We start from the raw sequence: 72089 nt of genomic DNA on the forward strand, positions 1-72089 counted from the left end.
TAGGGTGATGCAGAGATTGAAAGAAGTAGGTGTTTAAAAAAATAAAAATAAAGGACGTTAAGAACCAGGTTTACCAATAAATAAAAATAAGGTCATGTATGAACGTGTACTTAAATATAAATAGGTTTATACATACATAATGATTAACAAATAAGAAATATTAAATACATATACCCATATACATAAATAAATAATAAAATATACTATATACTGAATTATACAATATAATAATAATAATAATAATAATAACATTTATTTCAGACTTTGTCCATATTCTTGTTAGTAACAATGTTCTTAGTCTAATGTTAGTAAAAATACAAATACAAGTACACATAAGTCAGGCGCTTGCTCTCGTGTGGAGGCCTATCCAGTGTGCCAACAGTACCGAGTCCCAGCGGCCGGCACACGTCGTCAGCATGGTGCTGGGGCTGCTGCGCACCCGGGCTAGCATCGAGGCACAGCGCTTGCGTATGATCGCATGGAAGCCGTCCACGTGCGCCTCCGCGAACATGCCACTCGCGCTACAGTAGCGCGGCAGCCCCATCAACACCCTGAACGCATTATTATACTGTATACGCAGAGCGCTGTACGTCCCCTGCGTGTAATTGGCCCACAGACTGCACGTGTAGAAGGTCTGACAGAATGCCCTAAATAGTGTGACCTTCACTTGTTCAGTACAACGTGCGAATCTGCGAGCCAACATATTACAGCGGATACACAGCGCCCTACGTTCTCTCTCCATATCCATGTTGTCTTTAAGGTCTTCAGTGACCCAATGGCCCAGATACTTGAAATGAGTGACTCTGTTTAAAGGTGTACCGTAGAGTGAGACGGGTGGTATATCTGAGTAATCTTTTTTGGGAGCTCTAAAAACCATAACCTCACTTTTCTTAACATTGTATCTGAGCCCATGGGCCTCCGCATACCTTTCACATATTCGAAGTAACTTGCGCAACGCTCCGATTGAAGGGCTGAGCAGCACCATGTCATCTGCGTAGCTAATATTGTTAACACAAATTCCCTCGATATGACATCCAATTCCTGTGCTGCTCAGCTCTCCAATCAGGCGGTCAATATACAAATTAAAAAGTTTCGGTGAAGTCAACCCTCCCTGCCTCACCCCACACTCTAACCCGTATTCATCCGATCTACTATCCGCCCACCTAACAGTATTTTTCTGGTTATTGTACCAGTACTCAAATATCGATACAATCTCAGGGGGCAGACTAGTGTCTCGACGCATTTTATTCCACAATAGGTCGTATGAGACCATATCAAAAGCCCGGGACAGATCCAGGAAACACGCGTACACTGGCGTCTTACGCGAGGTGTAGTAGTGCACAGTCTGCTTGAGACACAGGATCGCACTTTCAGTTGATATACCAGCCCGAAAACCGAACTGACCGTCATGCAGTTTTATATGTTCAGTTAAATGGCCGTCAAGCAGACTGTCCAATACCTTCGCTATGACCGAAGCTAGCGAGATAGGCCTATAATTTAACCTATCCGATACATCACCAGTTTTATTTTTTACAATAGGGACCACAACAGTAAACATGAGATCGTCCGGTAGGTAGGAGTGGCTAACACACAGATTAAATAACAAAGCTAGAACCCTTGGCAAGTGTGGCCCAGCGTGTCGCAGGTGCTCAATGCTGAGGCTATCATGACCTGGAGACTTTCCTCTTTTCATACAATTTATGACCAAAGCTATATCTTTTGCAGTAAACCTTACATTGATATCTCCAGACGTAGCCCCAACACCGGACACCGACAACAGATCCGATTGCGCAGGCCTCAAATTATATTATGAATAATAAATATATACAAATAAAAACTAAGACGAGTGTGACGATTCTGCTACTTGTTTTAACAAGAGATTCCGCACTTTGCTCTTAAACGTATGACGGTTAGTGGACATCCTGATTTCAAGAGGGAGCGCATTCCATAATAAAACCGATTGGACAGGAAAGGAAGAGTTGACAAACCCAGAAGTGTGAGATGGACATAGAAGAAGAAGATTGTTTGAGGAACGGAGGTTACGGTTGTGATTGTCGCACAGATATTGAAAGTAGGGAGTTAGGTAGGCTGGGGGAGTAGAAGAAGAGAGAAAAGAGAAGAGAGTCGTGAGTGCACGTAAGTGTCGACGCTCACGAATAGGTAGCCACCTAAGTTGGGAGCGATAAGTAGATATATGATCATACTTGCGGAGGTTGAAGATGAATCGAATGCAGTTGTTAAGAAGACGGTCTAGTTTGTTGAGGAGATCTGCATTCAGGTCAAAGTAACACACATCACCATAGTCGATCAGAGGGAAGATTAAGGTCTGCACAAGCATAGCTTTAGTCCTAGAAGGTAAAAAGTTCTTAAGACGATAAAGAGCCCTCAGTATGCCAGTGACCCTTTTACAAACATTAGAAACTTGGGCTCTCCAGCTTAAAGTTGAGTCCAAGTACAGGCCAAGATCTTTTACGGTAGGGGTCAGTTCTATGGTAGAGCCATTAAATATAACTGGTGGTACCTGCATATGATCTAACCTACTAATGCTACGATTACTTCCTACAACTATAGCCTGGCATTTGGTAGGATTAACAGCCAAGCCGAATTTCATCGACCAACACTTGACATGCTCGAGGTCGTTATTTAACTCGGCGACAACTGAGGCTATAGAATCCACTGTTCCTTGCGAGTAGAGTTGCAAGTCGTCCGCATACAGATGATACGCTCCCTGAAGGTTTTTAGTCACAAGATTAATGAAAATTGAAAACAATAGTGGAGAGAGGAGGCCGCCTTGTGGGACGCCAGTGTCGAGTTCACGCCAGCTCGATGAAGATTCACCGATGTGAACCGACTGTTGGCGTCCTTGAAGATACGAGGAAAACCAATCCAGCGCACCGGAAGATATGTTAAGATGGGAAAGGATGGCGAGAAGGATATCATGACTGACGGTATTAAAGGCGTTCGAGAAATCAACCAAAGCCACCACGGTGACTTTAGTATCCTCCATGCCAGCCCTAATATCGCCAGTCACTTTTAGGAGGGCGGAAGTAGTGCTATGACCTGGTCTGAACCCAGATTGAAGTGGGTCAAGGAGGTTGTTATTAAGCACAAACTGTGTTAGTTGCTTGTGTACACAGGCCTCAAGCACTTTGGAGAGGAAAGGGAGAATCGATATGGGGCGGAAGTGAGCTGGACTTGAGGGATTAGGAATTTTTGGTAACGGTATAATGTAGGCTTTGCGCCACAGAGAAGGAAAAGTACCAGAGGTAAGGGAGAAATTTATGATATGGGAAATGGCGGGGAGCAGATGATCCAAGACAGAGACGACCATATGACGACTAACGCCATCGGCGCCCACTGCATTGGACTTAATTGACAGGATAATCTTCTTAATATCTTCCGGTGTAACTGGAGCAAAATAAAAGGATTCGAAATTGAGTCGAGGTAAATTCATCAGGGCACGAACGGTGTTGCATTTGGTTTGGTGATCCAAAGGTACAGAGGAAGTGAAGTGGGTATTGATGTCATCCAAACCAACCGTGCACTGTGGATCGTTACTACGGTGTTTGCCGATACCTAGAGTCCCAAGGAACTTCCAGATATCAGCAGGGGAAGAAGAAGATAGATTACTGAGAATGTGTCGGCGTTTAGCATTGCGTACCATCTGATTGCATCTGTTCCTTGCAACTTTGAACCGAACCCAATTGTCGTCACAGCGGTCTCTGCGGAACTTTGCGAATGCCCTATCCCTACGCCTCATGGCCATACGAACTCCTTCAGACATCCAGGGAGCAGGCGGTCGCTTGAGTTTCACTTTTCTGACGGGCGCATGGACGTCAAACAGCCCAATAACAGCTTTGTAAAAAATGCCCAACTTGTCATCGATTGTGTGGGCTGTCGTTAGCTGCTCCCAATCGATTTTCGCAGCGTCCCTACACAGTTTAGTTACGTCCATACGCCCAAAGCAGCGTCTGTACAGAACCTTGGGACGGGATTTGGGAGGTTTGAGGGTATAGGACAAATGAATTAGGTCGTGATGAGAGAAACCAGGGGCAGGGTATTGACCAAAAAATGAGGCAAGGGTGGGAGCAGACGTAATCATTAGATCCAACCATGTATCATCGCCTTCGGTGTTGTGATGAGTGGCATTCAGTGGTAGAACATGTAGACTGGCGGACTTAATGATGTCTAGGAGTTTACGGGAACGGAGTGAACCGGGAGAGAGGAGATCGGTGTTGAGATCGCCCATGATGATGTGATGCGAGTAAGCGGACCCTAAAGATTCCAGCACTAGTTCAATACTGGAGAAGTAGTCGACAGATGGGGGACAGTATACTACGCCAAGAAGGATTTTAGCCCCTTTACCCCAAACCTCCAAGAAAAGAAATTCGGCGGAAGCGGAGTAATTAGGACAGGAGGAAGCTACGATTTGATAAGGGAGGTCACTTCTGAGGTAGATAGCGACGCCACCCCCTCTCCTGTCTATCCGATCATTACGGATGAGAGAGAATCCAGGGAGGGGGTAAGAAGTTGAAGGAAGGTGAGGTTTGAGCCAGGTCTCCGAAATCAGGACGGCATGAACGTCAGCATCACAGAATGCCTCCCGCAGGTCATTGTAATGGCTAGGCACGCTTTGCGCATTTATGTGACATACGTTAAACAAATTTATCCCAGAACGCTCAAAGGTCTGTCGGACGAAGTCGCCTAGCGTGCCTGTCGTAGAGCAAAAGCTATCTTCCGAGGATGTAGTAGAGTCGTTCGCAGAAACATATGAAGCATCATCATCAGACATAGTGTATAAATATTAAATAAATGATAGTATATATATATATATAATAAATAATTATCCTTAAATAGTAATTATAAAGATAAAAGTGATAAAAAAAACAAAATACTACGGTGCAAATTGCATCTCTGCCATTGAAGCCTACCTCAATACCTCGACTCGAACTTCAAGCCGCTCTGCTAGGCGCACGATTAGCACGCACGACGGAACAAGAACACGACTTCGTGTTCACCCGAAAGGTGTACTGGAGTGACTCCCGCACAGTACTGGCGTGGATAAGAGCTGAACCACGCACTTTCAAGACGTTTGTTGCGCATCGCCTGGCAGAAATTGAAGAGCTAACTAAGGTGAATGAGTGGCGGTGGGTTCCAACAAAGGAAAATGTAGCTGACGACGCAACCCGAGATACACCCGCAGACTTCAACTCAGGACATCGATGGTTCCATGGTCCCGACTTTTTAAGAAAACCAGAAGTGGATTGGCCCTCAGAAGAAGTCAAGCCAATTGTCGAGAAAACAGGTGAAGAAAAATGTCTCGTCACGCTAGAAAGAGACACGCCAATGTACTTGCCGAACATCGAGAATATCGCTATGTGGCAAACACTGATACGCGCTACAGGAAGAATGCTGCAGTTCATCGACCTGTGCAGGAAAAGAAAACACGTTGCAGCTGTAACTAGAAAACGTACCAAGGAAAAGCAGGAAAATGACCCAACCTGGAAGAAAAATGAACGCAAGAAGAAAGGAAATGAAACATCAGTGAAGACTGAAGAAAAGAAAAGGCTGATTCCCCTCGATGCAACCTATCTACAAAGAGCTGAAAATATGTGGATACGAGCGATGCAGGATGAAAGCTACGCACAGGAAAGGACAAGGATAGAAAACGGTAATGCGCCGACTGGAAAAGATCGACTAGCCAATCTAAGCGTTATCATCGGCGAAGATGGCTTGCTGCGCCTACGGGGAAGAATTTCAGCTGCATCCGGAATTAGTGTAACCACGACCAACCCTGTTCTGCTCGACGGCCAACATCGATACACGAAAATGTATATCCAGCACATACATGAGAAAATGATCCACGGCGGAGTAGAGCTGGTTGTGAACGAACTGCGACAGCGGTGTTGGGTGACACGAATACGCCCGACGGTAAAAAACGTTATAAGGAATTGCCAGAGATGTAAAATAAGAAGAGCAAAGCCGACTAAGCCTTCAACAGGAGACTTACCAGCAGCTCGACTAACTCACGGCGCAAGACCCTTCTCTTACACAGGGGTCGATTACTTTGGTCCAGTAGAAGTAACAGTAGCCAGACACAGAGAAAAGAGATGGGTAGCTCTCTTCACCTGTCTCACTGTAAGAGCAGTACACTTAGAAGTGGTGCCGTCGTTAAGCGCAGACTCGGCTATCTGCGCGATAAGAAGATTCATCGGGAGAAAAGGAATGCCGACAGAGCTGTGGTCGGACAACGGAACTTGTTTCAAAGCAGCCGACAAGGAGCTACGGGAAGCCTGGAGAGCAATGCAGGAAGAAGCGAGTGTACACCATATAAAGTGGCGCTTCATACCCCCTGCCTCGCCTTTCATGGGAGGGGCATGGGAGCGTCTAGTACGGAGCGTAAAAGAAGCCCTTCGGGTTACACTCCGAGAAAAGCATCCCAGCGACGAAGTTCTACATACGCTCCTGGTCGAAGCCGAGAACATTCTAAATTCACGTCCTCTCACCCATGTGACGGTCAACCCCGAAGAACCGGAAGCTCTAACGCCAAATCACATTCTACTGGGTCCGAGCTGTCACGTGCCTGCGCCTGTCAGCTTTAACGAGAACAATGAGGCCACTCGAAGTCTGTGGAGACAAGCGCAGCAACTAGCAGACACTTTCTGGAAGCGTTGGGTAAAAGAATACAGGCCGTTACTCCAACACCGGCGGGAGCCGCACGCATCTGGTACACCCCTGCGTGTCGGCGATGTAGTAATCATCTGCGATTCCAACCTACCGAGGAATGTGTGGCCAAAGAGACGAGTGACACGCGTCTTCCCTGGCAAAGACAACGAGATACGAGTTGTGGACATCACTACCAGCAACGGCCATGTCTTGCGGCGACCATGCAAGAAGGTCATCGTGCTACCAGTTGAATCGCAAGATGCGACGGCGGGAGAAATGTGCACGATGAACGCATAAATAACTTTTGTATATAGTAAATTAGGCACATAAACGCATAAAGTAATACGTAAAAATTAGATTGCACATTGTTTACATAAATATATAAATAATAGCATATTTTAAATAATAATTAACATTTAAATTCTTACTTTATACGTTTATGTCAAATTCATTATTTAGAAATATCATTAACAACCTTTTGTTTACATAGAACTTTGTAGAAACACGAATATTATTATTAGAACCTTCCAGTTAATAAGAATCATGCGAAGGAACAATCGCGAAACACCGAGCGCCGGCGATCCTTCGATTAAACACGCCGATCGTTCCCGAAAGTACAAGAATGAGAAAGACGTATTGGCAAAACGCGTATGCGCGAGCGAGACGGAAAATCTCTAGAACATCGCGCGGCGCGACACGGCGCGCTTGATCTTTCGCTATGATTCTAGAAGCAATGTTTGTGAATATAAATATGGACGCGCGCCGAGTAGCGGCAGTTTAAGTTTTAAACTCATCGAGTGATGATCACATCGGAGAAAGAAGAAAAGTACATAGTGAATAAACCGTACATAGTAAAGTATATGAACAGTGTATAGTAAATAGTTTATAATACAGTCCACTTTGAAGAATGAGTCACACCAATGATTTTTGTTATGAGCATATTTAAAAACTAGGTACTTCAAGGATAAAAAATCTGTTTTTATTTTTTTCGTATCTTCAAAAATGACCGAGATATTAAACGTCAAAGTAGGCCTTCGCGCCAAACTCCGGCGAAGCGGCCGCACGGACGTGTGACGTCATCTCGTGACATTGCTATTTCGTCAGTACTTGCCGATACCTACATAGGCTCGTTGCGCTCTCGCGGTTTCGCTTTAAATAATTTGTTTTGCTTATAGCGGACAAACAAAATGGTTAGAAAATATTGTATTGTTCCTATGTGTACTAACTCAAGTGAAAAAACACCCCAAAAATTGTTTTTTTCTGTACCATGTAGGTAAATTGTTTTATATTTTTGCAAAAGACACCTAATCTAAAACTTAAAGGCCGGTTCAGATACTGTCAAGCGCAAATGTTAAATAGAAGTTTATTGCCTTTTGAACACTTCCTCAAGATCAAGATGCCATATCATGTTCATACCTACCTAGCAATGAACTTCTACTAAACAGTTGATACTATTTAATGAGCAGTTCAATGACCTCACAGGCGGCGGCGAGCCGAGCGCGGCGGTTGAGTTGGCGTTGGTTTTTTGTTTTGAAAAAAGAACTCATGTTTATTAAATATAATAATAATAATATCAAAATTAAAATGTTAGTTTAATTAAAAGTTCTCATTACACACCCAATCATATAAGACTACCTACAGAGTAGATTCATGCGTTCATATGATAGCCATCAACCTGACTAAAGTCAGAGGCAGGGGTGATAATTTTTTTTTATAATATTATTTTAAAACTAGGTTTTCCAAATTTACACTTGGTAGGTACGTAACACTCATTATTTGTAATGCCAGTTGTAACAAACTTTCAATTTTATTGTTAACTACACACAAAAATATTATTAGTAGTATACGAGTTCAACTTTCTTTACCTGGGTCTAGTTGATGATTGTGTGCGTGGCGATCGAGATCGAGGATATCTTAGTGGAGGCTTATTTTACAAAAAACACGATGATTAAATTTATAACACATACACAGACTCTTTAAATATTAAATGCAAATCACTTTTTAAATCAAAACTCCGCATCACCCGCAGTCGAACAAGCGTGTCTGTCACGACGTGACGTCAGCGCATAGCGCGCGAAGCAACGCAAATTTAAAAAAGCAGTGAAACTTTATAAAGCTGTTACTTCGGTAATTTTGACCCGATTTTGATAAAACAAAAACTATTATTATCAGCATAAGTACACAAATTAAATGCAGTATGTTTAATAGTCATATTTTGATGTGCTGGTGTGACTCATTGAAGAAAATAAAATAAATATATTACTTCGCAACCGGTGTTCTTATTGAAAGAATAGTAATCCTCCACACTTCCCTTGCTTCATTCACATACTTACATCTTGTGATACAGAAACGCCGGTTACGAGTGCTACGCACCTAATCTATCATTTGTATAGCTAGCTACACTAGCTGTCCCGCGCAACTTCGCTTGCCCGTCCAACTCCAATAAGAGAAAATGGGTCATAATTTTCCCCGTTTTTGTAACATTTTTTTTTGGTACTCTGCTGCTATTGGATGTAGCGTGATGTTATATAGCCTATAGCCTTCAATAAATAAGCTATCCAACAGTAAAATTTCGGTAATTAATTTTATTTACATAGATTAGTATAGATTAAATACTTACCCGGATAATAAGGTATTTGGTAGGGTACGCGTTACATTTGATGCGGGTAGATAGCTTCACTCCTTGAACGATGTTGAAACAATCTTGTGTGAAATGTAACGAACATATAAAACTGTTAGAAGTAGGGTGAAACGACGGCCGGTTCACTCTCACTGCGGCGATCCATTTAGCTTTTACTGCTTGGTTTTTAGGGAATCTGAAAATGAACATTTGAATAATATCCTTAAATATCATTTAAATAAATCAATACTCGTGACTTAGTTAACGACAGCCGTGCGGATCGATCTCTGAGGTTAAGCCACGCTTGCCGAGGTTGTTCTGTGGATGGGTGACCATCTAACATATATCGAGTTCCTCCGTGTTTCGGAAGGCACGTTAAATGAGTCAAACCAATGATTTTTGTTATGAGCATATTTAAAAACTAGGTACTTCAAGGATAAAAAATCTGTTTTTATTTTTTTCGTATCTTCAAAAATGACCGAGATATTAAACGTCAAAGTATGGCCTTCGCGCCAAACTCCGGCGAAGCGGCCGCACGGACGTGTGACGTCATCTCGCGACACTGCTATTTCGTCAGTACTTGCCGATACCTACATAGGCTCGTTGTCTCTCGCGGTTTCGCTTTAAACAATTTGTTTTGCTTATAGTGGACAAACAAAATGGTTAGAAAATATTGTATTGTTCCTATGTGCACTAACTCCAGTGAAAAAACACCCCAAAAATTGTTTTTTTCTGTACCATGTAAACTGTTTTATATTTTTGCAAAAGACACCTAATCTAAAACTTAAAGCCCGGTTCAGATACTGTCAAGCGCAAATGTTAAATAGAAGTTTATTGCCTTTTGAACACTTCCTCAAGATCAAGATGCCATATCATGTTCATACCTACCTAGCAATGAACTTCTACTAAACAGTTGTGTTGTTCTTATGCACATCAAATGAAACTAACTACTTAAGCCATCTATTAAATGTTAAAGGTATTATAATAGAATTTAATTATCTGTGGTCCGGAAGTGATTGTTTTAAATACTCATTCTTTTATGTTCACATTCACCGAAATAAATCTTCTTCTCTCTTCGTACTCTGAATCGCAAACACGTCGTTTTATTTATAACTAGCTGACCCGCGCAACTTCGCTTGCGTCACTTAAGAGAATGAGTCAAAATTTTCCCCGTTTTTGTAACATTTTTTACTGGTACTCTGCTCCTATTGGTCGTAGCGTGATGATATATAGCCTATAGCCTTCCTCAATAAATGGGCTATCTAACAGTAAAAGAATTTTCAAATCGGACCAGTAGTTTCTGAGATTAGCGCGTTCAAACAAACAAACAAACAATCAAACAAACAAACTCTTCAGCTTTATAATATTAGTATAGATAGGTTATGGGCCCAGACTCATAGAATAGTAGTCATCTACGTTGTAAAGTTATAAGTGCTAGTTAGTATCTATCAGTGTAAGCAATTGTGTTGTCGAGATCACGGTGAAAAAACTTTTATACTTGTTGCACGCGGAGCGACGCGTGGTGTGATCAACGGACATGGCTTCTGGTTCAAATTCCTTTATTGCTAATGTGCCGAAACTAAAAGGCCGCGAGAATTATAGCGAGTGGGCTTTTGCTGCTGAAAACCTGCTAGTACTTGAAGGAAAACAAATGTATGTCAAGACTGAGGGAGTCGGCGAAGCCAGCACGGAAGACGCCATTACGAAAGCCAAGTTGATTTTAACCATAGATCCTTCATTATATGTACACGTTAAAGATGCTAAAACTACTAAGCAACTATGGCAGAAATTACAACAGATGTTTGATGACGCCGGTTTTTCGAGAAGAATTATGTTATTGAGAAATTTAATTTCAATACGTCTCGAGACTTCGGATTCTATGACAAGTTATATTACTCAAATAATAGAAACAGGGCAGAAGTTATCTAGAACGGGTTTTGTGGTGAATGATGAGTGGATTGGCTGTTTAATGCTGGCAGGATTGCCCGAGAAATATTTTCCAATGCTGATGGCAATTGAACATTCCGGGATCGCCATTACGGCGGATGTTGTAAAATCTAAATTATTAGATTTGACCGGAAATGAGGAGTCGGCGGAAACTACTGCGTTGTACACCAGGGGGCGCAAGCATGTCAATCAGAAATCAAAAGGATTTAACTCATTCAAACAAGATGGCGATACGTCAAACGTAAACAATAACAAAGTGAAAGTTATTAAGTGTTATCGTTGCAAGCAGATCGGGCACTACAAAAATCAGTGTACACAAATTCAAGGCAAGAAGACAAGTAATTCGAATGTTTTTTTTGCGTTCTTTTCACGTGAAATCTGCAAGAAAGATGATTGGTATTTAGATTCGGGTGCAAGTGTGCATATAACCTCAAATGTAAACAATATTCGGAACCCATCAGAAAACACGAGTATAAGGGAGATTACAGCTGCTAATAAAGGAGCGATGCCTGTATTATGCTCGGGTGATGTTGATATTGTTACAATCACATCGAAATGCAGATATAACATCACAGTGAAAGACGTGTTATGTGTGCCTAGTATTACAACGAATCTGTTATCTGTTAGTAAATTAATACAGAATGGAAACAGAGTGGACTTTCAGAAAACTTGTTGCTATATTTATAACAGTAGAAATCAACTTGTTGGAGAGGCAAGATTAGTTGATGGTGTTTATAAACTTAATGTGGAAAATAAACATAACTGTTTGCTTACAACAACTAAAAATGTGAAAAGTGAAGTATGGCACAGAAGAATGAGTCACTTGAATAGTAGTGATCTTACAAAAATGAAAAATGGTGCAGTTGTGGGTATAGATTTTGAAGACAAAGCTGTTATTGATAAAAGTACATGTGCTGTGTGTTGCCAAGGGAAGCAGTCACGATTACCGTTTAACCATGAAGGTACAAGAAGCAGTGAAGCACTTAACATCATTCATGCTGATTTGTGCGGACCCATGGAGGTGACATCAATGGGAGGCTGCAGGTATTTCTTAATTTTTGTTGATGATTACACACGCATGACATTTGTCTACTTCTTGAAAGCCAAGAATGAAGCTCTTAAATATTTTAAAGACTTTAAAGCTTTAGTTGAAAATCAACAGGATAAGCGAATTAAAACATTTAGAACTGATAATGGTCTAGAATTCTGTAACTCATTATTTGATAGTTACTTGGCTGAAGCTGGTATTCTCCATCAAAAAACTAATGTCTATACTCCACAACAGAATGCTATCGCTGAACGAATGAACAGAACTCTAGTCGAAAGGGCTCGTTGCATGTTGTTTGATGCCAAACTAGATAAGAGGTTCTGGGCTGAGGCGGTGAATACAGCTGTTTACCTTAGAAATAGATCACCAGCATCGGGTTTACACAATGTGACACCAATTGAACTCTGGACTAAGAAGAAACCTGATCTTAGCCACATTCGGATTTTTGGGAGCCATGTCATGGTGCATATCCCAAAGGAAAAGCGACTTAAGTGGGATATTAAGTCAAAACCACATATATTGGTTGGTTACTCGGAAAATGTTAAAGGGTATAGGATTTATGACCCAGATAAGAAATGTGTGTCTGTCAGCAGGGATGTCATAATCCAAGAAGACATGAAGAGTAACATAGATAATACCATATCAGTTTCAGTGGGGGAAATCTCAGACACAGTGAAGGAGGAAACAGATGAATCTGTTGATAAAGAACCTGAGCAGGATAGTAATCAAATTAATAATGATAACACTATTTTGCAGAATGTAACTGAGATTCCAACCCCAGAAGAGCCAAAGAGGAATAGGAGACCACCACAGCGTTACGGTCATTCAAACTTGTGCATGCAGTCAAATTCTGATAGTCAAGGTGATCCAGTCAGTATCCAACAAGCTCTTCAAAGCCCCGATAAAGACAAGTGGATTACTGCGATGGAGGAAGAACTTCAAGCATTCAAAGAGAATGATGCATGGACAGTAGTGAGTGAAGTGCCTCAAGGTAAAACAGTGGTTCAATGTAAATGGGTCTATAAAAGAAAGTTTGACAGTGAAAACAGTGTTAGATATCGTGCTCGTCTGGTAGCAAAGGGCTTCACCCAAAAACCAGGAATAGACTATGACGAGACATTCTCACCTGTTGTGCGTCACTGTACTTTACGATTGCTATTTGCTATTTCTGTACAATTAGATTTAAGAGTTACTCACCTGGATGTTAAAACAGCTTTTTTGAATGGTATTTTAAAAGAAGATATTTATATGGCTCATCCACAGGATAATTCAGATTGTAATAATAAGAATACAATTGTTAAACTAAATAAAGCAATCTATGGCTTAAAGCAGTCGTCAAGGTCATGGTATGATAAGGTTGATCAATGTTTGACAGAATTAGGCTTTAAGAGAAGTCATATAGAACCATGTGTATTTACTAAATTTTATGATAATGTAAAAGTTATTGTTGCTCTTTATGTGGACGATTTCTTTGTGTACTCAAGTAGTAAAATGGAGACAGATAATTTAATTTCAGTTTTGAATAGTAAATTTCAAATTAAAGATCTTGGACAAGTAAAACAATGTTTGGGAATGAGAGTAAATATTGATCATAGAAATAATGTTTGTACTTTAGATCAAGAACAATATATTGAGGAATTATTAATTAAATTTAACATGTTAAATTGTAAAGAGGTTAGTACACCTATGGAGTTAAAGCTAAATATAGATAAAGATAACAAAGTTAATGATACTAATATTCCATATCAACAATTGATCGGTAGTCTCATGTATTTATCTGTGTTAACGAGGCCTGATATAGCTTTTAGTGTTAGTTTTTTAAGTCAATTTAATTCTTGTCATAATGACATTCATTGGAATTATGCAAAACGTATTCTTAGGTATTTAAAGAGGACTAAAAGTTATTGTTTAAGGTATGTCAAAGGTAGCTCTGAACTATTAGGTTTTGCTGATGCTGACTGGGCGAATAATGTTGTTGACCGGAAATCATATACAGGGTATTGTTTTATGATGTCAGGGGGTGTCATATCATGGGAAAGCAGAAAACAAAGAACAGTAGCTTTATCGAGTATGGAAGCAGAATACATGTCAATGTCTGAAGCTTGTAAAGAGGCCATGTATTTAAGAGTATTGTTGTCTGAAGTCACTAATCAAGATGAGTGTCCTGTTACCTTATACAATGACAGTCAAAGTGCTCAAAAACTTGTTATTAATCATGCTTTACATAGAAAAAGTAAACACATAGATATTAAATATCATTTTTTAAGAGATGCTGTTAGTAATAACGTTATAAACATTAAATATATGTGTACCAATGATATGCCAGCTGATGTATTCACGAAGTCACTTAGTGCGAGTAAACATTACAAATGTGTTAAAGATTTGGGAATTATTGATTTGTGATAAATTTGATTTGGTTTCATGTGATGTAGTGGGGGTGTTGTTCTTATGCACATCAAATGAAACTAACTACTTAAGCCATCTATTAAATGTTAAAGGTATTATAATAGAATTTAATTATCTGTAGTCCGGAAGTGATTGTTTTAAATACTCATTCTTTTATGTTCACATTCACCGAAATAAATCTTCTTCTCTCTTCGTACTCTGAATCGCAAACACGTCGTTTTATTTATAATAAGTTGATACTATTTAATGAGCAGTTCAATGACCTCACAGGCGGCGGCGAGCCGAGCGCGGCGGTTGAGTTGGCGTTGGTTTTTTGTTTTGAAAAAAGAACCCATGTTTATTAAATCTAATAATATCAAAATTAAAATGTTAGTTTAATTAAAAGTTCTCATTACACACCCAATCATATAAGACTACCTACAGAGTAGATTCATGCGTTCATATGATAGCCATCAACCTGACTGACTAAAGTCAGAGGCAGGGGTGACAATTTTTTTTTATAATATTATTTTAAAACTATGTTTTCCAAATTTACACTTGGTAGGTACGTAACACTCATTATTTGTAATGCCAGTTGTAACAAACTTTCAATTTTATTGTTAACTACACACAAAAATATTATTAGTAGTATACGAGTTCAACTTTCTTTACCTGGGTCTAGTTGATGATTGTGTGCGTGGCGATCGAGATCGAGGATATCTTAGTGGAGGCTTATTTTTACAAAAAACACGATGATTAAATTTATAACACATACACATACACAGGCTCTTTAAATATTAAATGCAAATCACTTTTCAATTCAAAACTCCGCATCACCCGCAGTCGAACAAGCGTGTCTGTCACGACGTGACGTCAGCGCGTAGCGCGCGAAGCAACGCAAATTTAAAAAAGCAGTGAAACTTTATAACGCTGTAACTTCGGTAATATTGATCCGATTTTGATAAAACAAAAACTATTATTATCAGCATAAGTACACAAATTAAATGCAGTATGTTTAATAGTCATATTTTGATGTGCTGGTGTGACTCATTGTGGGTCCCGGCTGTCATTTTCAAAGATCTTTGATAGTCGTTAACCGTAGTAAGAAGCTTGAAAGTCTGACAACTAGTCTCACCGAAGGGTATCGTGTTAAATTCCAGGTAACTTGGTTGTGGAGGTCAGATAGACAGTCGCTCCATGTAAAACACTAGTATTCAGCTGCATCCGGTGAGACTGGAAGCCGACTCCAACATAGTTTGGAAAAAGGCTAAGCTCATATATAGGGTTTTCTCATAATAGCTTGTAATATTTTGGGAGGTGATACTGCTCATGAATCTGATCACGAATCCGAAAAAAAAAATTTTTTTGGACAACTTATTTTTTTGCTTTTCTGTAGTGTGAGTGAGCGCTCGTGCACGAACACATAGAAGCGCTCGTCGTTACACGGCCGCCGCTTCGATGTGTGCGACCGCGACCGAGCGCTGTCAGCTGACGCCGCGCGGGACGTTCTGTCTTAGTAACAATAATAAATACAAACTGATACTGATTTCCCATAATACTTTCAGTCTTCGACTGGCTAGCAACTACGTGATTAACGTAACTGTCTAATTAAAGTAATTGTTAAATAACTTACCTACACAACGTGTAACACTTAAATCTAAATTACAGAAAGCATAACTGCGAATCTTATTTACGCACTGATAACAATTAATTACGCACGGGCATCAGACACTACATACCTAATTTTATCTTTCTAACGTATTACGACACTTTTTGCTTCCTCGTTCTGATTCACTTTCACGAACACACGAATTATTAACAAAAATAAACAAAAACATGGTTCATTCACCAATTACCGTATCACACCGCGCACGCTCATGATCACGCGCGACAATACGAATCACAGTTCAGAAAGGTTTTGGAAATAACAGTAATAACAAGCTCACGCATTGACAAAGTCCCACCGGACGCGCGGACGTCCGAACGAAAGCGATCCTTAATAGGTACTAAGTTGTGACATACGTATTAATGAAGCAAAATAAAATAAATAGGCAGTTAGGGATGGACCCAAAAACTTAATTACATTTAATATTGATATTTATTTTACCTTAATAACTTCAAATCAAACTATCTGGAGACTAACATTGAACGAGAAGATATTATTTCTATTTTAATAAAGATAACAAATAGCAAACGTTGGTTCAGTATCGATATCCTCGAATATTTTTTAAGTTTTTTTTTTTTCGATTATGATTCATACTTAGTATTATTACAACAATAAATCTGTGTCCTCTTGGCCTGCGTGTAGCGTGTAAATGTTAAAGATAATCTTAGGTAGGTACAAATAATACATTCAGTTGGTTTCTACTGTTTTGATAATAAAGTGATGCATTTTTACCGATATTTCCACATTTGAATGTAAGCCATAGAAACAAACATCACTAGCGCGGCACGATAAGACAACTACAAAGCGCACCGCGCGACGCCGTCAAACGATCGGCTCTCTTTGTCGGTGTTTATGCTGTTGAATTTCGCCCTTTGTCGGCATGATTTAATATGCCATGTTTTTATTTTAAAAAATAGGTAGTACATTTAAATTAACCAGTTGGTAAGAATTTATTGTGCGTGTTGGTGGTGTCGTAAAACCAAGTGCTTAATCCCGATATGTGAGTGTCAGTCAGTAAATTGAGTCAGCTGTTATTATCAGTAGCTAGACTATTTTCGTACTTTTTTTTATTCTGTAAGTTTTTGCGTAGTGTCGCATGGTTGTTTGTGTGACGCATCTGTAACGAATCTCTGGCGATACGATGCGCCGTACGCTATTTAGGTAAGTAATGTAACCTTTTTGATTTGTTTGATTTCATCATTCATCAATCATTTGTGTATTGTCGTTTGTTAATCAGCCGTTAACAGTACCTATTTATAATTTATATTAACTGCCTCTGTGGCGCGGTCGGTAGTATATGCGACTGCGGTGCGAAAGGTCTCGGGTTCGAATCCTGGGTCGGGCCAAAAAGTCTTTTCTGAGATTTTCTGTTAAGAATTTCTTAGAGATTGCCCGGAGTTAGGAAGTTGAGGTCGAAGACCTCCGTGCCTCGGAGAGCACGTAAAGCCGTCGGTCCTGCGCCTGACCTCTCACTGGTCGTGTCGGTTATCCGTCCCACCAAACTATGAGAGTGATGGAATAGAGAGTGTACCTGTGTATTGTGCACACACTTGGACACTATAAACAAAGTCCTGCACAGATGGCCAGTTTCAATGAAACTGACCGCCGTTAGCCGTGTATCGGCTTGGAGGACATTATTAAATACTTCGTTGTAAAAAAATTATAAATAATTTTATTTTTATTGGACATTGAGTCGAATGCTGCCTGATTTTTGGGTCCGTTCAGTATCATAATTTAGTGTATGTTCCTAATGTGTAATAATATTATTAAATAAAAATAATGTGAAATATATTTCTCAGTCTTCTTCTTATCGCTTCAATCAGGTCACAGAATCTTAGATAATTATTTCTCCAAAAATTCTAAAGATAAAACTTATTACGTTTTATCAACCTCCCCAAGTTATCAACCTCCTTTCTCAAAGACTATTAAAATCTTCCTCCGCATGCATGTTGAAAGGTACTAAAATAGACATAAAGTTTTACCATCACGCTATTATAATATCACACGTGGTAGGTAGTCAAAACTTTTTGTATATTTTACATCCCTTGTAGTCCGCCATCTTTTACACCCCTAAATTGCGTTATCGATTTTCGTCGACCATTTGCTAAACATTTTACATGGAAAATTCGCAAGCAATTGCTTTGTAAAAGGATTCTAAACTACAGTAGATATGTTTTAAAGGGTTTTGCCCATTATAGGCCTTGAGAAGTACGTACCGCAGGGGCCGAAACAGGTCAGTAAAGTCAGTAAAAGTCAGTATTTTTGGACCTGGTCAGTAAAAGTCAGTATTTTTGAAAATCGGTCAGTATAGTCAGTATTTTTCCAAACTCAACGATATTTTTTTGGTTTTCCTTAGCTGTTGGCCAATCTTACATTCTCGATTTGCCCAGTAATGATATCAGAGGGCTGCTTTGGGTGCTCGATATTATGTGGATGATCTACGTAATATATGTATACATCCATTACAGCATCACATGACTTCAATAGAATAGCAAATTAAAATTTACTATTTTTTTGAAATCAATAGTATAAAGTGAAAATTTTTTAGCGCCGTTGCGCACTTTTCTGTAATTTTTAAAAACTTCTAAACTCGCGTCCGGACACGTGACCTGATCGAAAATTCGTAAGACCTGATTGAAAATTCGTAAGACCTGATTGAAAATTCGTAAGACCTGATTAAAAATTCGTAAGTCCTGATTGAAAATTCGTAAGACCTGATTGAAAATTCGTAAGACCTGATTGAAAATTCGTAAGTCCTGATTGAAAATTCGTAAGACCTGATTGAAAATTCGTAAGACCTGATTAAAAATTCGTAAGACCAGATCGAAAACTTTACTAACAATAGAAAAAGCTCTTTAACACAATAAAAAGGCGGTGCTGGTTGACTATGGGGATGATGGAGACCAATAACCGAAAATAATCTTTTTAACCGACATCTAAAAAGGATTTTGTCTTTTCAATTCGACTGTATTTTTTTTTTATTTCACACCGTTCACCTGAAAAACGGTTTAGAAATGGTCTGTATTTGGTCAGTATTTTTGAATTTTTGGTCAGTAAAATCAGTATTTTTGACCTCGGAACTTGTTTCGGCCCCTGGTACCGGCCAACATTGCAATTATTATAACAAACTATATTATATTTTTTAACATGTTTTCGTATTATTAGTTCACCGAAAGAAGACTGCAAAATCTTTTTAATAAAAATAAGTATCGAAACGGAAAAATATTCCTGTGTATTCTATCAATCTAGCAACTAGTGTTGCCACCAGTGAAAATAGTGTAGTAAAAAGAGTTTATATTGAATAACAATATTAAAAGTGATAAAGAAATATAATAAAAATGGTAACAATACGTATAACACGAGGCAACTAATAAAGAAAATGTATTGTTTTATGTTATAATGACAGTAATAAGCAAAAAATAATTAATTTGTTAAGCCCCCTGTGGAATCGATTAGATATCGATTTATGATTTGTAACACCAAAACCAACTGCCGAAACTTAGATCAGCTTCCGTTGTATTCGGTTTGCGTGATTGTGTTTTTGTTGTAGTGATTTTGTTATTTTATTTACCAACAAGCTTATTAAATGGACTCAGACGATTCTTCTAACATTGATAACCACGGCCCGAACATGGATTCCGAACCCTCTTTACACGACAACTCCAGCGCGAACTTGGACTCGATATCTGCAATTTATGATGACCCTGGCATTCAGTTTGAAGTGAGTACTTCCCGAGGCCAAACAAAAGTTTCAAGAAAGCATTTATTCTGCGTGAATTGTGGTCTAAATGTGACAAGAATTCGACGACATATGTTGGAAATTGCAGAAGTGCGAAATCTTGTACAACAATCAATGGCTTCAACAACAGCAGGTAAATATTATAATATATTAAACTGTTTCATGCTGTCATTAAAAGACTAAATCGTTTTCAAAACTAGACGTCAGCACTAGCTATGTACGTCAGGCTGGCCCGGCCCCATGGAATTTAATAATGAGATTGTTATCAATCCAATGTACCCGGGTATACTAATATATGTAACACCTTCATTTTCAATGTAACTCTTTTTAAAAGAAATTACGTGCACTTCTTAGTGGCCGGGCCAGCCTGACGTTTTCAGCCCGGCCACCTTGTTTCCCACTAATCTACAAAAAATACTGGCAATATTGTGCTACAGATGAAATGTACCCTATAATTTATGCATATGTAACACAAAATCGAATCCTAAAATGCAATAGCATACGAAATATTAGCGGTTGCAGGTGGCCGGGCTGAAATTATTTCGTTAATATAAAACAGTAAAACTGCAACACCTACCAAAAACTAATACCAGTACATAATGAGATATAGAGATATAGAATACATGTAACGCTTTCATTTTAAATTATAATACATATTTAGAAAGAATAATCACTTGAAATTATATTTCAGCCCGGCCACCTAAAAGCGGTAATATTCCCTAAAATCTTATGCCAATTTGTACAGTAAAACCTGATACAGCTATGAAATGAAAGTTACATTCGTTTCGTTTTAGTCGTATACCTTTAAGCCTTCTGTTTGACTAGATTATTAAAATCTGAGAAACTTGCCGAAGAGTGACTATCATTTATTAACTAATTTCAGGACATTTGGTTTGTTGAGTGAAACAAAATTGGTAATTGTCATATTTTTTTAATAATCATTTTTGAAATTAGTTAGACAACATTTGTACTTATATTAATTAGGTACTATAACAATTGTTAATTATAAATAATGTAAAAAAAGGTTACACATTGATAATAACACAGTTATCAAAAAATTATAGTAATATCAATATTACCTTAACATCGAACATTCATTCATTCAGAATATTAGAAGATAATTTTTGGTTAAATACTTATTATACCTTGGTAAAAAATCACAGATTTTCATAATGATTTTTACATCAACTTTGAATTTAAAGTTTTGAAAACTGACCCAGAACAATATTATTTGATCTGTTACATTTAAATCAAAAGATATAATATTCTTTACATTATAGCTGGACAAAACAGTGCCCGGGCAATCGTGTTCACAATCCTTCGAAATAACGTCTATACAAATTGAGTTTAATTGAAAGTTTTCAAAACTTTAAATTCAAAGTTGATGTAAAAATCATTATGAAAATCTGTGATTTTTTATCAAGGTATAATAAGTATTTAACCAAAAATTATCTTCTAATATTCTGAATGAATGAATGTTCGATGTTAAGGTAATATTGATATTACTATAATTTTTTGATAACTGTGTTATTATCAATGTGTAACCTTTTTTTACATTATTTATAATTAACAATTGTTATAGTACCTAATTAATATAAGTACAAATGTTGTCTAACTAATTTCAAAAATGATTATTAAAAAAATATGACAATTACCAATTTTGTTTCACTCAACAAACCAAATGTCCTGAAATTAGTTAATAAATGATAGTCACTCTTCGGCAAGTTTCTCAGATTTTGATAATCTAGTCAAACAGAAGGCTTAAAGGTATACGACTAAAACGAAACGAATGTAACTTTCATTTCATAGCTGTATCAGGTTTTACTGTACAAATTGGCATAAGATTTTAGGGAATATTACCGCTTTTAGGTGGCCGGGCTGAAATATAATTTCAAGTGATTATTCTTTCTAAATATATATTATAATTTAAAATGAAAGCGTTACATGTATTCTATATCTCTATATCTCATTATGTACTGGTATTAGTTTTTGGTAGGTGTTGCAGTTTTACTGTTTTATATTAACGAAATAATTTCAGCCCGGCCACCTGCAACCGCTAATATTTCGTATGCTATTGCATTTTAGGATTCGATTTTGTGTTACATATGCGTAAATTATAGGGTACATTTCATCTGTAGCACAATATTGCCAGTATTTTTTGTAGATTAGTGGGAAACAAGGTGGCCGGGCTGAAAACGTCAGGCTGGCCCGGCCACTAAGAAGTGCACGTAATTTCTTTTAAAAAGAGTTACATTGAAAATGAAGGTGTTACATATATTAGTATACCCGGGTACATTGGATTGATAACAATCTCATTATTAAATTCCATGGGGCCGGGCCAGCCTGACGTACATCACTAGCTTAGTACCTACATCCTACCAGTGCACAGTTTGAAACAAACCACTTTGTTTTTTAAATAAGTATGTGATTTTATTACTTAAAAAGCAAAATCCAGTTCTAATTGTTTAGTTTATTTAATAGGTGCATGTGTCGAGTAGCAGTATAGTATGCCATTTATGTTGGACTGCAGCCTGGAACCAAATAAGAAATCCAACAAATCAAGAAGACAACATATGCACTGTTGGTCATGCAGAAGTTTGTATCAGCTGTGGCAGATCAGTTTTGAGAGTGAGATCTCACTCTCAAAGTGAGGATTCTCCACATGACAATTGTTTAAGAAATGTGATTGCCAATCAGATTGCACCACGTGAGGTAACTACTGTGTTTTTATCTAGATATTAATTTTTTCATTGAGTAATTATTTTAAAGCTTATTTATTCTTCTATATTCATCATCACCATTTACCTTACCTCAATTTCCTAGATAGTTCATTACAATATATTTGAAAGTACTGATTCTCTTTATTGAATGCCAATTGACAACCAAGACTAATGGCTCTTTGAACAGAGCAATTTATTTGACGCTGACCAGATGGAAATCAAATGATTTCCTGTCCTTTAACTACTCTTATGTCAGAATACCAGACACATTAATAAATCTGCTGTGTCTCACATGGATCTTTAGTTAAATATATAATTGATTAATGTCCCTCTTGGGTTATTGCTGCTATATTTCTATTAATATGTTGTAGATTAGTAATGGGTGACCATGATTGGTAAATCATAGGACTTGATGATTCCCATTGATTTTGATTAGTTGTCTAGGTAACATAGTGCAGCATTGTGTGCTTAGGATTAGATAATTGTGTTCAAGTGGTAACTATAATTATATAATATCATTTCAGTTACCCAGATCTGCACAAGTATGTCATACTTGTTGGCGTAGGATTGAAAGGCAAGCTCGACATCAAGCTACTACATCGGTTTCTGCCAGTATATTATCATCAGTGCCTGAGAGAATACCATTGGTGTCTGCCAACATACCATTGGTGTCTGCGAGTATACCACCATTACAGCCTGAAGGGGCTGATGCTGCACCACCAGACGAAGCGCCACTTGCTAACACTTCAGATAGTATACTGCTACCAAATTATGTAAGAGCACCTAATACTCAAAGTAGATGTTTCTTCCCAGGTTGTAATGATACCAGTTGGCACTGTGTGCCATTAGACCTGCGCAGAATTGTTTTTTGTGACTACAATTTTTACATACCCCCTGATGTAGGATCTGTTATTACCATTTAAGGAGTAATTCTTGGGATTTATTTTTACCATCATTATTTAATCCAATCAAAACATTTAGTGCAGCTCAAATTGAAGATTTTATTTCATTATTGAAGAATAATTTGTTGACACATTTAGATTTTGATAATATTCACAGTATGCCTGAACATATTGTAGTATATTACATTGGTTTTACAAAAATTCAATTTCAAAGATTGCTGTCACAAGTACCTAGATTATCAGCAAAGCATAGGGGTTCTTTTGCACTTGCAGCATATCTCCTAAAACTGAGAACAGGAGATAGTGATGAGCGCATATCGGCGTTATTACAAGTGCCAAGAAGCACTTTGGAACATAATTAAGACTACATCGACAACAATCAAGACTTTGTTCCAAGTAATCTCGGCTTGAGGCATATAACAAGAGGAGAAATAGCTCAAAGAAATCTGCTCATTCCAAACGGTTTATTTGGAGGTGAATCAAGAAGGCCTATTATAATTGCTGATGGTACATATATTTATATTGAAAAAAGCTCTAATTACTTATACCAAAAAAAAAACATATTCATTGCACAAGTATCAGAATCTTGTTAAACCTTTTCTTTTTGTGTGTAGTGATGGATACATAATAGATGTTTTGGTCCTTATCCCGCAACAACAGGATGCAGATATAATAAAGGGTGAATTTAGTAATGATCTTAGTCCAAGCAGGCAATATTTCCAAGCTGGAGATGTATTCATATTAGATAGAGGATTCAGAGATTCATTGTCACTTTTAGAAAGTTGTGGTTACAATGTTCACGTTCCGCTGTCGCCAGATGGCGAAAGTCAATTAACTACAAGGGATGCTAACAAATCCAGAGCCCTCACAATGTGTCGATATATATACGAATAAGTCGAAAGATATACTTTGTGTATATATTATTGGATTGCAATGATTCTGGTCCTTGTGCAATTAAAAAGTATTGTTGCAATTGTGTTGTTGGCCGTCGCACTGTGGGATGCTGTGCCCATGTCATGACTGTTATATGGTATCTGGGCTGGGCACGGCATCAGAGCAATATTTCTCCTCCTGCTCAGTTTTTAGACGATATTTTAATTGTTTACCAAGCTAATGATGATGTGGAGTGACAGCATATTATGTAAAAAACACTGTATAAAAATATTATCATCGCTAAAAATAAAAAATATTTATCTCAGAAACCCCATCTTTTATTTAATTGAATTCCTGGATAAATCATTAGTTGACATGCCATAACATCATTTTAATATGGTTTTGGACATGGGCACCCTTGGCCAATGTTACTATGGGAAGTGGGCATGGCCCTTTAAGCCGTTATTAGTCTACCCTATAATTTTATATTAATAAGTAGTTACATATATTAAAATATATGCGAAAACTACTCGTATGCGGAAAATTCACGCTCAGCGGAAAACAAAGGAACGACGGAAAATTTCCCAAAAATATATTGATCCGCCCGCCTAAGCCGAATGCAAGTCGCGTGGTCGCTTAGGTATCATTTTGGGAAGTTCGTTACCATGGCAACATACTTTTTGCTCACAGATTTAGACAATCCGAAAATAAATTTATAAGCACAAGTCGAGATTTCTATCTTAAAGTTAGCTTGACGCATGCGCGGGAATATCGACAGCCATTACATAGAATTTAAGACTAATATCAATAAATATGATTTTTTTACTTACCGATGGAGTGTTATGCCTTTAAGTCGATAGTAATTCGTTCTGCGTGCTTTACAGCCTTGGATAACACAAGCCGACATTTTTAATATGTTCTTCGGCAGTTTATTTTTGATGCAGGATGCAACGCTTTCACTGGACTAGTGGCCGCGTCCGCGTGCATAGAGAAATGAAATGCTGTACCTAGGGAGGGCAATAGGGAATATTGACACGCGAATCGGACGTCCGCTTCTGTGATTTATGGCTTCTTTTAGTTGATTCTATCACAATTTAGATCTATAATACCAAAATATATGTTTTTAAATATTTAAATTACGTAAAATTAATTTTAAATATGAAAAAATTGATTTTAAATCACATAAATTTTAAATAAATATGTAGCTCAGATCAAGAGCTGACTCCACCCTAATTCCGGAAGGACCTTTACCCAGTAGTAGACCAGTAAAGGGTTAATTTTTCATGTTTAATGTAACAAAATTAAACATTTTAAAGTGGGCGTGTCCCCAAAAACTTCCAAAAATTATATTTATTTATTGGTCAGTCTACATAGCTTAGCCTTTCTTCCAAACTATGTTGGACTCGGCTTCCAGTCTCACCGGATGCAGCTGCATACCAGTGTTTTACATGCCGCGACTGCCTATCTGACCTGTTAAAAAGTAATTATGTCACCACAATGAATACATAATGAGCCGCAAATGTATGGGCGTGGACAATAGTCGCAAAGGAGGTTGGGGTATCGAACGCCCCCGCATAACTGTGCCAGCTGAAAACTCAGGGGAATAACGATATCCGAATGTTTGCGGCATATAACTTTATGTCTATGAGTATAGCTGCAAGTTAATGTGAAAATTGTAAAGTTTTAGGACGAGGGATGTAGGAGATATGTGAGTGATGAAACTGATTAACGTCGACGTTGTTGCTGCGTGTGTGTTACGCTCCAATTAACTTTATGTGCGTGAATACAGCAGCAAGCAGTCAAAGGCAGGTTATAAGAACAAGACAATTATGAAAGGAGAACGGTTGATGAAAACGGATTAATGAGTTGTTACGGCAAATTTTATAAGGATTTAGATAACTTTATGCGTCTGAATGCATACAGACGGTGTAAAGAAGATAAAATAACAAGATATTTAACAGAGTAAGCGTAAGTGATAGAACAGGTGGATGCCGTTGTCGTTACAACATAGGCCGAACAACTTTGTATGTCTGAACATAGGCACAAGCCGCTGCGAGGAAGTAAAGTAAATATAAATGTTTAGATACGGAGTGTAGGTGTTATTATTACGGCCGCGTACTATACCCTAAGAAATCATTAAAGGAGTGATAAAATTTAGTTTCAATCAGAATGTATCGAGAATCGTTATAAATTTATTTCGATAATCGACACGACCTTCGTTGCACATCACTGTTCACACTCAGGTCTGTGATTTATGACTTTCCTGGCTCCTCCCCCTTCAACCCCTTCTCATGAAACATTCATGATTTTGATAAATATACAAAATAAACAATTTATCTCAGCTTTTTAGGGGTCTTGTAGCTTATATTATTTATTAGGTAACATATGTATATTTATTATAATACTTGATAAAACAATGTTTTAAAATGTTTACATAAAAGACTTCAGTGTTGGATAGTAGTAAACTCACGGTTATTGTTTGTAACAAAAAGTAAAATAACTTAATAAATTATTGTATTTAGATAGCAATTATTTTCTTAAAACAAATAAAATACCTTACGTGGTTTCACATTATAGGCCAAGCTGGATTTATCAATTAAAAAGTATAATTATGTATCAAGTGTTTTTTTGAAGGGAAAAACTACCATTTCTACCAATCAAAGAATTTTTAACACTGGCAAACTCTTATTACTCTTAATAAATGTCAACAGTTATTGTCATGTACCTACGCTAAATGTTTGTTTACAATAAACGCATTTTATTCAAGTTTTAATTAAGTAAAATCCATTAATTAATTACGGTATCAAATGATCAAACTGATACAACATATGGACAATGCCGCTGCTGCTTAGCGCGGGGCCATCACAGAGATTTGAAAAAGGAATACTTCTTCAATGGATTTCGTGAAGTTTATTTGGAATTATTCTTGGATATATTTAAATTAGTGGTAAGTTCCAAATTAAACCATTTATTGACCAATATATGGTGTATACAGATGATAAAATATGAGAATCCGCAAGCCAAAGGAGGTGTGCCAATATCAACAAATAATTTGTATGTACCTACAGAATATAAAATTAATTATTATATAATTTGTTAAATTTATTACTTAAATGCATGCTTAAAATCGCCTCGTTCTCCGATAGCAGTAAACAGCGACCTTATAGTTGCAACAATCCCTTCAAACTTCCCTCGCTTCATTTACATACATACATCTTGACTTGCAGGACTGCTGAGTAAAGGGCTACTTGACTACCAGTCAAATCAGCTACTCCTTATGAATTGTCGAAAACACATTTTAGTATAGAAATACGGTGTAGTGACGTCGCAGTTTCGTATTTTCGTTGGTATCAAACAAGTGCAAATCTTTCAGTGTGTAATAATTAGAATTTAAACATTATTTACGAAAAAATTGCATAGTCAGAACATTTTTTACACAGTTGTTTACCCAGTCAGCTACCAAATCAGTGGTCAGATACACTACAAATATATTTCATATTGTTTTCAGTTATCAAGCAACATGCACTTAACTTCTCTAATATGTACAAACTGTATACCACGTCTCCGAGATGCAACCAGCTTCCGAATGATGGTGGTAAGCACAGAGAAGCAGCTGCTCGATGCTGTGTCTACAGATGATAAGGAGGCCATATTTGTCAGTGGTAAGAATCTATGAACTTATATCTACTGATGAAAGCAAAAAAAACCGCCAAACTAAAGTGGAATTGGGCTGGACATGTTCACTGATTGCACCCTGCGGGATCCAGTTTTTAATGTATAGTTAATGGTCAATCAAGAGTCAAAGTTCAAGACCCCTGAAGCCCTTTGACATGGTGACATGTACATGCCAAATGTTCAGCTTAAAAACCCATTATTCTGCCACCTATCTTACTATTCACAGACTGGTTATTAAACAAAGTTTTAATTAAAAAAAATTAAATCCATTAATGTCCCACCCACTGCTGGGCAAGGGTTTCCCGTAATGAGGGATGGGTTAGTTGCATGATCTTTTCTTACCATTGGAACAGGTGATAATTATTTTTATACCCATACTAGCTGATCCGCACAACTTCGCTTGCGTCACATAAGAGAGAATGGGTCAACATTTTCCCCGTTTCCGAAACATTTTTACTGGTACTCTGCTCCTATTGGTAGTAGCGTGATGATATATAGCCTATAACCTTCCTCGATAAAGGGGCTATCTAACACTGAAAGAATTTTTCAAATCGGACTTGTAGTTCCTGAGATTAGCGCGTTCAAACAAACAAACAAACAAACTCTTCAGCTTTATAATTATAGTATTGATTGATTAGTATAGATTTACGAAAAGTCATTGTGTTGCATCGGGTACTAACCCTCAACCACTTGTGTGGGAGGTGCAACTTAATGAATGATTTTAATAATGAGTACTAAATGTTATTATTTGTATAATTTCAGTGGAAGAAGACACTCTAGACATGGAAGTAGGTGTAAAGAGAGAAGGGAAAGAAGAGACGGCAGAAACACACACAGATGATGATACACTCGACTATGAGTCTGATTTTATTAGCGGTAAGTAGCAGCACACCTTTTTTCTTGGGGATATTGAGACACAATGCCACACTCTATTATTTATTTATTTATTGTAATGAAAAACAGTGATAGCCAAGTGATATAAGTTGACACGTCCCACGTAAGGCGATTGACACACTGCCCCGCATCATGCTGCATATTGCGTGTCGACGCACCTACGCGCGTTCCTGCGGGAGTGCAGATCTGCATCATCGTGCGGGTTTTTTGCGCACTCACGCGCGTAGGTGTGTTTTGTAGATTCACGCACGGCGGCTCTCATTTATTCGCCGTTCTCTGTGGTGGTCGTGCAGTACTGAGCATCACGATAGTCTTGATAAAAATCACGCGCGGCACTGCGGGATTCGGTGTGCCATACCTTGCGTCTCGCCCCGCACCTACGCGCGGGGGTGCATGTTTCTCCGCGTGTATGCGCGTGATCCGCATGAACGTTCGAACACGCATTCACGCGCTACGCTGCGTGGTGCGGGGCAGTGTGTTAAGCGCCTAAGTTCCCAACCTGCAGCTGGCCAGCGTGGTGGACTCAAGGCCTAACCCCTCCCTCATTACGGAAGGACACCCTTGCTCAGCAGTGAGACATTAATGGGTTAAATTTATTTATTTATAATGAATGTAAATTCAAGGATTTAACTAAAAAAAAATGGGGAATTTGCATGCCCTCAATAAATGTATTAAACAAACTTGAGGCATGCAAGGTTTCCTCACTATGTTTTCTTTCACCGTTACAGCAAGTGATAATTATTTCTAATACACACATAACTCGGCAAAATCATTAGTGTGTTGCCTCGGGTTCGAACCTGCGACAACTTGCGTGGGAGGTGTCAACTTATACCACTTATACTTTATTAAATTGTAGTTTGTTTGTTTGGTTCAACACGCTAATCTCTCGCAAGGAATATATAAAATGATTCTCTTATGTGACGCAAGCGAAGTTGCGCGGGTCAGCTAGTACATAATAGGCTGGCCTGGTTTCGCCATTGTTGTAATATTAGTAAATATTAATAATCTTATGTTAGCTATTTTGATACTCATAGCGCCATCTATTATTTTATAGACGCAAACTAATTATATTTTATCTATGCTAGACCTTGGTCTTTGCTCTTCACTCGTTCACTCGTGTATTACGTTGTTAGAATAAAGTATTCGTTTTCCTTCTCCAACAATTATGTTTTTTATTTCAACAGCCATAATGTTAGTCATATTATTATGTAATAGAGGGCGAGCTATTGCCATATACGGGCACGGTATCACACTGTGAGATGTTAATCGCATTTAGCCTGATCCAGAAATCGAGCCAGAGATATGATCAACATTCCCACACTAAAAATTGCTCTTGTGTCGCGGGGACTTCTACAAACATACAAACAACGGACGCAAGGTGCAACCAGACTAAAACTTTACTCTATTTTCCAGGTGTCAAAATCGAAGCGCACACGATAACGAAACTGGTGGAAAACTATGAAATTTCAGAAGCTAAACGTACAGCACGAAGACATTATGTTACTGAAAAATTAGCTCACATCATCAACGCATCGACTTTTCTCGAACATTCTAACGTTACTGCATTCCGAAGCAAAAGCAGGCAAGGATTCCCTTGCTTCTATTGTAGAAATATATGCGATAATATAGGCAAATTGAGAGAACATGCTGCCCAACACAAAAAGCCTGAAATTCAGAAAGTACTGAAAACATACGGACCTGAATGCTTAGTAGTATATGTAGACATAACTAACCTAAAATGTACCCTATGTGATACAAATATACAAAATTTGAACGAACTAAAATCTCATTTAACTAATGTACATAAGAAAAAAATGTATTTGGAATACTCTGATAGAGTTATACCGTTCAAGTTGTCAGATGAACCGATGTATGAATGTCAAATATGTGGATTTAAATATGAAACTTTTGGAGCCATAGAAAGACATATGAATGTACATTTCAGGAACTATGTCTGCAAAGAATGTGGCACTGGATTTGTCACTAGATATAGATTAAAAGTCCATACGAAAAGCATGCATACAGACGGGACACATCCATGCCAAATATGCGGGAAAATATTCTCTACGAACCAGAAACATAAGAATCATGTTAATTCTGTACATAAATTGATAAAAAGGTTTAAATGTACAAAATGTCCTGAGAGATTCGGTGAATATTTTACGCGGCAAAAGCATATGGTACAAGTACATGGTGTCGCGCCTTTAAAATATAAATGTAATGTTTGTGAAGAGTTTTGATAGACGATATACGCTTTCCAGACATATGAAAAGAGATCATTTAGAAGAGAAAGATTATCAGTGTGAAATGTGCAGTTATAAATGCTTTACAAAGAATGAATTGAGAGTACATATGGTGAAACATAATGGTGAACGGATTTATGAATGTTCTTTATGCAAAAAATCGTATGCAAGGAAGAAAACTTTGAAGGAACATATGAGAATTCATAATAATGATAGAAGATTCGCTTGCGCTGTTTGTGGGCAGGCGTTTGTACAAAAATGTAGTTTGAAAGGCCATTTAAAGACTCATCATTTGGAATTTAATATGCAATCTATACTTTAATATTATAAAGCTGAAGAGTTTGTTTGTTTGTTTGAACGCGCTAATCTCAGGAACTACTGGTCCGATTTGAAAAATTCTTGCAGTGTTAGATAGTCCATTTATCGAGGAAGGTTATAGACCATATATCATCACGCTACTACTAATAGGAGCAGAGTACCAGTGAAAAATGTTACAAAAACGGGGAAAATTTTGACTCATTCTCTCTTATGTGACGCAAGCGAAGTTGCGCGGGTCAGCTAGTAGAGAATAAAAGGTTCGTAGTACTCGTAACCGGCGGTCCTGTATGACAAGATGTATGGATGTGAATGAAGCAAGGGAAGTTTGTAAGGATCAGAGGAGTTCTCAAGTCTCTGCTTCTCCCTGTGGGAATAAGTCGTGATGTTTTTCATGTTAAAATAAACAGCAATTAGAGTTATGCATTATTAATGATGTTTAATACTTTTCCGGATTTTTCTTTTCATTGTACTTGGTTGTAAAACATTATATTTATTTATAGACTTTCTTTGTTATAACACTCGTTTATCATTTTAGAAATTGGATTGTACGTACATGTAAATAGTTTAATTATGTAATAAATTATATAAAATAGTTATTTGTTGTTTTCTTGAGTTTTTTACTTAAGTATACATACAGTCATAGGGACAGACAGTGGTAAGAAAGTCGTGTTTTATACACTATTTATAACTCAAGAACGGCCTAACTGATTTGGCTGAAAATTTGCGGAGAGATAGTATATCGGCAATAGATTGGCGGTTAAATAAAAGGGACAGTGGACGTATACTATGGAGTTAATTAATTATTAATTACTCTTTTCATTTATTTCTCATTCTTTCTATCCATTAAAACCGTTCCCGTGTCTCGAACACTATTTATTTTACAAAAACAATAAGTCGAATTGGTTCAGCCGTGTTCTTGTGTTAAGAGCTTGTCAACACCTTTAAGTACCAGGCTCTCATAACTTACGAAGAGATCTTTTTATATAAAAATCGTAGACAAAGTATGTGTTTTGCGACATCTGTCGTGCAGTAGCTGAATTAATACTATAATCGAAAAAGTTGATTGTATTAATTCAGATACTGCCCGACAGATGTCGCTACTAAACATGATTATTTCAAGAGACCTCTTCGTAAGTTATGAGACCCTGGTACATAAAACTTTGTAAACGTTATTTTGTACGACACGAACATACTCATTTCAGAAAATCTTTTTGTTAAGTTTATTTAAGCATAAATATATGTATCCAGATGTTATATGCCTACTTTTTAATAAAGGTAGCTGTGAATCTATTTTCTGTATATCCGATTTGGCTTAAAAATAGTGGGGAGGTGTGGTGTATCTGCAATAGATGAGCGGTTAAATAAAAAGTGCAGTGGATTGCGATTAATCATTAATCTAGCTGACCATGCGAACTTCGCACTGCTTTATCAATTCTTTTATTAACGACGAGCGCCACGTCACCATAAATGGTCGCGATAAGCGATCTCGTCTCTGATTGGTCGAACGACGCGCGACCGATGCACGCGTGCAGTCGACGACGCGTTACCTTTTAAGGAAACGGTTTTGCGCGAGACGGCGTGGCGTGGCTAGGACGCGCGGCCTTAAAAGGAAACGTGTCGCTGCATCGCAACGCGTCGACCAATCAGGGACGGGAATCGTCGTTAGAATAATTCTTAAAATTATTACTTAATTGTGATTGGTCATGAATTTCGAATAAATACCCCTGCATTTTTGTACGGAGGTCAGGGCACAATTAACAGCGGCGCTCCGAGCGATCGTTGATGCCCCGCGTTATGTGAGGAACGCCACGGTCCAGAGGGACCTCAGGGTCGAGGGGTTGGACGACTTCATAGCCCACCTCGCTACAAGAATGTTCGGGCGCGCGGATAAGTCCGCTCACCCGCTTCTAAGCGGAATAGCTCCACAACACGCGCGTCCGCCCGACAAGGGAGCTAAGCGCTATCAGCGTGAGCTGGTCGATGCGACTATCGACGCCTAGCCTCACTCCGAGGTGACCAAGGACAATTAAAAGGTCAAAGACCGCCCCAACGACCTACCCGTTTTAACGGGTAGCGCATAGACTGCCACTGTAAAAGGCCCACAAGCCTGAGACAGTTTACCCACCGCCCAGAGAGGCAGTGTGAGCCAAACCACCACGTTCCAATTAACAGCGGAAGAATAAAGATCAAGAATAAAGTCTGAAACCACGAAGAGAATTATTATTATACAGTCCACACCCTCAACAGTGGTCCATCGAGCAGGATTTGAAGAAGGAAGTACCAGCTCGAAGAAGTACCTCAAGACTGAAGGTCAAGCGGTCAAGCCCGAACCTGCCAACGGTCAAGTCCGAACCTGCTAGCGGTCAAGCAGGAACCCGCCATCGGTCAAGCCCGAACCTGCAACGGTCAGAACGGACCTGCAGCACCTGCATCAGAACCAGGACGAAGCAGCTGCTGTACCTGCATCAAGGGTGAACGCGACCTGCGGCACCGGGAGCTGAGCTGCTGCACCGGAGCTGTGAAGCGGCGAAGCGCGACCTGCGGCACCGGGAGCTGAGCTGCTGCACCGGAGCTGTGAAGCGGCGGAGCGCGACCTGCGGCACCGGGAGCTGAGCTGCTGCACCGGAACTGTGAAGAGGCGGAGCGCGACCTGCGGCACGGGAGCTGAGCTGCTGCACGGGAGCTGTACTGCGGCACCTGCGACGAGGCGGAGCGTCGATGACCTGGGACCTGGCCTGCACCTGAGAGCGGCCTGGGACCTACGTGGGAGCTATCTAGACCAAAATAGGACCGGTCTACTCGTATTCTGCAACAGCTGCGCCAACACCTGGAACACCTGGAAGATGGTAGTAACTCGGAGTCAGGCTGACGCTGCGGAACTGGAACAGAGACGTGCCCTGGAACGAAGGGAGCTAGAGACACAAGAGTCTTCGCGCCGCCACGCTTCGACCCTCCCCGGGAAAGATCACCGCCGTCTCCGAGACCACGAAGCGATATGGAGAAGTTGGCGGAAGCTCTGGAAAAGATGGCCCACGTGTACGACAGCGATCTGCCGACCTTCACAGGAGCCGTGAACGAGTGGCTACCCTTCAAGGCAGCTGTACGGGATACAACGAGCATGTATCATATATCGGCGGCTGAGAACCTTCAACGGTTAAGAAGCGCCCTGAAGGGGGAAGCGCGGGACGCTGTAGCCGCACTATTGCACACGGCCACAGACCCCGAAGTAATTATGAAGACACTGGAGCAGTGCTTCGGGCGTCCAGAAACAATCATCGACCGGACGCTGGATGAGTTGAAAAAGATGCCGCGCCTGGGTTCAACCGCAACTGAGCTTAATAGCTTTGCTATTAAGGTTCAAAACGCCATCTGTGTATTAGAGAATATGGATCGCCGAGGTTATCTGTACAACCCGATGCTAACACGAGAAGTTCTAGAGAAGCTTAGCCCTCATCTTCGATCGCGATGGTGCGACTACGCGAGTGAACGTGAACAGACAAAGGAGCCCGAGATCGTGTTGCTGTCCCGTTTCCTTATGCGAGAAGCAGATCGCGCGCTCAAATACACCTACGCACCATCTGAAGGATCACCACCTGCACCGAGGAAAGAGGTTAAGACCTACGTCAGTCAGCAGAAGCAGAAGAAAAAGGCGAGTAAAGTATACACGATCATCGATAATAGCGAACGGAATCCTAGCTGTCAAGCGTGCGAAGCAAATCATCTGCTGACTCGTTGTCCTAAATATGACACGTGGACTATCGATCAGCGTTGGAATTTTGTCCGCGAGAAGAAGATATGCTTCAAATGTGCACAAAAGACGCATAAACGGTCTTTTTGCAAAGCGAAGTCCTGCGGCGTTGATGAATGTCGTCGCCCACATTACGCGTCACTGCACCAGACGAGAGAGAAGACTGCTGCTGTAGAATCTGAGCCAGCCGTACAGAAGAAAGAAGCCGTGCTGTCAGTAGCATGCCAAGCCGCCGCCGGCCCGCGTGCTGTTCTCCTGAAGATGTGCCCAGTTGTCATAGCCGGACCACGGGGGGAGGTGAGGACCTACGCACTCTTGGATGAAGGAGCCACCATCACCCTGGTAGATGAAGACCTCGCCGCGAGCATTGGTGCCGAAGGCCCGGCACGACCACTACAGCTGCATGGCGTTAATATGAAACAGCGCGAAAAAGACAGCAAGCTGGTCACTATACAGATTCGTGGAGTAAAGACGACTACACCACACCCACTACGTGCTCGTACTATGAAAGACCTCAAGCTACATCAACAGTCGATTCCAGAGTCTTTAATGAAGTTAAAACATCTGCAAGACCTCCCACAAGATGAAATCTGTTACGAACTAGCAAGACCCGGTATCCTAGTGGGCTCCGATCACTGGGAACACATCGTTTCCCGAGAGCTACGGGTTGGAGGTCCCAATGAACCGGCCGCCTCCAAAACACAACTAGGGTGGGTGGTGCACGGAACCACACCACGCCATCTTATCATGAAGATTGAAAACGTGCTGCACGTCTACGAACCAGAACGCAGTGAAGACAGAGAGCTGCACGATTTGGTAGAGAAGCATTTCAGAATAGAAGCGCTCGGAATCGCATCAGAACCACGAGTGAGCGAAGCCGATCGACGTGCGATCAGTACGGTTGAGAAGACGGTCAAGAAAATAAACTGCGGCTACGAAGTCGGATTACCATGGCGAAGTGACAAGATGAACATGCCTCCGAGTTATGACGCAGCGCTTAGACGACTGCGCCAAATTGAACGCAAGATGGATGCTTCACCCGACTTTGCACGAGAATACACTGCACAGATCGACAATCTTCTAAGCAAGAGATATGCTACGGAATGCGACGGGTCAGAACGATCAAGTGACGTCTGCTGGTATCTGCCCCATTTTGCTGTAAAGAACCCAAATAAACCAGGAAAACAACGACTAGTGTTCGACGCGGCAGCCAAATGCTATGGAGTGAGTTTAAATGATGGAAGGTCCTGATATGCTGCTCTCACTGCCAGGAATTATATTCTGATTTCGCGAAAAGGCGATAGCAGTCACTGCCGATATTCAAGAAATGTTCCTGCACATCAAGATCCGAGCAGAAGATCAACCGGCCCAGCAGTTCCTTTGGCGAGGTAGCGACCGTCAGAACCCACCGCGTCACTACAAGATGACGAGTATGATATTCGGCGCTGCAAGCTCACCATTCATGGCTCATTATGTGCGTGACACAATGCGAAGATGCACGCACATCATTTTCCGCGAGCACTAGAAGCTATCACCCAGGGGCACTATATGGACGATCTTGTGGTAAGCTACGACACATCGGAAGAAGCATGGAAGACAATTGAAGAGACAAGAATCGTACACGCAGCCGCGGGATTCACGTTACGTGGATGGAGTTCAAATGACCCGACAGTGCTACGTGACGTACCCTCAGAACTGCACGCAACTACGAACACGCAACTGGGGGGAGAACGACCAGAAAACAAGATACTAGGCTTATACTGGAACGCTGAACGAGATGAGCTGGGTTTCAACACGTCCATGAACAGAGTTCCAGCAGAGGTTCGCGCGCAGACCCGCGCGCCCACCAAACGGGAAGCACTCAGCGCGGTAATGTCGATTTATGATCCGCTGTGATTGCTAAGCCACTACACCATCAGGGCGAAGATAATCCTACAAAGTCTCTGGCGCCTGCAAATACCGTGGGACGACCCAATTCCCACAGAAGAGAGTGAGCTATTTGCTACTTGGCTGTCACACCTGGACGCTATCAGTCAACTACGCGTACCGAGATGCTACAATTTTAGAGCTCATGAACACGTCGAACTACATGTGCTGTGTGACGCCAGCGAACAAGCCTACGCCGCTGTGGCGTACTGGCGTATATAGCAACGACAGAAGCATCAGCGTGTCACTAGTAGCTGCAAAAGCGAAGGTAGCGCCTCGACGTGCTCAGACCATCCCACGACTCGAACTGCAATGTGCTGCTGTCATCGGAGCCAAACTCGCCGACACAATTAAGAAGGAGCACCGTGTAGAAGTATCAAAGACAATGTTTTGGACCGACTCCACCACCGTTGTACATTGGATTCGAAATGACGAACGACGCTATACACCATTCGTCGCGCACCGTCTAGGCGAAATCTCCGAACTGACGCACAAGAACGAGTGGCGATGGCTCTCTACAGATAAAAATGTAGCGGACGATGCGACTAGGCTGCAAGAGGACGTCATCAGCGCGGACGATCGATGGTTCCAAGGGCCCGAATTCCTCCACATGCCTGAGGATCAGTGGCCAACAGAACAACCCTTCGAAGTAGAGACAGAAGAGGTATTACATACAATCCAGGAATGTAAACAAGACAGCTGGCTAACCGACCCTACCTGTTTCTCGAAATACGAAGTGTTGGTACGAGCAACAGCACGAGTGTTAGCCTTTATAGACATAAAAATTCGACGCATAGCTCTACGCCTGGAAATAAAACATATCGAACGAGCAGAAAGTTTACTCATCCAACACGCACAGCAAGAGAGTTTCGGCGAGGAGATCAAGAGACTACGAGCAGGTCGTCCAATACCCAGAACAAGTCGCCTCTTCAGGTTGGATCCAGTATTCGAAAACGACACCCTGCGGGTACGTGGACGCATTGATCAAGCAACTGCACCTGAAGAAACAAAACATCCGGTCATCCTGGATGGCCGCCATCCTCTCACCAAGCTAATCGTGCTACGAGAACACTGCGCTGCTGGACACGCGAACCGAGAACGGGTCACGAACGACTTGAGGCAGAAATACTGGATCATCCAACTAAGACCCACAGTACGCGCCGTGGAGAGTAACTGCGCTCTTTGTAGAGTACGGCGAAGCAGACCACAGCCGCCAGCCACAGGAGATCTACCCAAAGCCCGCCTGGACCCTTTTCACCGCCCCTTCACAAACTGCGGCGTGGATTACTTTGGACCAATGAATGTAAAGATTGGCCGCCGTCGAGAGAAGAGGTGGGGTGCGCTTTTTACTTGTTTAACGACGCGCGCTGTACACATAGAGCTGGTGGCGTCATTGTCAACAGACTCGGCCATAATGGCATTACGTCGGATGGCCGCACGCCGAGGATGGCCACGGCTAATGTACTCCGACAACGCGACGAACTTTCGTGGAGCCGACCAGGAACTATGAGCTGCCTACAAGGAGTGGCTCCCAGCACTGAAAGAAGAGGGCCAACTTCGACGAATGGATTGGCGGTTCATACCTCCTGGCGCACCCAACCAGGGAGGTGCGTGGGAACGATTGATAAGATCTATCAAAACTGCTCTTCATGCAACGCTGAATGAAAAGGCACCGACAGAAGAAGTCCTGCGAACGCTCCTGACCGAAGCGGAGCACTCAGTCAACGCACGACCATTAACCCACGTCAGCGTTGATCCTAGAGACCCAGAAGCCTTAACTCCGAACCACTTTCTACTGGGATCATCAACAGGCCTACCCTCAACGGGCCCGTGTAAAGAAGCTGATCGACGGACCTGGCGAGCCTGCCAGGCGCTCGTTGATCATTATTGGAAGAGATGGATACGCGAGTACCTTCCCACACTGGTACCTCGCGGCGAACCTCAGAACACGGCGAGACCAATACAAGTCGGTGACGTGGTCATCGTGGCAGACCACACACTTTCTCGCAACACTTGGCCCATCGGTATGGTCGAGAAAACACACCCCGGACCTGACGGCGGAACAAGGGTCGTCGAAGTGAGGACCAAGACCGGCGTCTTTCGGCGCCCTGTCAGCAAGCTCGTCGTAATCAGAAGAAAGAAGAGGCTACGCAGGCTGCGCCGGGGGAGAGCTATTAACGACGAGCAAAACGACACCATAAATGGTCGCGATAAGCGTTCTCGTCTCTGATTGGTCGAACGACGCGCGACCGATGCACGCGTGCAGTCGACGACGCGTTACCTTTTAAGGAAACGGTTTTGCGCGAGACGGCGTGGCGTGGCTAGGACGCGCGGCCTTAAAAGGAAACGTGTCGCTGCATCGCAACGCGTCGACCAATCAGGGACGGGAATCGTCGTTAGAATAATTCTTAAAATTATTACTTAATTGTGATTGGTCATGAATTTCGAATAAATACCCCTGCATTTTTGTACGGAGGTCAGGGCACAATTAACAGCGGAAGAATAAAGATCAAGAATAAAGTCTGAAACCACGAAGAGAATTATTATTATACAGTCCACACCCTCAACATCTTTATTATGTAAATCCGATATTTATTTAACATTTTTTATTTTTCTCTCGTTAGGAATTACCATCCTCGTACTTCAAAGAAATATTATAAAAAGGAATTAGCCAAATCGGTTTAATTACTCCAGAGATTTGCGCTTATCGACAAATTTAGTGGTTCGTTTTTATATTATAGACTAGCAGCTTCCGCTTACGAATTTACTTTGTATTATTTTGGTTTTTTCTCTCCATAAAAACCTTTCCCGTGTTCTAAAGACAATTTTACAAAAATATATGAGTCGAATTGGTTGAGCCGTTCTTGAGTTTAGCGCTAAACAACAGATTCGAGTACCAGGCTCTCATAAGTTACGAAGAGGTCTTTTGATATTAGAATCGTAGACAGTTTGAGTTTTGCGACATCTGTCGAGCAGTAGCTAAATAATATATCATTTTTTTTATTATATTAATTCAGCTACTGCACGGCAGATGTCACTACTAAGAAGTTCATTTATTATTCATAGCGCTGGAATTCGACTATTGACGCCCTCTGCATTAACCGCTTCACTTACAATATTTATGCCTGCAGGAAATGCAAAGTCAAAGAACAATGGCAAAAAAATCATTTATATTTTTTGAATTAATTTCGAATCTCAATATTACCAATGTACTTCATTAATTATCGTATGAATTTCAGGAATATCATTTTTACTTCTGATGGCGACATTTAATAGATTAAACAAAAGTAATAAATTGACTATCTAAAAATGATTCTCCATTTCCTTTAGATAAAAAAATGTTGCCATTCGGTACTTTGTTGTTTAATAAGTAGATTTATGTTGTCTTTGTCTATTTAATTGTTTAAATAACTAAATAGTCTTCAACGTGAAATATATTGTTATGACAAGTTATTAAAAACAGTGACTAATAAACTATGTACGGGTTTTCCTTCGTACGCTAACAAACGTTGTAGTATATCAATTCGAGTAGTTTCATAAAGGTGTTTTGTTTTTTCATAAATATTTCCCGTGAAATATTGGATTCCTTTGTCCTCCTTTTCAACGAGTATTTGGTGTCTGTTCGTAAAATCTTGCCATAGATTCTCCAAAGTAATCAATCTTTGAGTTAGGTACTCCTTGTTTTTCCGAGTTCCACTGTCCTTTTGATAGTTGGTACAAAGACGCTTGATGGACTCGAATACTTCAGTTTGTCCGGCGATATCAGACATGTTTGCTGTTATCGACTAGCTAGCCGAAATAATTTGTAGTTGGTTTTTTCAAAGAACACGTAGTTTGATGTCTTCTAGATAGTTTGCCTCGAACCACTCGCAGTTCACGTAGTAGCCCGGACAGTAGTAGTAGTAGTAGTTTGTAGTTAAATATTCTTGGACGCAGTTGACCGTGCTTGGTTCACGATGAAGGTTCTAAAATATTCCCTTCTCGGTGTCTGCTTAGGGCACTTGTACTTCTGCTGTGATATGCGCGCCTTCTCAACTCGACTGGTGAGATCCGCTTGTGGAAGGCCAGCCAAGCCGATTCGCTGTAACAGCTAGAAACACTTACCCCAAACAGTAGAATACTCGAAGGACCATTTGATGTACGGGTGACTTAGTTGGTAACTCCGCACATTGATAGAAGATGTGATAGTTAAAGTAGTAGAGACGGAAATGTAGATTTAGTAATTTATTCAGTAAGTATTACAAAAAAGGTTGAGACTAATTCTTTCACTTAATGCACTCATAAAGTTCGCGAGTTAAAGGTATTCGGTCAATGTTCAACTGGTCAGCGTTTCTTGTAGTCTAGCTTATTTATAATAAATTATTTATACGTAAAAATGCTTAGCGCGCATATGCACGCTAAGTACCTAAGTTTGGTGCAGGCAGAAATGTATGGTAAAACCGTACAAACTAAAAACTTCTCATTTATTTTGCTCATACAAAGATATATATTTACAGTCAACAGAGATATTTTAGTAGTATTACGTTTTTAAAGTATGGTAACGATATTTTCTGCTTCGGTTAGGTTAGATTGTTTGACGTTGACGTTTGGTGATTGTCGGCATTGACGTGTTGTTGTGCTTTGCGATTACTATTGCTTTTTCGTACCTATTTTCAAACAACACGGACTTACTGAGGATTTCTGCTCTATTTGTTAACCCTGCATCTCTAAAGGATTTCGATTTGGATTGCATGTACATGACTTCTACTGATTCATCACGGACGTTCTCTTGCTTTTTGGATTTTGTGAACTTGTCTAACACTTCTTCAAGTATGGGAAGTCGTGTCAGACTGACTCGAATATTGTGCGTGAATTGTAACATAGAATAACTTCCGCTTATACCCTGCCTTGGAACAAAATACAAGAATTGCCACATTGCTGACTACCTGGGTTTACCCAATAACATACCTCACGAAAACAATATTACGTATAGGTACATATTAATTGAAAATAACGTACCTACATGGTCGAACGGGAATCTTAGAATATAATTGCAGTTGCCCACTGGATAGGCATACAATAGGCTGCTGTGCTGACTTTAGTCTGATGCTTAGGATAGGCCAGGTATCAAGATAATATTATAGCACCAGCTGAATTTTAAATGACATTGTAATCAGGGATGTGTATGAAAGAAATAAATAATGTAAAACCTTTTCATTTTTTATTTACCTTTATTGCCTTTGCCACGCTGATTTATACTATCTGATAACTTAAATACCCAATAGTACAATTTGTTTCAAAATATAACAGTCTAGTAGGAGCAGTAGTATATACCCAGGGTATATATTGATTTTAGGGCTATACCTGCTCGAAAGGTTGAGGCAGTCAATTTCACTACGATGACGATAGTAATATACCTACTACAATAGATGATTGGCGATACGTCAATGTTCGCCTCTGCCTGCCCCGTCGGAGAATAACAGGGGTGATATTATGAATAAATGAACATTCAAACAATATTCGACAAAAATATTAACATTTTAATTATGTGATATAGACATAACCTATAAAAATATAAACTCAAATTACTCATGATCTCCGGCGCGCCTAATGAAAATATTTATATATTTAAAATCAGGATTTATGCTGCATATTATAACATTTGTTTTATTTGAAGACGCAACATTTTAAAATTAGTGATTATGATGTATGAAATTTTGCCATTGTTCTTTCCGTCCCTAGAAGGTATAGAAACACAAATAAAACAAACAAGTAGTATAGAAATCTATTTAATATCAGGTTTATTATACACAATGAGTTGTTCACCCTCCATATCAGCATGGTGTACTCTAATATGATTCCTCAAACTGCATTTCTGAACAAACGCCTGCCCGCAAGCCCCACACGACCATCTTTTATCATTCCGATGAATTTTCAAATGTTCCCTTAAAGATTCGCGCGCGCAAACTTTTTATGACAATGTTCACATTCGAATTTCTTTTCCCCGGAATGTACGATCATATGACAAGTTAAATCACTGGGAAATTTAAACAACATCCCGCAAATCCCACAACTATGTTTTGGCTCTTTAATAACTTTCAAATGCTCAGTTCTTTTGTGAGAGTTCAAACTAATATGCGAATTATATTTCTTAGCGCATAACCTACAAGTCAATTTCAAAGATCGCTTGTGTACTTCGACCAAATGCCGCATTCGTTATCTCGAGGAAGCGAAACTTTCATTATGGCGGCTCCACATTATTGCCGTGAATTCACGCGCGTATTCTCGCCGTGAATTCACGGACCGACTCCATGCCCTCCACATTCACGGAATGCTCACAATAGTTCGAAGCCCTCCGCGAAATGGACGTAGAAGCTGCTGCTGCGATAACTTTATTTGCTGTGTCCCTATACCACTATATAGATGTCAAAAACAAGAAAGTTATTAAAAGAAAACGTTCGAAAAGAAGATGGTGGATGACAGAAATACGTCGTAACCGATCAAGGTACCGTTCCGTACCCCTTTAGGGCCCCCGCGCACTAGTCAGCCTGGCTGCGCAGCCAGGCTGCGGCAGCCAGTAAAACATATGACGTTGTATAGGAGCCCGCGCACTAGGCAACCACGAATTCCCCGCTGCGGCAGCCAATACAACGCGCTTGTTTGCACGGCAGCCGGCTGGCTGCGCGCAGCCAGAACGTGTGTAGGCGAATGTATGTGGCTGCGGTCAGTCTCCGCGCACTAGTTGTAGCAGCCAGACGTATTTTGCGTTCCGAACTTTGATAAGATGACTTTCGATACAGAGAAATTAATTCGGGAAATTGAAAGCCGTAAAGCAATTTGGGATATAACATCAGAAGAATACAGTGATCGGGATTTAAAGAAAAGAAGATGGGAAGAAATCACGAACAAAATGTGCTCGGAAAATTTATCAGAAAATGAAAAAAATGAATTTTGTAAGCATGTATTTTTATTTATTTATTTATTATTTGGATTATACAGTATAATACAGGGTGATTCTGCAACACCAATCAATATTTTTGTAAGGTATCGCAGAATAACTCCGTATTAGTTATTGTTCTTTTTTGTACTTAACTAGGTATTTTCACTTCAATGTTTTATTTAGATAAATAGGTAGGCACTATTCTAATGCGTATCTGTTTTGCCATTCTAACGGATTTGCATTAATAAAATAATCCGCAAATAAATCCCTATAAGATGCTGATGATCGGCTGCCTCTATTTGTGGGTCCACCGGTTATTTCCAGTTCTGGTGGAACGTACAGTGTGTCTTGAAATCTATACTCGTCTCTTTCGCGCACGTAGTTATGTAAGACACAGCAAGCTTGTACTATGGCAATTGCAAGTTCCTGTCGGACATCTAGTGGACGGTGAAAAATTCTCCATTTGTTGGCTAAAATCCCAAATGTGCATTCTATGTACCGCCTTGCCCGAGACAGTCTATAGTTGAAGATTCTTTTCTCCGCTGTTAAACTCCTACCTCCATAAGGTCTCATTAAATTTTCACATAAGCCAAATGCCTCATCCCCCACTATGACGTATGGCATCGGTACTCCATTATTTGATATGGGGCGCTTCTCCGGGATTTGTATATCTTTGTTGACAAGTTTTTGATACAAAATGGATTCTTTATATATAGATGAGTCGCTACATTTTCCATAAGCCCCAACATCTATATATGTGAACTTGTAATCTGCATCGCATACAGCAAGTAAAACGATGGAAAAATATTTTTAATAATTATAGTACAGTGATCCTGAATCGCTGGGTTTTATCACTCTTATATGCTTTCTATCGATGGCACCAACGCAATTGGGATAGTTTGCATTTTCATTGAAACCTTTTGCTATTTCAAGCCACCTCTCTTCATTTAATTCTGGAAACGATGACTGTCTCATATTCTCCCAAATCGCTATGCAAACTTTATATATGATATCTCGGACAGTTGTATGTCCAATCCGATAATTATGACTCAATTCCATTAGAGAACATCCTGTAGCAAGATATCTGTAACAAAGAACAAATATAATTTTCAGGTAAATCTCTACAGAGCAAGTGGAAGAACATCAGGACTAGTTACAGCAGGGTAGTAAAACGCAGAGCTGGTGTTAAAAGTGGATCAGCAGCTTCGCGCAAGAGTCCATACGTATATTTCGAACAACTTCATTTTCTTCGGCCCACCGTACTAATGAATGAAACTCAAAATAGCATGGATGAAACACGAACTGCCGAAACCAACGTTAACAGCGGTAGTACTCAAGGTGAACGACCTGTTTCCAAAAAGAAGAAGACAAGTGACGACGATAATTTGGTGCAGGTATTAAGGGAAAGTATTGTAATGAGAGAAGAGCGTGAAAGAGAGCAAGAGTCTGATTCAGATAGACTATTTATGCTTTCACTTCTAGATGATTTTAAAAACATCCCGAGACATCGTAAGCTTTCTACAAAAATGGAGTTAATTGAAGTTATAAAAAGAGCTCAGATGGAAACTCACGATTCCGAATTTAGTCCGTTTCGCCAACGTTATGTTGATTATGAACCAGGGACTTCGGCCGCCAGATCATATAGACCACAAACATCGTTCAGTGGACAATATCGCCAAGGTCAAGGATACTCAACTGAATATGGACCGGAAACCACAAGCAGTGGGCAGTATCGCTATGGATACTCGACACACTCGAATTATAGACCAGAAGCCTCGACCACTGAAAGCCGCCGTGGGTATTCTACGGCTGTTCCAGACAGGCAAGACAATACTGTTTATACTGATGCGTTATCACCAACTGACACAAATGCAACAGATATGTCTCAGGGTTCTGAATTACTAGAATTATTTACTACACAGGACAACTTGAATTAGGTAATTCATTACCATACATGTAAGAAATAAATAATAAATGTTATGACTAATTAACAATATCTTTCATTTTCGTACTCACCTCAAAGTTATCACCAGTTTTTCTTCAGGACTTATACAAGCTCGCATAGGAGTATCAATGCCCTTGATTGAATTTCGTATTTTTTCCAAAAGGTTATCAAACGATTGCACTGACATCCTCGTGTAGTTAAAAAACCGGTCTGGGAATGCGCGAACATCTTTGAAATAGGTTTGGAATAAGCCTTTTGAATGTCTTTCTAGAAAAAGAGGATGAATCCAGTGTCTTTTCTTTGTTTTGCGTTTTTTACGAGATAGGTAAGCAATAATTATAAGTTCTTCCACGTCCATATCGCTCGACGGAAGGATCTAGACTAGTCGTTGATTGGCTGCTATAACTGGCTGCGCAAATATTCTGGTTGCCGCAGCCTGGCTGCGCAGCCAGGCTGACTAGTGCGCGGGGGCCCTTATAGTCCAGAGTAAACTGCGCCGAGGCCGTGAATGTGTATGTGTATGCGTGAACGCCGCGCGAACCCTTTGTCACGGGACTTTAATACCGACTCTGATCGGGGAACAGGCGTGAACGCGCGTGGACCCCGTGAAAACCGTCCACATTCACGTTCGCGTCTGTTCACGGAGCTTCACGGCAATAATGTGGAGCCGGCATTACAAATAGCGCATAGAAAAGACATTTTTTTATGCGTATACCTAATATGACTTCGTAAAGATTGACCAGAGCGGAAAACTTTACCGCAAATGTCGCAACGAGTAGATTTTTCATTTAAATGCATTTGTATATGCGCGCGTAAACGATCAGCTAACAAAAAACATCGACCACATACATCACAAACATGATCACTTCTATGCGAATTCATATGCACAGATAACGTCCTGAAAAATAGAAATTCATCTATACTTATTTATAATTTTCTTTTCTGTCTGTCTGTCTGTCTGTCCTCCGTCTGTATGTGTCGCTATCACGTAAAAACTACCGGATATAATGCACTGAAATTTGGTATATGCATAGAATAAGTAGTGGAGCAACTTATAGGATACTTTTTATCTTTCATAAAATTATTTAATTTTCAAGAAAATTGCAAATATGTAGTAAAAATCGTACACAGGTAACATAAAAATGTAAGCGATAATTTTGGCATCTCGCTTATGCGTTGCTGTGGCGCATTGGTTTATTGTTCCGTGGACAATCATTTTGGTGTGGGATCGAACCTCATCGGAGATAGTACTTTTTGTGACTGTTTTACGTTTCAAAGTACTTTTTAAACATTTTCTATGAATTTTGTTCAAATTTTTGTGGAAATTGATATAAATTTTATTTCATAGTGCATTATTTTATTTGGGATCAAACCTCATCGGATTCAATGACTTTTTGTGGCTGTTTTACGATTCAAAATACTTTTTTAGCATTTTTTAAACATTTTGGGTAGATTTTTGTATAATTTAATATTAATTTTATTTCATAGTGCATTATTTCATATGAACCTGAGTGTACATATAGATACACATAATAGATGGCGTTGCAATCCATTTTATTTCAAAGTGCATTATTTCATATGAACCTGAGTTTACACATACACATCATAGATGGCGTTGCAATCCATTTTACAACATGCACCAAACTTATTTGTTTTTGTTTTATTTTTTTATTTTATTGTTTTTGTTTTAGTTTTTATTATGACGGGATGACAGGTAAAATTAAATGATCTGCAATGTCTTATGAATATAAAATTATGGTTAACGCGGCGCTCGCGCCGGCCGTATCATCGTAGATACCTACATGATTTCGCGGATGAAGAACTTTAGCGCGGTTCCATAGGCGTACGCTACATAGCAGGTAGGTACGCGGGCGCCGACAGGAACATGAGAGAAGACGGGTACGGACAGAAGGATAAGTCAAAGCGAAAAATTTGTTAAAGCATTTGCATGTAGGTACTAGGTAGGTATTATGTATTTTGAAAGTATCTAGGTCTAAGTGAGCTGCAACGAATGCAACAGCACGACATTCACGCGAGCGGAGCCGCACGGGTCAGCTAGTTTTTACAAATATAACATTTATATTTTCCATCGTCTAAATAGTAAGGCAAAATAGAATCCGCGGGCTTTTTCTTGTCATTCATATTGAATTTAAGATTATGTTCATCTGTCAAATGTGTGACCAAAGATTCTAGAGTGTCTAATTTTTTTTCACAGATCTTACAAGTGATGTTACTAACATTTGCTTTTATTCTATCGTGGGGTCTTGTTATACTTTTTAATATTGTTTCAAAATTGACATTCTCGTGACACTGATCGATGTGAGATTTTAATTCGTCGAACGCGACTTGTTGCTTATTACAATATAGACAATTAAAATATCCCGATTGGTCGATTTAAAAGGCACAATTGTGGAATTTTCTAGTAATAAGCAGACATTTCTTCTTGGTTTTATGTACTTTATCTCCGCTGGGAACGAAACTCCTTTTGATTTGATTGGGAGACCTGCAAATAAAAATAATATTAAAATGACTGACTTGCGACCGAAGTTATCTACACAAATATTATAAAGAGAAAAAATTGTATTAAGTATATTAGTTTTGGCTCAAAAAGTACTGGACCATTTAAATTATTATTATTTTACAAAGACAACTCCTGCTTTAAGAATTGTTATTGTGTCGCGGGAACTTTTACAAACATACAAACAACGAACACAAAGAACAATCAGACCCGAAACGACTATTTGTGGATCGCACTAATATTTGTTACGAGTGGGAATCGAACCCACGATCGCACTCGTAGTGGCGTAGTGATCACTTTAACCACTGCGCCACGGAGGCTACATAATCACTGATTAATATTGGCGATATTTTAAAGAACTCTTTATTTGGTTGTTTAAAATGGTAAATAAATAAATAAATTGTGAAAACTTACTTTTTCCATTTTTCTTTATTGTTCTAGCTGAAGTATTCTTTTTCATATACTTTTTGACTTTGATATCTGAAAAAAAAAATATTTTACATAATATTACTGTACTAATATTGTTTTTTTTTTATCTAGCCAATTTCTGTATTTTGATGAAATTTGGTAAACAGAAAACTATAAATAAGCAATAATGAAGTGGTACAAAATATTTTTACATTTATTTGTCTTCCACGTAAGTGATCGTAAGTTAAAAACTAACGCATTAAAGACTCTTCCAAGTGATGTGTGTATTATAAATAATGATAACTTGTTATAATGGTGTAGGAAAACATCGTGATGAAACCTTGCATGTCTGACAGTTTTTTTACGAAATATAAAATATTCTTCTTTTGGTTGGTATACAAGGCCTCCCTATCATTATGAGAGACTTTTGCCCAGCAGTGGGACAGTAAAAGGTAAAATCTATACTAATATTATAAAATTGTAGAGTTTGTTTGTTTGAACGCGCTAATCTCAGGAACAGCTGGTGCGAATTAAAAAACTATTTCAGTGTTGGATAGCCTATTTAATAAGGAAGGTTAAGCCTATATAACATCACGCTACGACCAACAGGAGCAGAGTACCAGTAAAAAATGTTACAAAAACGGGGAAAATTATGACCTATTCTCTCTTTTATGACGCAAGCGAAGTTGCTAGTTTTCTAATATAGCAATACTTACTTTGAATTTTGGCATCATTTTTCACGACTGGTAATTTTCCTGCGTCTAACCTCTCACTGGTCGTGTTCGTCACTCCGGGCAATGAGAGTGATGTAATAGAGAGTGTACCTGTGTATTGTACACACGACACTATAAACAAAATCTTGTACAATAGGGTAGTTGGCTGGGTTAACGAAAAATATTAAACTTGTACTCTTAAAATATTCATCCGAAATGCTCACGCTGTGCAATTTTTTCCGTAAATAATGTTGAAATTGCAATTATTACAGACTGAAACATTTTATTAGTCACTCATTTGATACCAACGAAAATAAGACACTGTGACGTCACTGCGTCATTTTTCTACACTTAATGTGTTTTTGACATTTCATAAAGAGTCTCTGATTTTAATTTCCTTTTCAAAAAACAACTCGCGCACTAATAATTGCTCTTGTGTCGCGGGGACTTTTACAAACATACAAACAACGTACACAAAGTACAAACACCGAAACAACTATTTGTGGATCACACAAATTATTGTTTCATGTGGGAATCGAACCCACGACGTCTCGACAAAATGGTAACGGCGTGGCGACCTTAACCACTACGCCACGAAGGAATTAAGTAAGCGACAACGAAAGTATTTAAAAAATATCTTTATTGCGACAGAGTTACAGCTAAACAGTAATTAAATTAATCTTATGAAACATTAATCTTATATACTAACTTATTGCTAACGTAGTTCATCTTCCAACGTGTTCGGGTATGACGCACGTCCTAGATAATCGATAATGCTGACCAAGCAATCGAATCTTCTATAAATATTAATTATAATACATAAGCTAAATACTTATTGGCTGACAAAGCTAATCTTAGTAGATTGGGGTTCCTTAACTCCTCCCTCCCTAAGAGAGAAATTATCCTAAGGTGTCGCAGACGGTTTCGGAGAATTTCGACAAAAATTTAGAAACTGAAATTTATACAATATTAAGAAAATGATTATTATTATAATAACTATATACTCGAAAATGGTCCATACACTAATTTTTATTGTCACTATTTGCGTTGTATCGTCTATTTCACTGAATTTTGCACTTTGTAACACTTCTCTTACGTCACTAAAGTCCACATTTCTTAGGTCCACCTTCATTGATCCTGTCTGGATATCCTGTTGCAGTTCCGGCATCTGGATGAATGGCAACTGAAGACTGGAATCTGTAGCGTTTGTGGTAGCGGTAGCGATGACTTCACCTATTTGTGTCTCGCATTGTTGACCAGGTGTCACGATGTAAGTCCCAAGAACATTGTACTTCATAATTTCCGCATTGCAATTCTCGGTGATGATGAGATTTTCTTCTGAGTAAACCAACCATTGGTTATCAGTTACTTTTTGTACCTTAGTTTTCTCAATTTCAATCCGGTTCTGTATGCAGTTTTTGTAGTTGTTCTTCATCAACATTATTTGTTCGATGCAGGTCTCAGTTGGATATTGTGCAAAATTGGTTTCATCGCAGAGAAATCTGTCATTTTCAATCTCGGAACAAGGGCTCACCACGGGCATGTATTTCAATCTATTCACCATTAGATAAGGGTATTTGGGTATAATAGTAAAGGTAGTTGGTGAATGGAATATGGAAATGGGTATAACCTTGTAATAATTATATGTTTCGTTATCTATTAGGGGAACTTCCAAAATAAAAACTAACTTATTCTTATTTATATATGACTTAAGTATGATATTACGTTCTAATTTTATTAAATTACTTTTACTAACTGGATATATTGTCCTAGAATGTTTAGCAATTACTTCTAACGTATTAAAAAATTCTGTACTATTCATGATAGATTGGTGCAATGTATTTAATTTGCTGATGGCTATTGCCGTCTCAATCTCTTGAATAAATTCATAACAAGTTCGAAAGTTACTTAAACTTTTCCAAATATTAAATACTATGTTATTTAATATTTGGAAAAGTTTGTTTAACCTAAATTCCCGTTCAACTATTTTTTCCATATCATTAGTATGTAAACTCAAGTTTTTGATATTTGAATTTATTATTTCAGAGGCATTTACTAATTTATCAAAAGCCTTTTGCATTGATGATACTTTTCGTTCGACAACATGCTGTTTACTTTGTAACATTTTAATTTCACTGTCATATTTAATTGCATCATCTTCGTCTAAATTACCAGAAATTGCTTTTACAAATGAACCTAATGGATTAAACAAAGCGCGTTTACTTTTATAATGAAAAGTTAAAATGTGGTAAAATCTATCCTTGGTTAGTTTAGCTAGATATTGACGTTCTATTCCTGCGGTTTCATTACTTACTCTATATTCTTTAATATGTATTTTTAACTTTCATAATGATCTAACATTAGTTTCTGAGTTAAATTCTTTTCTCTATCAACATTAAATATATTATCTGAATAAGTGTGACCAAATACTAACTCAAAAGGTGTAAAATCTGTAGCTGAATGGATAGTATTGTTATACGCCATAATAGCATAAGTCATAACGGATGCAGCATCCAAATCGCTTTTATCATATTTTGCTAACCGATAGATCTCAATAATGGTGGAATGAAATCTTTCCACTACTGCCATTGAACTGGGATTATTTGGAGTCCCTATATGAAGTTCAATTTTATATAAGCTTAGCATTTCTTTGATCTAAGCGTTATTAAATTCTGTACCCGAATCACAACAAATTTTTCTAGGCAAACCATACATACTAAAATACTTAATTAATGCCCTAACTATCTCTGGCGTACTCCTGTTCGGTACCTCTATTGCTTGTGCTAACTTACTGAATGCGTCTACTACCGTTAAATAATACTTTCCTTCTATATATAATAAATCCATAAAAGCTTCCTGAAAAGGACTATCCTGTGTTTGTGTTAACTGAATGTGGGGCTTAATCGGTTTTCTATCATACTTCATCTTTTTACATGCTTCACAACTATTTATTATTGCCGTAACAGTCTCCTTCATGTTTGTCCACCAATAATGTCTTTTAAGTTTAGCTAAAGTTTCTTTAATACCTCTATGACAGGTTTTCCCGTCATGATATTTCAAAATAACTTCTTTTTGATCTTCCTCTGACTCTGTTAAATTTATAACCCTTTCTTGTACACTCTGTTAACTTAACTGAATCCTTTTTAAATAACTTTATTACCATGTTTGAAAATGATTTTCTAAAAGCTGGGTGTTCAAAATATATGAAGTATTTATGTTTTGGGTCTATATACCTACTCTTTCAAAAAGTCTTTAACTAGATTATCATTATTTGTCGGTAAATGAACTTCGAGAATTCTTTGTTTATTATTTGAAATATCTTTTACAAGTAATTTATTTTTAAGCCATGAATGTACTAGAATCTGCTTTGATTTAGTATCAACAGCTTCGTTTAAAATGGGAATACCTTCGTGTTCTCTATTTGAAACTGAATTGGCGGTGACTCCATCATCAGAATCTGAAAGTTCTATCGTTTCTATTGGAGGTTCGTCAAATTGCAATTCATCTTCAATGATTTTTTGTATTCCTACAACCTTGTCTATCTCCTACATTTACAAATATCGATTTTAAATCATCGTCAATAGCGTTAATCTTAATTCTAGATAACGCATCGGCATTTGTATTTTGCGGCCCTTTCTTATACTTAATTTCGTAATCATATTCTTCTAACCTAAGTCGCCAACGTGTAAGCTTACTATTGGGTTCTTTTAGTGAATACAGCCATGCTAATGGTCTATGGTCTGTAAATATAGTAAATTTTTTACCATATAAATACGGCCTAAAGTGCTTAACTGCCCATATTATGGCCAACAACTCCTTCTCTATAGTGCTATACCTAATTTCTGTATCGCTCAATGTCCTACTAGCATAAACTACAGGCTTATCTGAACCAACTGTCCCTTGTGACAATACAGCCCCGATTGCAAAATTGGATGCATCAGTTGTTAAAATAAAACTTTTACTAAAGTCAGGGTATTGTAACAAAGGTGCATTCGTTAAAAGCTTTTTACAGGTCTCAAAGCTTTCTTTATATTTGTCATTAAGTATTATTTAACGACCTTTTTTTAAACAGGCTGTCATTGGTCTGGTTACTTTAGCGAAATCTTTGATAAATTTCCTGTAATAACCGATAAGTCCTAAAAAGCTTTTAATTTGTGTAACGGTTTCTGGTATAGGATATCTTAAAACTGCATCTATCTTGTCATTATTTGGTTTCAGACTCTCACTTGTAATCGTATGACCTAAATATAGCACTTCCTTTCTAAGAAAGTGTGATTTATCGAGCTGTACTTTCAAATTTGTTTGACGGAAGCGGTCAAAAACTGCCCTAAGTCTCTCTATATGCTGATCTAAGCTTTTTGACAGAATTATGACGTCATCAAGATATACCAGGCAATGCAAGCCTTGGAGACTTCGTAAGACGTTATCCATCGCTCGCTGAAACGTTGCGGGCGCTGTCTTCAACCCAAATGGCATTCTGTTAAATTCATAATGCCCTGAAGGTGTACTGAACGCGGTTTTCGCTCTATCCTCTTCCTGGACTTCCAGCTGATGGTACCCACTCGCTAAATCGAGGGTTGTAAAGTAGGTGCTCTTGCCTAACATATCAAATAAATCATTTATGTTGGGTAAAGGATACTTGTCATCGATTGTTATTTCATTTAGGCGTCTATAGTCAACTACCATCCTCCATTTTTGTTGGCCTGATGCATCTATCTTTTTAGGCACCAGGTGTACGGGAGCACTCCAGGGAGAATGCGATTCCTGGATAATGTTATCCCTTAACATTTTTGCTACCTGACTCCTAATTTCTTTCGTTTGAACTGGAGGTAACCTATGTGCTTTAATTTTTATAGGATCTTCATTTTTTGTCCTAATTTTGTGCTTAACCTGGTTTGTGAAGGTTAATGGAATATTTTCACAATAAAAGATATCCTTGTATTCCCTACAAAGTCCTTCAATAGCCATACGTTCTTCTAAATTCATATGATCTAACTGTAATTTTTGTAAATTGTTTGTAAGTAATCTATCTATCTCTATATTATTATCTGTAAAATTAACACTAACAGATGGGTTCTGTATATACGGGTCGACCTTGATAGGTCCTGTAACCACTAAATTTTTATTTTGATTACTATAATTCTGGATAACAGTTGTTGCATAACCTTTACTACACTTAACTAATGCGGCGGGCATTCGAATCCCTTCCGTAAACTGCTTAAAATCTAACACAGCTTCCCCGTCTAATAAATTGACCGGAAGTCTTACCCTAAGTTCGCTACGAGGGGGTAAATTGTATACCTCTCTCATAGGCGGCGAATAAATTATAGGAATATCAGTATTTTTTAAATGTAAAACCTGATTTTCCATATTAATTTTAGCCTGTAATTGTTTAAGCAAATTACTACCTATTAACCCATCGTACCTATCGTCAACATTGTAAACATAAAATTTATGAAATTCCTTACTACCAAAAGTAACCGGTAACGGAATAAATGCCGTTTGACTATGAACGCTCGATGCGTGAGTGCTAACAGGGCTTATAAATGACCTAACACTCCCCGTATCTATCATAAAAACAGCCTTTAATTCTGGTTACACTATATGTGGTAAATTTAAACGTTTATTACAATTTATTTTTATTCGTTCCCTAGTGTAGAGGCCATTATGCAAAAAATTTCAGCCCCGGAATCGTCAGGGGAAAATTCCTGACATTCATTATAAGAATTATCTAAACTCTGTTCATTATTACTCGAGTTATTTATATAATTAACTCGTCGCGATCTCGCAGTACGCATGGTGACGTCGGTATTCGAACCCGACGCAGACGCTTGCGCTGCAAAAGGCGACCTGCGCGGTGCATGTGTCACGAACTGTTGACTCGATTGAGCAATCGGCAACGGTGACCTACTTAACTGCGGTGACGAGTTATTTGTATTTGTATGATTAAAATTATAATGATTGTTTTTATGTTGCTTAAAATGTCTAAATTGATGCGAATTGTTCGGCGTAAATGAGCTGTTTATGGTACTATTCGGTGCATGTGTACTTGATACGTTATGCGAATCCTTCCTAGTGTTAAAATTAGACATATTTTGATTATTAAAATTAGAAAAAGTCGGTCTGTTTATCCTACTAAAGTTACGTCTATCGTTTAATTTGGAATCATAAACTGTCTGGAAGTTTTGTTCCTCTAAAACTATTTTTAACGCATCCTCTAAGGTTGTAACGTCATGCGTCACGTAACCGAACTAATCTAACCAGGAATGGCGGTAAATTATACAAGAAAACATTCATCGCTCTATTACTGTAAATGACTTGTTTTGCCTTACGTAAAGAATCATCAACAATAGTCTCTGATATTTTAGCGAATAAAACACTTTTCATGTGTTGTAATCTATGGCAGAAATCTAAATAACTTTCGCCCTTATTCATTTTACATGATTCTAGCTCCATTGCTAAACAATCTTCTGTGCGTGGGTCGCCGAAGTGTTGATTTAACAACTTCTTTAGCTCATCCCACGTATATATACAGTCTCTTTCGCCTACCAAACTGGCTGCTTCGCCCGACAATCGACTTGTAATTACATGGAATAAATATTCGTTTTGAGCTACGCCTCCTTGGAAAGTAGACAAAATGTATTCACACTTTTTGATAAATAATGTTCTAGCGTCGCCACTGAATATTGGTATGATTTTTACCATTTCCTGTGGGACACGGGTTACGCTTTCCATTATGAAAAGATATGTAACTACAGAGAGAAAAAAAAACTCACAAATATGCTACTAAATTCTACTACGCTAAACTATTCAAACAACTAAAATCTATGTTAATAAACTAGTCCCAAAAATTAAGGGATATAAAAAAAGAATCCAAATTTTTGGGTGATTTTCAACAAGCTGTAACTCCGAGGAAAATGGTCGTACAGAAAAAATAAAAAAAGCAAATTGTAGCTCCAAGTGTCTAGTTTTTAGATATGACCATGAAAATTTTTTGTCATGGCCAGGTCTGGAGAAATCCTACGAAAACTACCAAAAAAAATTTTTTCCAAATTTTTCCCTCCTAAAAAAAGGTCCACGGGCTTCAAAAATTTTTTTTTGATTCTTTCGTTCTAAAGTTCTTTTAGAAAATTTAATCCTCTTTAATTTGCCGTATTCAAAAAGCCTGTACGACGATTTGCCACGGAGTTATTGTCAATCAAAGCAAAAAAGTTATTTTTGACTTTGATATTCAATAACTCCGGAAATAATGATTGTACAGGAAATCAAAGGAGGGTTTTGAAAACTGCACAATATTCCCTATAAGAAAATGTAAACATCTTTGAAAAAAAAATTTTTTTTTGAATTGAAACCTCGGACTGAAAAAAAGACAAAAATTCGCGAAATTAAGGATATTTGGATAACTTGGTATAACTTTGGATAAAATGGATGAACGAAGGATATCGTCGGTAATTTTTCAACCTCAAAGTGTCCCCTAAAATCCTTCAAAAATTCTAAGCGCTGCGATTTTTTTTTCATTGTGCCCCTAAGCTTCAAATTCTTTGTTGTTGCAAAAATCACCATTGTGAGCAATTTTGTGATTTTTATTCATTTTTTTAATAAAAAAATTTTTTCCTCTCTAAAATCTTTATTTTTTCGATTAAAAAGCAAATCGCAAAACGAGAGATCGTCTATCGCTGCCATGAAGTCAAAATCGAGGTTCATGGTCATATCTAAAAACTAGACACTTGGAGCTACAATTTGCTTTTTTTATTTTTTCTATACGACCATTTTCCTCGGAGTTACAGCTTGTTGAAAATCACCCAAAAATTTGGATTCTTTTTTTATATCCCTTAATTTTTGGGACTAGTGTATTATTATGGCGTTGTCCAATCCCTAATAACACACATAGACTTATTACAAGGTTGGGAAACAAATGGAAGAACTGATAGGAAGGTGAAAAGATTTACTCACAATTCCGCAGCCAGCTTCATGCTCCCTGAATCACTGCTTGGCTGTAGCTGGTCCTCTCTCGTACTCGAAGTGGCTTCTCAATAAATTTCTTTGTTCGGCGATCTCTGCTAAACCGTAGAAACGGAATAATAATAATAATAATAATCTTTATTTGCATCAAACATAGTACAAAAGGTGTTACAATGAATAGTCTCATATGTTTGGCTGTAGACAGCATGCAAAACTTTAGTTAAACAGAAACTTAATATAACAAGTAGTATAATTTAAACCAGTACTGTCTTACTCTTATTTTCCATTATAATTACACACATATTAATAAAAAAATAAAAAATAACAATAATAGTAAATTTATATCAGTTACAGAATTATAACAACTTACATTGAAACAGCAGGTAAACAATTAATAATATTTTTTTCTTGTAAGTAATCATTAACAGAGTAAAAAGCTTTGGTTACAAGCCACGACCAGAGCCGAGCCTTAAATACTTTGCTTGGTAGATTTATAATATCCTTTGGTAATTTATTATACATCTTTATAGCCATTGAGTAATAATTTCGACGATACAATTCAGTTCGCATACTAGGCGCAAGTAATCTATCTGGATGCCTGGTATTAAAATTACAATGATCACTCCATTTTTGAAAAAGGTAAGGATGGGTTTTTACAAAATAACAGCATTCCAGGATGTAGATAGATGGTAACGTCAATAGTTTTAGTTTTGGAAATAATAGCCGACAAGAAGTTAGTGGTGGAACACCGGCTAAAGCACGGATGCATTGTTTCTGTGCTATAAAAACTTTATGGGCCTCAGCAGAGTTACCCCACAAAAGGATGCCATATCTGATTATCGATGCTACATATCCATGATAAGCTTGAATAGCTGTATTTTGGTTAGCCACTTTTGTCAACCGCCAGAGTGCATAAGCAAATCTATTTATTTTACTACAAACTTTTTTTACGTGTAAAGACCAACGGCACTGGCTATCTAAAATTATACCTAAAAAGGAAACATCTTGTGACTCATGGATATTTTCGTCTTTATATCTAATTCTAAGATCATTATTGTTTGGATATCTATTATAAAATTGCATAAATCTTGTTTTATTAATATTAACTATGAGTTTATTGTAATCCAACCATGAGACAATTTGAGTTATGCAACTGTTTATATCATCATTGTAGTTGCTTACCTTAGAGTCTGATATTACTACTGCTATATCGTCGGCAAAGAGTGTGCAATCATGATGAGTGACTTCAGGCAGATCATTTATAAATATTAAGAAAAGCAGTGGACCTAGTATGCTTCCTTGGGGGACACCGAGTTGGTTTTGCACAGAATTCGATTTAATGTGGATTTCTTGCATACATTTATTAACACTGAGGATATCTACAAACTGCGTTCTACCAGTTAAATAACTTTCAAGCCATTTATTTGCAATACCTCTGATCCCATATTTATCACATTTTGAAAGCTTGCTATGTGGTACAACATCGAACGCTTTACTTAAATCAAAGAAAACCACTGACGTGCGTATATTTTTATCTAAGTTTTGGAGTATTTTATTAACCAAATTAAAAACTGCTAGCGTTGTCGATTTTCCTTTTTGAAAGCCATTCTGCTGTTGGTTAAGAATATTATATTTATTTAGGAACTGTATTAACCGATGCTGCATAATTTTTTCAAAGATTTTGGCTATAATAGGAATAAGGGCTATGGGGCGATAGTTACTTATATCTGATTTGTCCCCTTTCTTGAAAATGGGTTTGATTACAGAAATTTTCAAACAATCAGGAAAACAACCTTCTTCGAATGAGAAATTGATTAAAAAAGCCAGTATATCAGATAGGAAGATAGCACTTTCTTTTAGAATCATCGTCGGGATGTTATCATAACCCGTGGAATTTGTATTTTTAAGCGACTTTAAGATATTATAGACTTCTCTAGGGCTAGTAGGTTCTAAGAATAAAGTTGAATTGTTTCGTTCAATTAAACAGTCGTAGTTATTTTGTAATGGACTAGAAGGTATTGTAGTGCTAGAAGTTGGGGTAACAAAAAAATTATTGAATGCAGTAGCAATTTGAGTAGGGTCTGTTAAAGTTTGGCCATCGTAGTCGATTTTACAAATATAATCTGAATGCGCACTTTTATTTTCAAAATTTTTAATTACCGACCACGAGGCCATACATTTATTTTTAGAATTTGTAATAAATTTTATATTATGTAATTTTTGAGCCTTGTACACGCAGTGTTTTAGCAAACTTGAGTACTTTTTGTATTCTTTTTTTATACTTAAGTTTTTGTTCCTGTAATAACTATAGCGAAGATTTCTTTTTACTTTGGAGGATATTCTTAAGCCTTTCGTAACCCATGATTTATTGCTAGGCTTTGAAGCACACTTCATTTTCATGATCGGAAAACAAAGGTTAAAAAATAAAATTAACGTTTCGTGGAACAACTGGCATGCATTATTGAAGTCGGATGTTTCCCGCACTTCTTGCCACGACAGGCTTGCCATACAATCATTATTTTTTTTTAATATTATCTAAATGATAGTCTCTTCTGTATATGAACGAGCGCTTTAACTGTGTAGGTCTATTTTTTATAGTGAAAGTGATAGTTTGAGCTGTATGGTCAGATATTCCTAAATGTATTACTGTACCTATTGCTTCAGGAATATTGCTAATAATTTGATCCAAACATGCTTCGATTCTTGTAGGTTCATTTATATGTATATAGAAACCATAGTTATTTATTAATCTATGATATTCATCAGAGGCTTTTGATTGCTTACATAAATTTATATTAAAATCGCCTGTTATTATGACTCTTTTCTTGGTTTTTTTACGAAGTTCGGACATTAATATTTCTAAATTTGTGAGAAAATGACTGGGATTAGAATTTGGAGTTCTATAAATGCAGATAACAATACAATTATGTTGCGGGATTTCGACTCCACAGTACTCAAAAGAGAGTTCAGTAGTCAGCTCTTTCATCAATTGAAGCTTTGAACAATAAAAATATATTAAGTATTTCTAGACAAAATGCATACACCTCCGCGTCTTATGTTAGACCTGCAAAAGCAGTCAATGAGCTTATAGTTCTCAATATGTACAATACTGGATTCCTCGCCAGATTTCAGAAAAGTTTCACTTAAGCAGATTATGTCAATACCTAAATTTTTATTATATGTTTCTTCAAGATAGATTTCAAGTAATTCGGATTTGCTTAGTATTCCAGCAATATTTTGGTGAAATATCGTAAAATTATTGTAGTTAGCATATTTAGTGTCGAAAAAATCTATCATCTCTATCTAAAAGTTTATCAGACGTATATGATAGGTCTGGTATCTTTGAATGCAGATTCTTAGACGTATCTATCTAAGTTCGTCTTGCGAGTAAATGCGTTAGCACTCTTGCGGGTTACTTTGAAATAATCTAAGATAGTTTTCTGTTTCTTTTGTAAGTTGAATGCTGGGTCTACATTTTTATAAATATTCAAATCAGCTGAAAAATAATTTCGTTTGCGGTTACTAAAATTTAGAAATTTACTATGATAAGCCATGCTATCTATAACAAAATGTATCTCCTTGCTTAAACTATATAAAATGCCATTATTTCTATATTTACACAGTTTGTTTAAATCTAAATATTTAGTAGTACTGTAATTGTTGCATAAGAGTCTAATAGTATTATTTAACATAATCTCGTTTAGATACCTATTTTTTGTTATACCTGTAATTATTATAGGTATATGTTGAAACTTCTTGAGTATTGCCGCCAATTCCACACTTAGTCGAGTTGGGTTAGAGTCGTTTTCGCCTACACATAGTACTAGTTTGTCGTCCGCATTCAAGATTAAGTTCTGACAATCTTTGAGTACTTCTTCAGATGCCGCGTAAGGTTTAGTAAGAGCTGTTACCTGGTAATTTTCATATTTGTTACTTTTTCTCAGTTGTTTCAATTTAGCAGCAAGCCCAACAGCTAGTTGTGTGCCTAATATTACTATCTTCCGCTTCGAGGTTTTATTAGGCTGATTCGTTTCAGGTGTGGAAGAAATCGGCATTTTTATTTCTGTTGTCGTGGCAGCAGGACATTCTGTTTCAAACTCTACTAAGTTTTTCTCCGTACGCTCTGGTTCGAAGTGAATTTTCTTTTTGACCATGCCTGTTTTGATGCTAATTGTCTTAGGCGTATGGTTTGTACTGTTACGTCGTAATTGAGCAGTCTTGTTACAAATAGGCGTGGAACAAATTTGCAGTAAACTTTTAACCTTCATTTCAAGTTCTTTGACTTTTGCTTTTAATGTATTATTTTCTAAAGACAACTTGTCTATCTCATTATGAGCACTTCTTATTTGGTAATTGAGGTCCTTGTTAGCATCTTTAAGGTCATTTATTTCGGTATCTTGAATCGATGATAAGTCGGGTAAACTTCCAATTCTAGTTGGATTTACAGTTGGTAGTGTGGAGTAGCTCTCATTATGATCGGAGAGTGAATCGTAAGAATCGTCCATTCTTATTCTCATTTTTTTACGAAGAGTAATATTCATATTACTCGACATTGTAAAGATAAATTTCAATACGTATTTACTAATTTGGTAGTATTTTAACGTTGCGTATTCGGAGTGGAACGGAACGTAATTGTATTGAACGACTGATATTCAAATAGAGGAGTGTAGCGATTTCTGAACGAAACACGTTACGTCAACATTCGTTTCGGTGAATGCGATTGGTCAGTGATAGTTTGTTTATGTTTACACTGCACATTTGAAAGCTTAACTGTTTTATTTTTGTGAAATATTATGAAAATGTATTGTACCTCATATGGTTTAGTCCAGAATTAGCGCTGAGTGAACTATAATACACGAATTAACTTAAGTTGCCACTTCTTTCTGTTTAGATTCGTATTTGCGTAGAATATATATTGTCTTAGCACTGTGTCACTATAATGTTGCAATTGTTATTGTTACACTTCGTATTTTACTAAGATAACGTTATCATGGATTGCACGAGAATTGAGTATGAATTTCCACTGGGTTACAAATGGGTTTGTTGCAAACTATATTTTATTTTATTTATTAATACGGAGCACTTGATATTATTATTATTATTTTTTTTTATTTTATTGGACAACTCACACACGGTCATTTGATTCCAAACTAAGCAGAGCTTGTACTATGGTAACCAAATAACTGATAAACATACTTATATACTTCTAAATATATACTTATATAGATAAATTGACAACCAGGCTCAGAACAAATACTCGTGCTCATCACACAAAGATTTGTCCCGGGTAGGATTCGAACCCACCACACGCGGCGCTGCGGTTGTTGCGGCGAGGTGACCGCTTAAACCACTGCGCCAAACGTGCAGTTAGATATTTACAACTGACACCTGTCACCTGTCAGGCTGACACAATTATACTGTACGGACGTCGACTGCTTCTCGTAGAATTTTATACGTGACAGACTGACTACAGAGATCCTACCGCCTGCGCCAATGAGTCACACCAACTCATCAAAATATGACTATTAAACATACTGCATTTAATTTGTGTAATTATGCTGATAATAATAGTTTTTGTTTTGTCAAAATCGGGTCAAAATTACCGAAGTTACAGCGTTATAAAGTTTCACTGCTTTTTTAAATTTGCTTTGCTTCGCGCGCTATGCGCTGACGTCACGTCGCGACAGACACGCTTGTTCGACTGCGGGTGATGCGGAGTTTTGATTTTAAAAGTGATTTGCATTTAATATTTAAAGAGTCTGTGTATGTGTATGTGTTATAAATTTAATCATCGTGTTTTTTGTAAAATAAGTCTCCACTAAGATATCCTTTATCTCGATCGCCACGCACACAATCATCAACTAGATCCAGGTAAAGAAAGTTGAACTCGTATACTACTAATAATATTTTTGTGTGTAGTTAACTGCACAACAACTGGCATAGCAAATAATGCATGTTACGTACCTACCAAGTGTAAATTTGGAAAAAATTGTTTTAAAATAATATTATAAAAAAAATTGTCACCCCTGCCTCTGACTTTAGTCGGGTTGATGGCTCAAAAAAAGTCAAAAAAAGTCAAAAGTCATTTATTCACAACAAAATAGAGTACATAATGGTGTTACTATATTATTATAAAAGTGCTATATCTATTTAACCTCGAAAAGGTATGTGAATTATTTTATAAAAGTGTCATAGAAATTACAATCAAAATTATTACAATTATTACGAATTAAAGTTATTATATTATCAATTAAAGTAAAGTCTCAGAATTCAAATAGTGTCTTAAAATTAAATAGTGTCTAATAAATACAAATTACAATAACAATGTCAAGAACTTAATGATTTACAACAATATTTTGCTTGGCTTTTATACAGTTTTACACATACTTAATTTATTTTGCTTTGGAGCCATTCATTTATTGAGTATATATTTCTTTCCAATAATATTTTTTTAAGTTTGCGTTTAAATAGCGATATAGGTAGTTCTTGAATGTGAGAGGGTAACTTATTGAACACTTTAATACACATTGCGTAACAGTTCTTTTGTATAAGGGTTGTTCGTGGGGTAAATTCTAGAACTAGCCGTTGTCCATTTCTAGTATTTCTAGGATATAAATCTTTAGCTTTTGTAAATAGGTTTATATTATTTTTAACAAAGTTGCAGATTTCAAATATGTACATGCCTGGTAGAGTCAACACTTTTAACTCTTTAAAGTACGGCTTACAGGATTCCCAGGAGGGAATTCCAATCATTGCTCTGATACATCTTTTTTGTGCCAAAAACGCTCTAACGGCATCAGTTGAGTTGCCCCATAATATCAAACCGTATGTTAAGGTGGAACTAACATAACCGTAGTATGCTGTTAGTACTGTCTGTCGTGTCGATGTTAATCTGAGCCTATTTAAGACAAATACAAAACTATTGACCTTTTTACATACACCCTCAATATGTTTCCGCCAGTCACAGTATTTATCCAGTGTTAGTCCTAGAAATTTTGTATCAGATGTTTCATTTATTTTTGTGCCATTATATGCAATATGTCTTTGAACTATCTGTGATCCATGAGTTTGAAATTGTATATAGTTTGTTTTACCTATATTGGCCTGTAAGTTATTACTCTCTAACCATTGTATAACTTTACCTACTGTCGTATTTATTTCATTGTCATAGTTAAGAAGATTGTTGTATGTCAAAATAATAGATATGTCATCAGTGAGTTAGTCCTAGAAATTTTGTATCAGATGTTTCATTTATTTTTGTGCCATTATATGCAATATGTCTTTGAACTATCTGTGATCCATGAGTTTGAAATTGTATATAGTTTGTTTTACCTATATTGGCCTGTAAGTTATTACTCTCTAACCATTGTATAACTTTACCTACTGTCGTATTTATTTCATTGTCATAGTTAAGAAGATTGTTGTATGTCAAAATAATAGATATGTCATCAGCGAATAGAATGCAATTATAAGATGTAATGTCAGGTAAATCATTAATGTAAATTAAGAAATACAGTGGCCCAAGAACGCTTCCTTGAGGAACTCCATACGAATTAATTAAATAGTTAGACCGTTCTTGTCGTATGGAAGAATCTGCTCCCATACAAGTAATTTCCACACACTGTTTTCGGTTTTGCAGATAGCTTTTCGTCCATTCCAGAGCTGGACCTCTTATACCGTAATTACTTAGTTTTTCTAATAGGATTTTATGCGAAACGAAGTCAAATGCTTTTGACATGTCAAAAAAGATAACTGAGGTCGGTTTTTTTTTATCAAGATTTTGAATGACATTATTCATTAAATTAAATGCTGCAAGAGTCGTGGATTTTCCTTTTTGGAATCCATTCTGTTCGCTGTTTAGTATTTTAAACTTGTCCAAATATGCGACTAGTCTTTTTTGCATGGCCTTTTCAAACACCTTAGAGAATATAGGTATCAACGTTATTGGCCTGTAGTTTGATATTTTGGTTTTATCTCCTTTTTTAAATAGTGGCTTGACTACAGACTTTTTCAGAGACTCTGGGAAGGTACCTTTTTCAAAAGATAAATTAATTAAATATGTTAAATGAGGCACCAAGAGGTTAACGCATTTCTTAATAATATTAGTAGCAATGTCATCGTAACCCACAGAATTTGTATTATTGAGAGATATAATAATGTCTCTGACTTCTTGCTGACTAAAGGGGATTAAAAACATACTGCTAGAGGTATGATTGTTGTTAGTGTTGTGTAAGTTGGTCTTATTGCCATTGGCCAGTTCTACAAAATATTGGTTAAAATGACATGCTATTTTATAGGGGTCATGTATGAGATTATTGTCTTCTTGTATTTCTTTTATAAAGTCTCGGTTAAAATTGTTTTCCAAATCGTCATTAATAACTTTCCAGGCAGCTCTGCAAATATTTTTAGAGTTACCAATAAATCTAGCATTGAAGACTTTTTGAGAAGTATGCATACAACGTCGTAATAATTTTGTATAATTTTGATACCTAGTTTTGTTCTGCATTGTTCGATTTTTGTAGTAGTTGAACCGTAGATCTCTTTTCGTTTTGCAACTCTGTCGTAATCCCTTAGTTATCCATTTCAGTTCGCGACATTTTACAGCTCGCATCTTTTTAATTCTTGGAAAACAAAGGTTATAAAACAAACAAAAGTCTTCATAAAACCAGGTGAATGCCGTGTTTAGAGATTTTGTATTGTACATACTATCAAAACTTAGACTACGAAGACAGTCTTGGAATTTACTTAAATTCTCTTGCGAGTAGTCTCGATTAAATGTAGAATATTTAGTTGGTCGAAATAAGTTTTTTGTTAGTTGAAAGCACAGCATCTGGGCGGTGTCATGATCAGATAACCCGAGTTTAAGTACTTGGCTCGTAGAGTTTTTGATGTTGCTGAATATGTGGTCAATACATGAATTTAATCTTGTTGGTTCATTAATGTGTAATTTTAAATTGTAACTATGTAATATGTCATGTAGGTCTTGTACTAGTTTATTATTTTTAAAAGTATTGATATTAATGTCACCAACTACAATAATTTTGTATTTATAGAATGTCCGTTCAAATATAAGTTTATGTAGTAATGTTTCAAGATATTGCAAGAAAAGATCAGATTTTGAGGTTGGCGTACGATAAACGCATGTTACAATTAACTTTATATCAAGTACTTCTATGCCACAGCACTCAAAAACATTGGCACGTGCAAAGTTTTTGATAATTCCGAGATCCTTATACCTAATACCTTTTTGAATATAAATACTACTGCCGCCTCTACCTTTTTCTCTACAGAAGGTCGAAGCTAGTTCATAGCCAGTGATTTTGGCATTCTTTAAATCACTATCTTTTAAAAAAGTTTCAGAGAAACAAAGAACCTCTGGGAGTTTGTCCGTTATTTGCAAATCTTGTAATGCTATCTCTAGTAGACTTTTCTTACATAAGATACCTGCAATGTTTTGATGAAAAACATGAAATGATGGCATCGAGTTGGTAGTCTTAGGAACGAAAAAGCTGGGTATGTATTGAATTTGTTGCTTGATTAGATAATAATATACGTTTCGTTTTCATGAAATAGTATGGTATAGTACCTTTAAGTGGTTTATTATTTAATACTACGCTAACAGAATTATTGATTGGTGTTTCTTCTTTTATTATTGGTTTGAAGTAGAATGGTATGGTGCCTTTGATTGGTACCAGTTGGTTGTTGTGTTTCGGCAACGAGTGCTTAGCTATGATCGACGAGGCATATACATCTTTGAAGCATCTATTATTATAACATAAGTATTTAGAATGATAGTCATGTGAATCAATATATAAATTTAGCAATCTGCACAATTCCATTGAATTATTATTAGTGTAATATGAATTGAAATAATTACCATGATTTATATATCGACAGTTTTTAAATTGAGCACAAATAGTTTTTATCATACTATTCAACATATTTTCATTTAAGTATTTATTTTCGTTTATACCAAGGACGAAAACCTGTCGATGCTGTAAAAGTTTGAGTGCGGTGGACAGTTCTAGCATCACCTGGGTGGGGTTGTCATCATGTTCACCAATAGATAAAATTATTCGGTCGTCTTCATTGAGCTTCAGAGATAATCCGTTGATTGGTTTTAGAATTTCTTGTGTAGGTGCTCCTGGTTTTGTAGATCCTATGATAGAGTAATGTTCATATTTTGTATTTAGGCGAGAGTCGTAGAGTGCTGTTGATAGTCCTTTGCACTGTGCACCTCCCAGTATGTAAATGTTGCGGTTATCGCATTTGGATGAGGTACTGGGTGATAGATTGACCTCTTGAGATTTTCTAACTTTAATGCTCTCTTGTATGTCTTCGTTTTTTGTGGATAACTCTTTCAACGATATTTCGACGTTTTTGGAAGGTAAGTCAACTTGTGATGTATCTAGATTAGAGTTAGAGATTCGAGTGGAGTCCATCAACTGCTGTCTTGATTTACGTCTAGTGTTTAATGTTTGTTGTTTAAGACTCTTTCCAGGACTAGTGCATACACTTTTCAATAACTTTATCTGTTGATTTTGATTAATAATTGTATTTTGAAGCTGATTATTTTTTAGAATAAGTGTATCTATTTCATTATTTGCACTTTGTACTTGTTGTTGTAGGGCTTTTATTTCTGATTGAAGTTTTTGTACTTGTTCGATCGTGCAACCCGTGGAAAGGTCCAGACTTTTAATGTGCAAGTCTTCTTCAGAAGAATTAGATAACAGACTTTGTATTGAATCGATTGATTTAGTTCTAGTTATTTTTCTCGACCGTAGTGTAACATTTGAGATTTCACCAATATCTTCCATTGTTTATTGATAATTGTTAAGATATTTTTCGTAATAAGTATGTACAATTTTTGATGAAATTTCTTCAAAAAATTATATAAAATGAACATGCAAATTTTTAAAAACAGCAAAAAGTGTCACCTCGGCGGGATTTGAACTCACACCAACAGTTTGTAGAACAATCTCTTTGCGCTCTGAGCCACGTTTACATGCATGTATTAGTTGAAATGTAGCTATACTTTGGTGCTGTGATGTTAACCGTTCATAGACGAGTAGTCGATTTTATGTCCTTATAAGGTAGCGTTTCGAGTGTTGAATTCTTTTGTGACTCACCAAAGCCGGCCAATTGTGTTGAAGTAGCTGTTATGAGTCACGACTTAGTAACTTGTTTGTATTTGTTTGTTTTTAAATTATATTTACGGAGACACTGTGTACACTTCTAGCTGCGGGCGCGTGCGCGCTAGCACTCGATGCTAGGCTATCACATGAACGCATGAATCTACTCTGTAGGTAGTCTTATATGATTGGGTGTATAATGAGATCTTTTAATTAAACTAACATTTTAATTTTGATATTATTAGATTTAATAAACATGGGTTCTTTTTTCAAAACAAAAAACCAACGCAAACTCAACCGCCGCACTCGGCTCGCCGCCGCCTGTGAGGTCATTGAACTGCTCATTAAATAGTATGATCAATTGTTTAGTAGAAGTTCATTGCTAGGTAGGTATGAACATGATATGGCATCTTGATCTTGAGGAAGTGTTCAAAAGGCAATAAACTTCTATTTAACATTTGCGCTTGACAGTATCTGAACCGGGCTTTAAGTTTTAGACTAGGTGTCTTTTGCAAAAATATAAAACAGTTTACATGGTACAGAAAAAAACCATTTTTGGGGTGTTTTTTCACTGGAGTTAGTACACATAGGAACAATACAATATTTTCTAAACATTTTGTTTGTCCACTATAACCAAAACAAATTATTTAAAGCGAAACCGCGAGAGCGCAACGAGCCTATGTAGGTATCGGCAAGTACTGACGAAATAGCAGTGTCGCGAGATGACGCGATGATGAGTTTGGCGCGAAGGCCATACTTTGACGTTTAATATCTAGGTCATTTTTGAAGATACGAAAAAAATTAAAACAGATTTTTTTATTCTTGAAGTACCTACCTAGTTTTTAAATATGCTCATAACAAAAATCATTGGTGTGACTCATTAAGTAAGCGACAAAGAAAGTATTTAAAAAAATAACTTTATTGCGACAGAGTTACAGCTAAACAGTAATTAATTTAATGTTATGAAACATTGATCTTATATACTAACTTATTGCTAACGTAGTTCATCTTCCAACGTGTTCGGGTATGACGCACGTCCTAGATAATCGATAATGCTGACCAAGCAATCGAATCTTCTATAAATATTAATTATAATACATAAGCTAAATACTTATTGGCTGACAAAGCTAATCTTAGTAGATTGGGGTTCCTTAACTAAGGCGATCAATTGTATGTTTGTAAAAAAACAACAAGTCTAGTAGTCTAATCCCCAGTTTCTAAGTACATTTAGCAGTAGTTTATCTATTCAATAGCATTATTTTTATATGAGTTTAAACGCTATTGAATAGATAAACTACCGCTAAATGTACCTCAGAAACTGAGGGTAAATTAATAAAATGAAATAAATTAAGAGAATAAACTAAAATAAATAAAAACAATAATTTTTTTTGGGCGGTAGGTGTCAAAATAAGTAGACACACAAAAAATAACTCCTCATTTATTTATTGAAAATTAATTTATTTAATCGTTTTTATTAATTATAATCATTTATTAATAGTATATATTTAGCCCTTAAGTACTACAAATAGTAAATACCTAGTACATGTAGTATTAGTGTACTGTTATACACCACCTGCCAGCTGAACACAATTTTTGCAAGTCACTTCACTCTACACTGCATTATGTCTCAATTAAGTGACATACAAATGACACAGGCGAAGTTGGAGGAATCTTTCAGCAAGAGGATGGCTGAACTCGAGGCGCAGCTCCAAACTGGTGCTGCCAAGGACACGGTGGCTAAGGTTGCAGAGGAGTTCCGCACTTTCCGGGAACTCATGTTTGGGGTCCTTGGGTTGCTGCGGCAACAAATAAGTGAGTGTGCCCGGATGGTGGACTCTATTGAGACCAGGCACCGAAGAAAGGATCTTCTCTTCCTGGGGATCCCGGAGTCAGCAAAGGTTGACCAACAGTTTATGGCTTCGGAGATTCTTAATAGCAAGATGGGGTTGCCTGATGTCTCAACTGCCGCCATAAGAGTCTGTCACCGGATTGGGGCCCCTGGAGGCAAGCATCACCGACCCATTCTGGTGCGCTTCACTAGTGCGGACACCCGGAACGACGGCGATATCTAAGACACGCAAGTAAGACACGCAATGTTTACGTGTTAATTGATTCGATTGTTAGACTGTGCCGTGCTCCAGTTTAGTTTTGCATCCTACGTAACTTGTAGTTTTCGCCGATAATATGTTTACCCACTTTATATATTTTTTTTATCTACACGCATTGTTACTTTATAACTTTTTATTTCTTCACCATAAACTGTTTTGTTTGCCACATGACGTTAATGACTGCGTCGAAGGGTTGTTAGTTGTCAAACTGACAGTCCTTTGATTAGTTAAGTTGCGTTTGGAAATGTGTTTTATTGTTTTAATATTTTTACTGTTTTTTTTTCCATTATTTTTTGTGTTAGCTGGCGGGTGGTGCAGAGATGCAATTTGCACCGTAGTATTTTGTTTTTTTTTTTTATCACTTTTATCTTTATAATTACTATTTAAGGATAATTATATATATATATATATATATATACTATCATTTATTTAATATTTATACACTATGTCTGATGATGATGCTTCATATGTTTCTGCGAACGACTCTACTACATCCTCGGAAGATAGCTTTTGCTCTACGACAGGCACGCTAGGCGACTTCGTCCGACAGACCTTTGAGCGTTCTGGGATAAATCTATTTAACGTATGTCACATAAATGCGCAAAGCGTGCCTAGCCATTACAATGACCTGCGGGAGGCATTCTGTGATGCTGACGTTCATGCCGTCCTGATTTCGGAGACCTGGCTCAAACCTCACCTTCCTTCAACTTCTTACCCCCTCCCTGGATTCTCTCTCATCCGTAATGATCGGATAGACAGGAGAGGGGGTGGCGTCGCTATCTACCTCAGAAGTGACCTCCCTTATCAAATCGTAGCTTCCTCCTGTCCTAATTACTCCGCTTCCGCCGAATTTCTTTTCTTGGAGGTTTGGGTCAAAGGGGCTAAAATCCTTCTTGGCGTAGTATACTGTCCCCCATCTGTCGACTACTTCTCCAGTATTGAACTAGTGCTGGAATCTTTAGGGTCCGCTTACTCGCATCACATCATCATGGGCGATCTCAACACCGATCTCCT

The 72089-nt window shown here is 37.9% G+C and overlaps 6 protein-coding genes across 6 annotated transcripts in view; 5 read left to right on the plus strand and 1 right to left on the minus strand.

The window, feature by feature from the left end:
• Nucleotides 1-4596: 4596 nt before the first annotated feature.
• LOC142985758 (uncharacterized) lies at nucleotides 4597-6963 on the plus strand. Its single transcript, XM_076134004.1, has 2 exons — nucleotides 4597-4609; nucleotides 4958-6963. The coding sequence occupies exons 1-2, from the start codon at nucleotides 4597-4599 to the stop codon at nucleotides 6961-6963; spliced, it is 2019 nt and encodes a 672-aa protein (XP_075990119.1).
• Nucleotides 6964-27392: 20429 nt separating this feature from the next.
• LOC142985811 (zinc finger Y-chromosomal protein-like) lies at nucleotides 27393-31388 on the plus strand. The gene is made up of 4 exons (XM_076134055.1): nucleotides 27393-27513; nucleotides 28075-28228; nucleotides 29004-29117; nucleotides 30549-31388. Exons 2-4 carry the CDS (start codon nucleotides 28087-28089, stop codon nucleotides 31373-31375), a joined length of 1083 nt encoding a protein of 360 aa, XP_075990170.1. The 5' UTR covers nucleotides 27393-27513; nucleotides 28075-28086; the 3' UTR covers nucleotides 31376-31388.
• A 3303-nt stretch (nucleotides 31389-34691) lies between these two features.
• LOC142985759 (uncharacterized) lies at nucleotides 34692-36695 on the plus strand. Its single transcript, XM_076134005.1, has one exon. It carries the CDS (start codon nucleotides 34692-34694, stop codon nucleotides 36693-36695), a length of 2004 nt encoding a protein of 667 aa, XP_075990120.1.
• A 243-nt stretch (nucleotides 36696-36938) lies between these two features.
• Nucleotides 36939-38880, plus strand: LOC142985760 (uncharacterized). Its single transcript, XM_076134007.1, has 2 exons — nucleotides 36939-37313; nucleotides 37429-38880. Exons 1-2 carry the CDS (start codon nucleotides 36939-36941, stop codon nucleotides 38878-38880), a joined length of 1827 nt encoding a protein of 608 aa, XP_075990122.1.
• Nucleotides 38881-38934: 54 nt separating this feature from the next.
• LOC142985761 (uncharacterized) lies at nucleotides 38935-39600 on the plus strand. The gene has a single exon (XM_076134008.1). The coding sequence runs from the start codon at nucleotides 38935-38937 to the stop codon at nucleotides 39598-39600; it is 666 nt and encodes a 221-aa protein (XP_075990123.1).
• Nucleotides 39601-71504: 31904 nt separating this feature from the next.
• Nucleotides 71505-72089, minus strand: part of LOC142985762 (uncharacterized) — a 7986-nt gene continuing 7401 nt past the window's right edge. The window contains exon 5 of the mRNA XM_076134009.1: nucleotides 71505-71638. Within this exon, the coding sequence (XP_075990124.1) occupies nucleotides 71505-71638 (134 nt within the window). The remainder of the gene's footprint in view (nucleotides 71639-72089) is intronic.

Source organism: Anticarsia gemmatalis, chromosome W (genome assembly GCF_050436995.1).
Source record: "Anticarsia gemmatalis isolate Benzon Research Colony breed Stoneville strain chromosome W, ilAntGemm2 primary, whole genome shotgun sequence".
Taxonomy (NCBI): Eukaryota; Metazoa; Arthropoda; class Insecta; order Lepidoptera; family Erebidae; genus Anticarsia; species Anticarsia gemmatalis.

Bases quoted from the DNA above. Each gene is read 5' to 3' on its own strand.
- LOC142985811 (XM_076134055.1), top strand. From the start codon at position 28,087: ATGCACTTAACTTCTCTAATATGTACAAACTGTATACCACGTCTCCGA. The intron at 28,229-29,003 runs GTAAGAATCTAT...GTATAATTTCAG, and splicing joins GGAGGCCATATTTGTCAGTG to TGGAAGAAGACACTCTAGAC. The intron at 29,118-30,548 runs GTAAGTAGCAGC...TCTATTTTCCAG, and splicing joins TGAGTCTGATTTTATTAGCG to GTGTCAAAATCGAAGCGCAC.
- LOC142985759 (XM_076134005.1), top strand. From the start codon at position 34,692: ATGGAGAAGTTGGCGGAAGCTCTGGAAAAGATGGCCCACGTGTACGAC.
- LOC142985760 (XM_076134007.1), top strand. From the start codon at position 36,939: ATGCACGCACATCATTTTCCGCGAGCACTAGAAGCTATCACCCAGGGG. The intron at 37,314-37,428 runs GTAATGTCGATT...CAATTCCCACAG, and splicing joins AACGGGAAGCACTCAGCGCG to AAGAGAGTGAGCTATTTGCT.
- LOC142985761 (XM_076134008.1), top strand. From the start codon at position 38,935: ATGGATTGGCGGTTCATACCTCCTGGCGCACCCAACCAGGGAGGTGCG.